Here is a 72,089-nt window from a genome sequence, read left to right on the forward strand (position 1 = left end):
TTTATTGGAATTTTAAATTTTTTAAACAGGTAGGATAAACAAGGAAGGGGAGGGGAATAAGGGAAGGGATATGAGAATAGGAAGAAGAGGTACCCTATAAAAATAGGGGAGACAAGCAATCATGTAATGTTTTAAGTACATACAAAATGGTTGTAGCGTAAATACAAAACCTAAAAGGAAGTAAAAAAATGCGTTGATATGAATAATGAGTACGTTGGATATATGCATAGTAAGCGTAGCGTAATCACAAAATCTGTGGGGAAAAAAATCACATATACTCAGTTACAAAAAAAAGTACATAAAAAATGGTTGTAGCGTAAATACAAAACCTAAAAGGAAGTAAAAAAATGCGTTGATATGAATAATGAATACGTTGGATATATGCGTAGTAAGCGTAGCGTAATCACAAAATCTGTGGAAAAAATCATATATACTCAGAGTTACAAAAAAAATAAAAATAAAAAAATAATAGTAAACCAAAATTTAACACAAGTGTAATGTATGATGGCCTGTCAAACCTGGTACACCCTTAGGTGACCACGTGGGGCAATGTTCGGTTTTGAATAAGGCTCTAAAGTGGAAATAAAGCAGTCTAAAATATAATCCTCAGTCGAGATTTGGATCTGCTGTTGATGTAGAGGACAAAACCTCAGTAGAGTCAGAAGAGGCCCAAGAGTGTTGAATTCCCAGTGATTCCAAAAATTCCAAACCCTCCTCCTTAGAGACAATAAAGAAAGATTTCAAAGTATGATTAACCCTTATAGTTGACGACCTGGACCACAGATAGGGGATACCAGCTTTTTGTAGACAGCGCGTAATTGGATAAAGTAACTTCCTTTTCTGTAGGGTGTCTCTTGAAAGGTCTTTAAAAAATGACAAGTGTCCGTAAGGTGATGAAGCAAATTCCGGATTTTTTGTTATGGCAAGAAGAGCATTCCTCATCCAGCTAGGGTAGAAAGTAACTATCACTTCTCTAGATGCTTCTTGTGGAAGAGATGGTGGCCTGCGTATTCTGAAGAACTTCTCGATTAGAAATTTTTCGTTTGTTTTAGGAATTAAGTGAGAAACCATTTTTGATATATAATCTTTAAGCTGGTAGGTCTGAATAGCTTCTGGAATTCCTCTTATTTTGACATTATTTTTCCTTTTAAAATCCTCGTAGTCGGCTAGGTCAGCTTTAAGGTTGTCAATTTCCCTTTGAATTTTGTTCAGTGGTTCCTGAGGGATAGAGTAGCTTAGGGGTCTTCTCAGTTTACTTTTCCTAGAAGAGTCCGCCATTTCAGAGGAATATGAGGCATTTGAGGAGCTAGGCGTAACAGAGGTAGACAATTTAAATGATTCGGCGTCCCTAGTCACTGTGATTAGTGTATCTTTAAAAAGGTTTTTAATAAAGATTTCAGATGCTTTGGAGCTTCTTGCTTGTTTAAAATCTGCAATTTTATCATTATGGTCAGATGTTGAGTCTCGGACGCAGTCTCTGTTATCCTCGTTCCTCCCCAGGTTTATTGAAACTAGGAAAGTTTTAAGCAGATCAGATATAAATCCCTCTGTCGGGTAGTTGTCGGAGGCTGGGATCTTTTCAATAAGAAGTAAGTTGGGAGACCTTCCCCTGTTTGAGATTTCAGCTTGAGAATGGTTCTCACTAAAAATGTCGCTTGTTGAGTTTGTAAGCGGTGTGTTAGAAAGGGTAGCGCTATCATAATCCGGCGTGTCAGTGTATTCAAGGAATTCTTCAGAATGTACGCTTCCCAAGCTCCCCGTGGAAACAGGGGAGCCAAGTGTGTGACTTTTTGTGATTTTTCCACAGACCCCACCTTCCAGAGCCTTTAAAGAGAGGTGTAAACTGCTGAATTTGGTGTCAATCAGATTGCTCAATGCAGAGTTCCATTCAGAAAAGCTCAATTGGTCATCACATTGCTTCAAGCTTCCAGGTTGCTTGTCTGCTGTGAATTTGTGAGGCGGACACATAGGGTTAAGAGTGTGTTGATTGTTTTGTATGATAGCAGGAGCAGGAGTTTCTCCCTCTGTTTTTTCCTCCCTCTCACTTAAGGTACCTTCACACTAAACAACTTTACAACGAGAACGACAACGATCCGTGACGTTGCAGCGTCCTGGATAGCGATCTCGTTGTGTTTGACACGCAGCAGCGATCTGGATCCCGCTGTGATATCGCTGGTTGGAGCTAGAAGTCCAGAACTTTATTTGGTCGTCAGATCAGCGTTTATCGTCGTGTTTGACAGCAAAAGCAACGATGTCAGCAATGTTAAACATGGAGCTAACGACCTGTGAGAACGATAAGTGAGTCACCGCTACGTCACAGGATCGCTCCTGCATCGTTGTGGAGCTGCTGTGTTTGACATCTCTACAGCGACCTAAACAGCGACGCTGCAGCGATCGGCTCGTTGTCTATATCGCTGCAGCGTCGCTGAGTGTGACGGTACCTTAAGCCACTGGATATTTGATGCGGGGGGAGAGTTTGGAGGGTTAACTGAGTCATGTAAAGTAATGTTCTGAATGCCCTCCATGTCGCAGTGATGTAGCAGAGTGGAGTTCACCACATCATATATATGCTGAGTATCGCTGTCTCCCCCATTAATCTTCATCGGTGTGGGGGTGTTATAAGTCATTACCATGTTAAGTTGTTCAGTTAATGTAACCTCCTAATGCTGCAAATTCAACAAATGAGCATTTTCAGTTCTTTAAAACATATCAAATGTTTAGAAATTCTACTGTGCCTAATAATTTGGAACAGTGCATTTTAAGTTTTTAATCATTTTGGAGATTATACTGTTATCATTGGGAGGTTTATTCAATAAAATTCGATGTATACTCTAACGGGTGATTACTTTTATTAGACTGACTGTCATTTGCACCAACCATTTAGGAAAATCAGAGAAAAATGTCATTTGCATAATAATTTGGAACATAGTGTAAAACTCAGCGTATTCATAAAAGAAACTGACATGTTGAAGATTTAACACAAGCGCCACAGGTCAGTTTACGCTGCGTAAAACGGAAACAGATGTTGTGAGATTTCTATGCACCTCACCCACTTTGCTGGAACTGTAAGATGCTGCGTATTTTAAGAAGCGAAAATATGTAGCGTCAGAAGCTCACCAAAAACTCATTGTGGGAACATAGCCTTACCTTGCTGTGTGCAAACCAGCCTGACTGTGGTTAAGGTACCTGTTGAAATACTTAAGCTTGACGCTAAATCCAATACAGTAGGGTGTCCATGTTTATCGCTGCATCATGCTGCTTCATCAGAGGTCCAAAAGCTGCTGTCACAATCCTATTCAACAAAAGATGTTTTTTCTGAATATTGCTTTTTACCTCTGACATAATATCCAAATTGACCTTATATGTGGAGTTGAAGACTTTTTATCTTTTAATAAGCTAGTTCTCATATATAGTAGTGCTTTGTCATAATCAAATCCTAACCTATTATTCTCTTCTTCTTACCTGCACTTTTTTCCTCATTTGTCCCATTTCCTCTTTCCTGATATTCTTTACTAGACCCAATCTACCTTTTTATCCTACATAAAATCTATAATCCTGCCATCTGAATGGACACCCGTAACAGGCAAATTAAGTGGCTATATGGCCATGTCTGCAATGTTTTCATGGAATGAAGAATTTCCCATGCTTTTAATGTCTCTTGTGAGTAAGGATGTGCTATATGTGAATTTTCTATTAATCAAGGTAAGAAAAAAAAAAAATAGCCTTTGATATTAGTCGTAACAGCCAAATGATCTGTGTTACTGTAGACCAGACTTATGAATAATCTGTAGATCAGTTCTTATAAATCCTTTGCTCATCAAGACTAGTAAACCCCATTTATTCTGAATGTGTAGCTTTCATCTAGGACAGCCGTTTCCAGCACTAGTCATCAAAGATGGCCATACAGAGTAGGTCGCTTGTTGAGGATAACCCTAATTAGCCAGTGTCAAAAGGACAGCTTGTTCGACATCCAAGAGAGTGCACCCTTTCTAACAAAGAGTTAAGTATGCCCACCATCCTCTACAAATAGGACATTCCAGAGGGAACATAAGTATTTGTTGCCAGTCTCCAAAGGTCCCTACAGGTGAAAGGAAAGCACAATAGTAGTATAACGGAGAAGGAATGAAAACAGGAAACAGATGTCTGGTGACGTGTAGTGATTGGGTAGGATTTGCTCCGTGAACATGTATTTAGTAATAAGACAGCTGTATCCTGGTGTTGATATTCCTAGGCTTAGATACTTTCTGAGCCAAAACAGCCACGTTCCTCTAGATCCGGTTATTCTTGCCCCAGAAAACGTCTCCAGGAGATTTTGCACTTATTAATTTTACACAACTTGTTTGGGAAAGTCTTCATCACTTTTTCCTTCAGGGATATGATGCAAACAAATGAGTGAAATTTTATTGAATTTCAAGAAATGATGAGCCTGTCCCATTGATATAAGGGGTTTCTGAACAAGTTTATCTGTTTTTTTTTATTTTTTTAATCTGCTTCTACTCCAGCACTTCTTCTTTCCATTTTGGAAAACGGGCCAGTTCACAAAGTGCAGATGTGACTGGCTCCATGTGCAGCTCTCCGTGCTCTGCCTCTTTGCATGCAGCTGCCTATACAGTACATTTGCATACATTGTCTGGTCTGTAAAATACCAAAGTGGTGCATGCAGGATTTTTTTTCCCACATAGACTAATGGTTTGTGTGGAAAATCAGCCATGTGCACTTGCACACTGGCTATAATGGGTCTGTGTGCACTCCGTGTGTGGTCTGTGGGGCACAAAGACCGAATGTATGATATATTTGAACTAAGCCTAAACTCGCACCCCCCCATGTTCACAGGCAGTAGATGAGATTGTATTGCAGGCAGAGAACCCAGATACAGCATTGTATTTCTTTGTGCTTGTATACTGAGGTGAAGAAAAAGTCAGATTTTCGTATTGCTTTAAGTCTCCCCGGTATTAGAACCCACAAACTTCAACACTACAGGCAGGAGCTAAATCAACTGAGCCACAGGTAAATTACCCAGTACATAGCAGGAGATGGACTCTGAATGAAGTGTGAATTCCACCGTTACCAGCTGGACAAAGTTCTGAAGTAACGGTGTCCTGTTAATAACGACATTTTGATTGGGTCTATTCAGCAATACTTTATCTGAGGAGTAAAAGGGTACCTGGAAGTCTGGGTGACCTCCCCACGATCCAAGTGCGGGCTGCTCCAACCTCCATTGGTTTTGTCTCTGGTAGGTGGACAGACTTGGGCAAGATGACCAAAACCCACTGTCGTTCATCCCAAATTCTGCGAACCATTTCAATGGCTTAAGTCATGGCCTCCCCAGTATACAGAGCCAGAGCATCCTTAAGAGTATCCAAAAGGCCATGGTGAAACTGACACCTAAGAGCTGCATCATTCCACAGAACCTCAGAGGAGCATTGCTGGAACTCAGAACATAGTCCTCAGCAGTGTGGACCCCGGTGTCAGGTTCATGATCTTTGCTTCTGTGACCTGGACCCTGTCATGGTCATCGTAGATTATCCCTAAGGGATAACAAAAGGCATCAGCAGAAGACCGTTCTGAAGCTAGTGAGGACAAATAGAATGCCCAAAGCTGAGGACCCCCTCGCAATAGGGACATGATTATTCCCACCTGCTGGGACTTATCATCTGAAGACTGAAGTCGTAAGGTAACAGTCTGCAACTCTCCCTGAATATCCTAAACTGATCCTTCTCCCCCTGTATTTCTATGAGAAGGTAAGCCCAAATCTGGATGTTGATAATGCAACTGATGTGATTTATATGGACTTTTCAATGGGATTTGATACTGTACTATATAACAGTCTTATACTGAAGCTACAGAAGCAGGGACTAGGGGAAACTATATGCAGATGGATTAGCAATTGGCAAAAAGACAGGAAACAAAGATTTGTCGCAAATGGTGTGTTCTCTAAATGGGGTATAGTCAGCCATTGGATTACTGCAAGGATCTGTACTAGGTTGTGCCACGATAGGTTGTGTCACGATAGGAGGAATTGTGACACAACCTATGCAACTATGTATATAATGTCACTGGCGATCACTATATCACCTGTACACTGTATACTATATACAGAGCTCCAATGTATAATGTTCCCGCACAGCAAAAAGACACAGGATACTGCATCTGAAAAGTCTCTTCCAGGCAAAGATTTCAAAGCAGACTGAGATTTTAAGATGTATGGCTCAAGCTGTTTTAAATAAGTTCAAAGAAATGGGCAACATTGGAGATCATAGACACGGTGGTGGGCCAAGGAAACTTAGTGCAACAGATAAAAAAATCTCATACTTCTCCTTGAAATCAGAAGATATTCAGTACTGTCGTCATCTCAGAAGTAGAAACAACCTGACCCAGCTACACCTATCTACTGTACTGAGAAGTCTGTCCAGAATTGATTTTCATGGAAGAATTGTACCCAAAAAGTCCTACCATTGACATGGAAAAAAGGCCAAGTGACTCACTATGCACGTAAATATTTGAACTGGGGTGCAGAACAATGGCAGCAGGTGCTATGGACTGATGAGAAAATTTGAAATATTTAGCTGCCAAAGAATGCAGTTTGTTTGTGGAGAACGATAGAATAATGAGTGACTGAAGACAACAGTGAAGCACGGTGGAGGGTGAACTTCAGGTCTCCTCTGTTACATACTCCAGTGTGAGCTTCTTCAATCCCCTCCCCCATAGTCAGACATTATTTTCAAGCACTCTCCCTTTCTGAGTACTGGGGAATAGTACAGAAATGCTCACATTGGAGTATGGATATTTACTAGTCTTGCAGTTCAAAACAGCTACACTAAATACACGAACTAGGCAGTTCAAACTGCTCTTTCAGCATGGAGTTTGAGAGCAAAGGAAGTAAGATAACATAATGGAGTATATTACAAGATTCATAACTTTTTAAAGACGGATCTATAATTAAATTGGTTGTCTACTACTCAGACAACTCATTCTCAATTGCTATATCCCTCCCATATAAAAAAAGCCAATACTCAGCTCCGAAGCTGGCGTCATTCAAGCCATGATGGCTCTGGGTCTTCTGGAGCTCATGTGACATTGTTATGCCACGTAAGCTTTGCAGCCATTCGGCGGCTTATTCACTCTCACTCTCGTTCTATGGACGTAACTGACATTCAGAGGAAGTCAGGGAGCAGCAGCAACTTTCACTTCATCTGGGTGTCACGCAAGCCCGAAATACCCAATGCCGTCATCGCTGGAATGATGCCGCCACCGCAGGTGAATATAGGTTCTTTTTTTTTATGGGGGACTATAGCAGTTATTAGCTAATATTTAATAAAAACACGCATGTTTTCTGCTGGACGACTTATGAACCTTCATGAACTTCAACACTTTATATCTTAAAGGTCACAGAATTCCTTAGTGATTGCTGATATCACTGTTTCACAATACATTACTGTGTATGTGTGCACAGACATGTATCAAGCAGTATGTGTTATTTATTGTCTACTTTTTAGTTACTTTCCTTATTTCAGCGAAACATCCCGCTATATACAAATGATCGGAAGCCATTAATCTATAACATACACAGCTTCTTGAGACATCTCACTAGTGCTACAGAATATGTATTTCAATGGGTCTATCCTGTTCTTACAGACAAATGACTTTCCTGTTATGGCATGATTATTATTATGCTTTTAAACTGCATTGTGTATGGTTAAAAGGTCCCCAATCTCCTACTACAAAAAGAAAAAAAAATAACAAACAGGAAATAAACTGTTCATATCTATTACTATGATCAGCTCTCTAAGGAATTTACATATTGCGGAGAACGTTGAGATTCCTACTTTCAAGTACTCAGCATGCCTGTATATAAACATTGCAGCATTACTAGACATCCAAACAAGGTTGAAAATAGCCGCTGATGTAGATGTGTTGACCCAAGTGACCCAAAACATGTTTGGTCATTCAAAACTGTTATAGGCAGGGACAGATATAGAAATGAATGGGCCCCATAACAAAAGGATTTGCTCAAGCCTAAATCCACAAAAGATCTGTGGTTAGTTCTCGAAGGCCTCTTTCACACTTCCGTCGTTTGGCATCCGTCGCAATCCGTAGTTTTGGGCAAAAAACGGATCCTGCAAATGTGCTCGCAGGATGCGTTTTTTGCCCATAGACTTGTATTAGCGACGGATCATGACGGATGGCCACACGTCGCGTCAGTCGTGCGACGGATCCGTCGTGTTTTGGCGGACCGTCGTCACAAAAAAAGTTCAAGTGAACGTTTTTTTGTCCGTTGCGTCTGCCATTTTCGACCGCGCATGCGCGGCCAAAACTCCGCCCCTCCTCCCCGGATTGCAGGATGGGCAGCGGATGCGTCGAAAAACTGCATCCGCTGCCCACGCCGTGCAAAACGTTCACAACGTACGTCGGTACGTCGGCCCGACGCATTGCGACGGACCCGTACCGACGGAAGTGTGAAAGAGGCCTAAGATGTTTAGAACAACCTCCCTGCTGAGTTACTTCAAAAATTGGACACAAGTTTAACTACTAGAATTGAAGGTTTGATACTGTTTTGAAGGTGAAGGGTAGTAACACCAAATTTGATGGGAAATCTAAGGGTATGTGCACACTTTCAGTAATTGCCAGCGCTTTGGACACAGCATATGTCCGCTGCGTGTAACGTGCTGCCAGCTTTGAACGCAGGTGAATCCCCATATGTTCATTAAACCGTGCGGATTCACCTTGTCCAATACATTATATGGGTGAAATTTATCTTGTGGAGGCTCTCGTCTCTGCAAGACAAATAGACATGCTGTGGTCTGGAAAGATGCACAGCATGTTCGTCTCCGCGGATGTCTCTGGACGCATAGTGGGCATTGACTTTGTTAATTGAGGAAAATATGCTATTACGACTTCTATTTTTTTAAAGTATTACTTTTTTAGCAATTTTTAAATACCTGACTAAAACTTGCACAATAGTTGAGGTACCAACGGGACCCCAGAAAGGGTTCTGAAATGCTTCATCAGAATGGGGTAGTGGCAACCACTTTATTCATTCTTTCTGGGTCTGCAGGAAAAAAACAATAGTTGCACTCAGCTATCTTTGGCATGGAGAATGGAGCAGTGGCACACACACATGGCCACTTTATTGGACATAGCATTCCAGAGCCCTTTTCTCGGAAGTGGTCCCAGTGGTCAGATTCCCACTGATCCGCAAGAAATCAATTTTCCCTTGGATAGATGATAACTATAATGTTAAGAATAACCCTTTTTAAGGTGCAGATCAAATGGTGCTGGATAGATACAGTGAGGAAAATAAGTATTTGATACACAGTCAATTTTGCAAGTTTTCCGACCCACAAAGAATGGAGAGGTCTGTAATTTTTAGCGTAAGTACACGTGAGAGACAGAATCTAAAAATAAAAACCAGAAAATCACATTGCATGATTCTTAAATAATTAAATTGCATCTGTTTATGTGCACCACCCTGGGCCTTAGGCCCCTTTCACACATCAGTTTTTTGCCATCAGTCACAATCCGTTGAATTTTGAAAAAAACGGATCCGTTGCATTGTGAAAAACTGATGTGACGGATCCATTTTTTCGCTGAATCCGACTAGCTGATCTGGCTAATTGGATCCTAAAAAAAATCGGAGCATGCTCAGCTAAAAAAAACGGAATCCGTCGCCGATGCACTGATGACCCTCGATCACGTGGCAGGGTCACCGGTGCACGCATTTCCGTCCGGAAGTGCTTGCACCGTTTGACACAGTTTGACAGTGGCATTTAACTAGTTAATAGGCGCGGGTGGATCGCAATTCCACCCGCGTATATTGCGGGCACGTCAGCTGTAGATAAGCCCCTGATGCCGGTGGCCTTAGCTTATAAGCAAATTTTGGGGTGACAGATTCCCTTTAAGGTTTTTGCACTAAAAACACAGCAAAAGCTGATATCTGCGTTTTTTGTGGCGTTTTTGCACTTATTCATTACTTTCTATGGATGAAAAAAACGCTGATAGTGACAGGCTGCAGTTTGCAAACATGCAGCTCTTTGATTTTTTATCTGACTGATTTGTCATTCTGTGTGCATGAGATTTCTGAAATCTCATAACTTTTCCTGTACTGTAAAACGCAGCTTAAAAGTAGCATGAAAAAAAAGCAAAAACATGCAGCAAAAATGCAACATGTGAGCGTAGCCTTACAGTTACTTGATGTGTATTAGGGTTTCCTGGGCTCAACAAGTTTACATATCTTACAATGCAAGATTTTGTTGGAGATCTATGGAATATTTCAAGAGTAATGGTGAAATATTTTTTTTATTTGCATGATGCTGTATAAAGTTACGTAACGACTTGATGCCAATCAGTATAAGGGATGAAAATCGAGCCAACTTTGTTGAAACTGGAGAACATTTGACACCAGAACAAAGTGCACAAAATTAGAAAAATTTAGATGAGACTTCCCCTTCATGACAACATGTCAAATTGCTTTTGTCTGTCTGAGGCCAGTGTCTGTACACAGCCCAGTACATCAGCACACTGGGAATGTTTAGAAAGGCAACACTTACTGTGTGAAGTCACCTCCTTCTGAGGCGCAGCAGATTTCTGATATTGTATCACAGGAAATTCCTGATGTACCAGAGGAAAAAATTGGGCTGGGAAATGCAGCTGTGGAGAGTGTGGAGAGGCCCAGACCAATTGTGACTTGGAGGACACCTGGACTGTAGCAAGAAGTGCATCAGAATAGTCCTCCCAATTGTACAGAAAGGGGGCAGAGGTCAGTTAGGAGTATTGTACCAAACATCACGAGCTACATAATGGGTACAGGATGCGTATTGTGAGAATGGCTTCTTACTATTAGACACCAGGATCTTCATTTCTGTGTACCCATGTTAAATATTAAAACAGCACTGTATGTACAGTGAGAAAAAGGATAAAAATGAATTATAGTAGTAGAAAAGAAATGGGTTTGTATGTAACCAGAAAAGGGCTTAACTGCTGTTATGCTCAAGTGGGGCACAGTAGGCCTCCAAAGTGACTGCTGTGGTTGCATCGGTGGCCCCCTAGACATCTGTAGCTTAACGTCTATTCCTTAAGTTGGTGATAGGTTGTCATTGCGGAGACAACGCCATTAAATTGTTTCTGTCACATCAACAAATTTTACATACCTCAATAATACAATTGAATCTAAGAGACTTTGTAATTTATCTTAACAGAGAAATATCCTTTTTTCTTTACTTACTAACCACTACTTCCCTTTTCCCCCTTCTGATGAACTTATCATTTAGGCTGGGATCAAACATGCGAGAAACACGGCCGAGTCTCGCATGTTAATATCTGACCCTGCTGCCGGCACTCAGGAGCGGAGTGTGCAGCTCCATGTATTGCTATGCGGCCACACGCTCTGCTCCGGAGTGCAGGCGGCAGGGCCGGCTATTAACATGCGAGACTTGCCCGTGTTTCTCGCATGTGTGATCCTGGCCTTATTTTGAAATACAGTTAAAATCTATCTTGGTCAAAATAAGCCAGTACCACCTGAATACTCAGGCACCGCGCTGCCAGCCTTAAAAGGCCTTCGCTGATGACATCTGTGGTGTATATCAGGTTACCATAGTAACTCGGTGTGGATTAGCACAGAGTAGCCAGCTATAAGGAAAGGACGAAACAGAGCATGGCGCTGGAGCTGGGATAGGTGAGTAAGGCCGGGATCACACATGTGAGAAATACGGCCGAGTATCGCAAGTTAATACCCGGCATTTACCGCTGTCACTAAGCAGTGGAGCATGTGGCGCATAGCAAGACATGCAACCGCACAGTCCACTCCTGAGTGACGGGTATTAACATGCGAGACTCGGCCGTATTTCTCGCATGTGTGATCCCGGCCTAATAGTAGCAGTACTGCCCTTTTAGAACCCATCACAGGATATTCTATCATTGCAAAAAAGAATAGTTGGCCTGAAATTTCTTTATCAAAGTTGGAATATTAATGTTTTTTTTTAGGAACACAGAAATTTTCTTCAGGACAGTATCCCACCAAAGAAGAAAGGATCCCATAAACCTTCTTATAGTACAGAATAAAATTGATTTCATACTCCATGCCAGGACCCGTTGCATTGTCAGGAGCTGACTTGATTGTAGAGGAGGATTTATTAGAAACCAGAGGACAAAGTAGTGAGATATGAAAAGTATGAGGAATCTTCATAGCAGAGGGCAGTTTCAAATGGAATGTGGCCAGATTGAGTTGCTCATTATTTTGGAATTGGCCAGTGAACTTAGGAATAGATTTATGCAACAAGTCTGAAAAAAGCCAAAACCAAATCTTATCAACAGGAGAGATTTTGGGAACAAGTTGATGGTGTTTATCTCAATTCTTTTCTGTTTTAGCTGCTGCTGCCAAATAGGATTGTACCTCAGTCAATACAGTATGTTATGAATGTCCTTATAGAAACTGTTCACAGCAGGAAGTTGACTCTTGGATACTGTTGGCAGAGGAAGATTAGGCTCTCAACCATATACTGAGACAAAGAGAGAGTTCCCAGAAGACTCAGAAACTTAATTGCTGTGGGCAAATTTATCCCAAGAAAGCAAATCTGGACAATTATCTTGATGGGAATTAAAGGTACCGTCACATTTAGCGACGCTGCAGCGATCTAGACAACGATGCCGATCGCTGCAGCGTCGCTGTGTGGTCGCTGGAGAGCTGTCACACAGACAGCTCTCCAGCGACCAACTATGCGAAGTCCCCTGGTAACCAGGGTAAACATCGGGTTACTAAGCGCAGGGCCCTGGTTACCAGCGTAAACGTAAAAAAAAACAAACACTACATACTTACATTCCGGTGTCTGTCCCCCGGCGCTGTGCTTCTCTGCACTGTATAAGCGCCAGCCGGAAAGCACAGCGGTGACGTCACCGCTGTGCTCTGCTTTCCGGCCGGCCGGCGCTTACACAGTGCAGAGAAGCACAGCGCCGGGGGACAGACACCGGAATGTAAGTATGTAGTGTTTGTTTTTTTTTATGTTTACGCTGGTAACCAGGGTAAACATCGGGTTACTAAGCGCGGCCCTGCGCTTAGTAACCCGATGTTTACCCTGGTTACCAGTGAAGACATCGCTGAATCGGTGTCACACACGCCGACTCAGCGATGTCTACGGGAGATCCAGGAACGAAATAAAGTTCTGGCCTTTTTGCTCCGACCAACGATGGCACAGCAGGATCCTGATCGCTGCTGCCTGTCAAACTCAACGATATCGCTATCCAGGACGCTGCAACGTCACGGATTGCTAGCGATATCATTAAGTGTGAAGGTACCTTTAAGCTAATTCAAAGATGTTGCTGCATGGACTCACTGATTATTTCAGTTTGCCCATTACTTTGAGGGTGATAGGTAGAAAAGTCTACTGAAATTTTGAGATTCCTTCAGAACCTATAAACAAATAGCACACCATGGTCTTAAACAATATGAGCTGGAAGACCATAGAACTGGAACATTTCTTTGAAGAATTTTTGGGCTATTAGGCTGCCGTCACACTAGCAGTATTTGGTCAGTATTTTACATCAGTATTTGCAAGCCAAAACCAGGAGTGGGTGATAAATGCAGAAGTGGTTCATATGTTTCTATTATACTTTTCCTCTAATTGGTCCACTCCTGGTTTTGGCTTACAAATACTGATGTAAAATACTGACCAAATACTGCTAGTGTGACGGCAGCCTTAGTGGAATAGATGGAAGTCCAGCTAATGAAATAAAATGAGACATCCTGGAAAAATGGTCCACCATGACCTTGATAGACGTGAAGCGCAGTGCCTCAGGAAGATGGAAACAGGAGTAGAGTGCTGAACTTTGTTTTATTTCTGGGTGAACAGAAAGAGAAGAATGGATTTACGTTTAGACCCCCTGTAGAAGTAGTTAGAGACAAGGGAACGTTCATTAGGTGAAGAACTAGTAGACCAGATTTAAATACAAGTGAAGGTACAACTTTAGAATTATCATGTAGATCAAAGGACCTGAAAAAAGCATCAGCCATGCATTTTTTACCAGCTGAATGGTAGGTGAGAATGAAACCAACCTACTAGAAGAAAAGTGATAATTGAGCTTGTCCAGGATTTTAAGTCTACAGGCTGATTAAAGATACCCTGGATTTTTATGGTTCATATAGATGGTTATCGGGAAATTAGCTCCCTTAATTAGATGTCGCCATTCCTCCAGAGCTAAATTTAGAGGTAAAAGATTTCAATCCCCAATTGAGTAATTCTGCCAGAGAACATTTCTTGGAGTAGAAACAGATGGCATAATTTCTAGATTCAGAAGAATTTTGTGAAAAAAACCCTGATATTAGGGTGGTGTCGAAGCAGAGCAGTGGAAAAGCAAGACTTAGGCTGCTTTCACACATCTGTTTTTTGCCGTCAGGCTCAATCCGGCGAATTCTGAAAAAACGGATCCGTCGCAGATTGTGAAAAACGGATGCGACAGATCCGTTTTTTTGATGGATCCAACTAGCTTATCCAGCTAATTGTTAAAAAAAAAAGTTGGAGCATGCTCAGTTAAAAAAAAAAATGGAATCTGTCGCCGGATTCCGTCATTTGACGGATCTGGCGCCATAGGCTTCCATGCTAGCAAACACCGGACGGTGCCAAATCCGGCGCTGTCCGGTTTTTCGCCAGAGACAAAAAACATTACTGTGTCTGTTTTTTCCAGACGCCGGATAAACAAATTTTGCCGCATCCAGCCAAAGTAGGGTGAAACGTGAGGACATCCGGCGCTAATACAAGTCTATGAGAAAAAAACGGATCCAGTGGCATCATTCGCCGGATCTGTTTTTTTTTTCAAAATTCGCTGGATTGCGCCTGACGGCAAAAACCTGATGTGTGAAAGCAGTCAACCTGCAGGATTGTGCGCAGTAACCTATCACAGTGTCAGGTTTTCAATGTGAGGGCTCATTTCCACTGGCGAGAGACAAATCGGTCCGTAATCTGGACCGAAAAAAGGGATGTAGCGTATGCGATTGTCATGCGAGTGCAATGCGATTTTTAATCGCACCATCCGTTTTACATCCGTATGCAATCCGTATGCAATCCGTTTTTTTTCTCTGCAACTATTTTTATGCAGTCATTTACAGGACCATGGACAGTGTTCTAGGCCACAGAATGGTGATGTATCCGTAAAAAACGGACGGAATACAGATGGTCCGTATTCCGTACGTTTCTTTTCTCGCACCCATTGACTTGCATTGGCGAGTCTCGTCTGAGACTCGCAGCAAATCGCAGCATGCTGCGATTTTTTTCTCAGTCCGATTTCGGCAGAGAAAAAAATCGCAAATGAAAAGACACCTATTGAATAACATTGGTCCGAGTGCAATCCGATTTTTTATCGGATTGCACTCGTCCGTTTTCCTCGCCAGTGGAAATGAGCCCTTATACTGATGAAAATGATACCTGGGTGATGAAATCCGTCTTGTGGTTGTTGTTTAATCTCTATTTGCAGTTTTCAGTTAATGAGGTTCTTTTGCTCCTGGGCAGCCTGCGTGGGGTCTTTATGTGGTGCTCTGCTTTTAAATCCATGGCCTTAGTATTCTGTTATGGGATGCTCTGCTGAGGTGGATTTGCTAAGCCGGAGTTTGGGTTGAGCAACTGAATATGAAGAATGACAGGTGGATCAGGGGGGCTGGAAATGTTAGGTGCAGCAAAGCCAAATGTACAGACAGCACACAAGAACCGTAGCGATAAATAGGCAATTGGGCACCTTATTGCAGGAGTGTGGGAAGAACACAGACTTAGCAGAGTTGAGTAGGCAATCAGTCACCTTGTTGCAAGAGTGCAAATAGCACGCAGGAATAGCAGGATTGAGTAGGCAACTGGGCATCTTGTCGGAGCAGAGCCAAGTGGGAAGTGTGGTTTAACTCTTGGAAAGCACATGGTAGCCTAAATACTCAGGCAGCGCTTAGCCACCAGAGCCAGCCTTAAAGGGACAAGGATAATTATATCAGAGGTGCAGACTGGGTTATTGTAGGACTCCAGCCTGAATTAGCACTGAGGGTGCCATAGGGGGAAGAAGCAACAAAGTGCTAGAGCTGGGACAGACGAATAATACCTAATAGTACTCATGAAATTTGGGTATATGTAACACCCCTTTAGGGCTACCACGGTACATTGGGTGTTATGGGGGGTCTCACCTCTCCACGGCGCAGTGCCTCCACCCGAATCTTGATTAGAGCTCTCTCTGGGACTGCAGAAGGACTATTATCTTCTGCCAGGGGCTGACTCGGGAAGCCCCTGCCACACTCAGTACACACTCACAGGGATCAGGAGTAAAACAGTTTAACAGGTTTATTGCTATGCAGCATAAATGAGATGGATTTAAAAGAATAACATGCAATACAAGTAACTGTGCTCTGTCAACATCATATACACATCACACTCTAATTCTACTTCAACCCAGCAAGTATAATGTAGCAGGGTTTTTGTTTCTTCTAGTTTAACTCAGTCCAAACGTTGGGGCCCAGTTGCCGCGGATGTTGGCTCGCAAATTGGAACAGTTGGTGCACTTAGACGAATATTAATGGAAATAGTCTGGGCTGTAATGTACTCACTGTAAATAGCGCTGGTAGGACCACAAGTCTCAGAAGGGCACTCACTGCGCGTCTCTCCTTCTCTGGACGCCAGCTGGGGGCGGCCGGATTCAGTCCTTTATACGGTGGGAGTACCGGCAGAACTCTCAAAGTTCTTGATGCAACTTGCTGCAGAGGGTAAAACAAAGCCGCGCTCTCTCCAGCAGCGCGGGTATATCCGAGGGGACAGCAACCCTGCAGCGTGGTGCGATGCAAATCCACCGTGCTCAGTCTCTCCCAGCAAGATGCCACGCTCCTTTCTTTCTCTGAATTCTTGCTTTTACTTTCTGCCCAGCTCCTCCCTCCAAGTCCCTCCTCATCCAATCCAGGCTGTGTCATCTGACTGAAACAAGGATCCCTGGGAATTGTAGTCCACTGCAGCTCAGGGGAAAATCTGCTAATGTCTGTAGGTCCCCGTTTAACAGCAGCTGCAAAGCTCTTCTTAGTGTCTGTAAGTCCCAGTATACCAGTAGCTGCCCTGACAGTTCCCAGTGCAGGTGTTACATATATAAACTTGACAATTGTTTTTAAGGGGTTGTACACCACTGTCAAACATTTTCCCAATGTGTTCAGGTTCGGCAGATCACACGGCCACTATGGGGCCCGTGAGGCACGGGGGCCCAATGCTAACACTATCACTGGGCTTTCCTTGCCTGGCATCACCTTTTCAACAGTACCTGTGTCCTGGTTGTAGAGCTTCAGACCACACGCCGCAGAGGCCGAAGTAGTGGGAGCGCGGGGAGAGGTGTGTGTTTTTTTCAATGAATATATTGTGGGGCAATTATACTGTTTTTTTTAATACTGTTTACAGGGCTATGTGGTGGTCATTATACTATTTGGATGGCTCTTTTGTGGGCCATTATACTGTTCCGAGGACTATACTGGGGCCATCATACTGTTTGGAGGCTTTGTTGGTTATGCGGGTTGACCCAATTAGGACTTCTGCTATGTTGCCCCATGATTTCTATGTACGCCTCTGATATGCACCCACTGCAAGGTTGCTGATCCTCTGCATGGGCTGAGGTGTACGCTGCCAGTTTTCTATCAACATCTGCAGGAGTGGGAGCGTTATTTCATCACTTGAGGTAATCAATAGTTGCTGTTCTGCAGCAGCCTTCACATTGTATCCACAAGGTGAGAACCTCTTCTGTCCTCTCACCAGGATTCCTGGCAGTTTTGGACAGCAGGGGACCCAACATACAGCAGCCCAATCACTCAAACTACCAACTTCAACATGTATTGAAATATGTTTTGGTGAATGTTATGTTTCTTCTGTCTCCATAACAGTGCCTCTCTGGTGAAAAAGTCTTGTCTATTTGTGATGCTGGCAATTCTTCCAACAACTTAGGATTTCTTGGACCCTCCACCCAGACACTCTGGCTACCTAGTTCTTCTCATTCGGTCCCTCTAATTTAGATTCAATTTTATCTTTATTATGCGGATACAATTAAATATAATAAAGGGGCTACAGGAAGAAAATAAGTCTTTCAAAGGTCCCTGTGTTGCTGCTAGGTTCCTTTTCTGTGACGCGATGACATCATTGTTCCCTGTGCATCGTTTAGCAGGAGCACAAGCGAAGGGACACATTTTATTCATGGGCACAATGTGGGGCATATTTTGTTCAGGGACACACTGCAGGCCATATTTTTATTCAATCTTATAGTATGAGACACTTTTTGATATTCAAGGACTTGATGTGGGGTATTTCTGATTCAGCACTCTGTGCCTCAGCCTCCAAATCTACTGTATACAATACATATAAAGCAGAAAATCTGTCTGGTAGCCCATTGAATACAAAACCACATTTTTCACACGATTCGAGTGACATTCTGCACGGTCCGTCTTTAAAACCAGACTAAAAATACTGCACACTTTAAAACTCAAAATCTCCCCCCCCTTCAGGAGATTTGGCCCCCGAATTTAGACTCAATAGAAATAAAGGAGAAAATGTGTGTTGAATGCAAAACCACAGTTTTTGCCCTAAGGGACTCTTAAAGAATTAAAGTGACAGCGCCCAAAGAGTCACTCTTAGAGGGGCAGCAACTATATAGGTGCTAAGGTGGGAAACCTGATAAGTCACTCTAAAGTCTGTAATTATAGCAACAGCTGTTGCAGAAGTAACTAGTAACTAGAGAATTGCTTTACGGTAAGGTCATTTGGGTTGTCTATAGCCACTACATAAGTAACGGGGCCTTATTCATGAAAATTGCCTTACAGTAAGATTGCTCTGGTTGCCTATAGCAACCAGAGTGCAGGTTTCAGCATTGAAGCTGCTGAGGTAAAGTGAAAGCTGAGCTCTGATTGGTTGCTATGGACAACTAGAACAGTCTGGCTGTGAGGCAGTCACATATTTCCTGCTGTACATATATATTCACCTATTAGATCACTGATGAGTGTGTGGTGATTGCTAAAGATCATAATACTAAGGACTATTTTTAATTACCACCCAAAAACGACCATCTATTGGGTAAGTTAATCCAAAAGCTAAGAAAGCAAAACTGTCTCAAACAGCTGAGACAAGAGACTATGTCTTGGCTTGAAAGGAAACTGACGAGACAAGCTGAATCAAAGGCAACTGAAACATCTGAACAACGGGAATGTCATCTTCAGGAGAAATGGATGAGATAGACTGAATTATTATTATTATTTATTTATATAGCACCATTAATTCCATGGTGCTGTACATGAGAAAGGGGTTACATACAGGGTTATAGGTATCGTTTACAGTAAACACTTTTACAGTGTCAGACTGGTACAGAGGGGAGAGGACCCTGTCCTTGCGGACTTACATTCTATGGGATAGTGAATCAAAGGCAACTGAAACATCTGAACAACGGGAATGTCATCTTCAGGAGAAACGGATGAGATAGGCTGAATCAAGGGAAGCTGAAACAGCTGAACAAGAGGTTGAACCTTGTCATAATGACCGAAAACAACAAATTCAATAAATGCAAAGAAATAGGCAGGCTGACTAGGGTTTGGAAGAGTTTTACTACGACCCAATTCACATCTGAAAGTCATAATAGGCAAAATGGATGTAATATGCACATATTGTCAAGCAAAAACGTTTAATTTGCAATCGCCTGAAATATGCGGCGCAAATGGCAAAGTCAGTTTGCCAAAACCATGAGAAAAAGGACCCCTAAAACGTAACTTTTATTAGAAAGTTTTAAAATCTCGCAGGTTTATGTTAACGAAACACCTGAAAATAACCAAATGTGAAAAACAAAAAAAGGGTAGAGGGAAAAAAAGGATTAAAAGGTTCACCTTTTTTTCCCTTCTCCCCCATAAATCTGCGAGTTTTTAAAACTTTCTAATAAAAATTACATTTTATGGGTTGTTTTTCTCATGGTTTTTGCTTGACTGGGACCTCACCTTATAGTTCTTTCTTGGTCTACGTAAAGTCAGTTTGACACCTTAAGTCTATCTCCCAAACCACTTCTTTCATACAAGACAGTAAAACTGCTGAATCAAAGCATTTTCTGCAAAGTAGTAGATGATACAATTCATGTTTCCAGATTGCATCCTTTGCTCCAACATCTGGACTCGATGAAGCAGGATTTATGACAACTTTTAAAGTCTAGGGCCAATATATCACAAGATTGGTTTGATGCTTCCTGTAGCAAATGAAGACCCAAAATTGTTTTTGGGAGACAAACAGATGCAAACTAATGGACGTTGTGACGCTATACCTGAGGCAAAAAAATACATTGTTTTTCAAATTGTAAAGATTATTCAATCAATACACTCAGTTAGTAAACCTTTTTAACCCCTTAGTGAACAGGGCAGATTTTTCAAAGCTGACCAGTGTCACTTTAAGCAATAATAACTTTAGAGAGCTTCAACAGATCTCATTGATTTTGAGACCTTTTTTGTGACACATTGTACTTTATGCTTATAGTTAATTTATGTCGTTATTTTCTGTGATTATTTTTAAAAATATCATAATTTTGTCAACATCTAAAAATTAGCAATTTTCAAACTTTGAATGATTATCCATTTAAACCAGACAATCATTCTATATATAATAGTCATTAAATAACATTTAACTCATGTTAGCTTTACATCAGCACCATTTTTAAAATATCATTTTATTTTGTTAGGACATTAGAAGTTTTAAAATTGTAGTAGCAATTTTTCATTTTTTTTCAAGGAAATTTACAAAACTTACTTTTTTAGAGACCTATTCAGTTTTCAAGTGACTTTAGCGGACCTATATTTCGTAAAATACCCAAAAGTGAGACTATATTAAAAATAGCATCCCTCAATGTATTCAAAACTGCTGTCGGGTAGTTTATTAACCCTTCAAGTGCTTTTACGGAATTAATACAAAGTGGCATGACAGGAAGGAAAACTTATTTTTACTACCTAGCTTCTGAACATGTCGCTATAGCCGGAGACTCTAAGGCCGTTATTTGGCCACTAGATGGTGACCCGATTCTAGCGCATCGGGTATTCTAGAATGCACAGCCACGTAGTATATAACACAGCCCACGTAGTATATAGCACAGCCACGTAGTATATAACGCACCCCACATAGTGTAATAAGGAATAAGGGCTTGAGATTTCCTTATCATTATTTTTTTTTTAAACTAGATCAATTCTATTACATAAACATAAAGATCTCAACATAATCCTAACTCTAAAAAGCAAATGCAATTTATAAATCTCTCCACCAGGGTGAGCTACAACATTGTATAGAAGAGAAGTTACATAATGACTAGTCACTGTGACTAACATACATCATTAGGCTATAGCAAATAATTGGGGGACTAAAACGTAACATTTATTAATCATTATATTAAAATCATTCAAACATTTCATGAGACGCTCACTATAAAAATTACCAGACAGATCCGGGTGCCTAAAGTCTCCAGATTGCTAGAGAACAGGTCACAAAAAAACACATACACTTAAGCTTCACCAGTTGTAGGCTTACAACTTGTAAACCGCACATGCCCAAAATAATTCATGTGATAATCCGATCCGTTTATAAACCTTGTAAAAGGTTTCCTTGATAAAGGAAAGGTCTCATCCAGTTCCTTAGGGTGCGTGTCCACGGTCCGGATTGTCGGCGCTTTGGACGGAGAGGAAAACCGCCCCCTTCTGTACACACAGTGTTTCCGGATGTGTTCATTGCACACATCTGGAATCTCTGCACCCTATACATAGAACCCTGTTATTTACCTTGTGGCGATGGAGCGTCGCCACAAGGTAAACAGACATGCTGCGATCTTAAAAGGCGCGCCGCAGGGCCATAAACGCAGGGCCGCCGGGTGCGTGTTCACACGCATAGTGGAGACGGGATTTCATAAAATCCCCTGCACTATGCTGTAACATCTGGACGCTGCGGTTTGCATGCTGCGGTTGTATGCAGCGTTCAATCCGCAGCTAATCCGGATGTAATCCGGCCCGTGGACACATACCCTTAAAGTTTTCACAGGTATCTCCTATGAGTCTTCTCAAATTTCATAGGAGATAGGTCATACTATTAGGGCCCATCTATCATCTTTTTTGCAGATGAGCGACCAAGGACCACCTCCCAACGCATTTCCTCCTTCTCTGGATTCATCAGGGGAGTTTTATGTAGTCACCTGTGGCTGAGAAAATGAGGTCTATACAACGGTTACATGGAGCCTCCTGCCTATATCTAACCAATTTCCCGTTTTACTTCAATATGTGCGTGCCGGGCGGTTCACATTATTTCCAGATGTCAATGCACATAATATCCTGTAAATAGAACGCTCCCTTTGGTTGCGGTGAAACGCAAAAGTCACTTCCGGCTCATCCTATGGAACGCACGGAATTTAATGGTTACCATTGTGCAGCCACCAAATGAGTGGTGAGTATATGTTTTATGTGACACCTAAAGACTTGTGTCTCAAGTAGTGACGGATGATACCGTTAGCCCACATTTAAACAATATCCTCAAAACAGACTTCATAATCTGAAGATTGGTTTTATAGGCCCTATGCCATATGTAAGAGGAGCCTAAATATGTGTACTATGGAAACTCCTACACTGAGATTCATACATGAGAAGACATGTAACAAGTAGCTAGTCCATCCATAAAAAATTATATAGTGGTGGCAGCTGCTTGCCGCACTGCCGAGCTGCTCCGTCAACTTGTTGCCTCCTATTAATTTGAAAAGCCACTACAAGTAAATGGAGCAGCTCATCAAGTGAGTACTTCCGTCAGGCAGCCGACGATGGCACCGTTATCAGCTGATCGGCGGGGTGCCAGGTGTTGGACCACAGACGATCAGACATTGATGACTATCCTATGAACAGGTCATTAATATAAAAGTAGTGGACAACCTCTTTAAGTATATACGGTTTTCTGTGACCTGTTCACTAGCAATCTGGAGACTTAGACACCCGAATCTGTCTGGTGATTTTTATAGTGCATGTCTTATAAATGTTTGTTTCGTGTTTGAATGATTTTAATATAATTATCATTAAAAGTTAAGTTTTAGTACCCCAATTACAAAATTTTGCTATAGCCTAATTTTGAAATTCTATGGGTCTATATTTTTTCTGTTTTTGTACATAGAATATACTATTAACTCCTACTAAAACGAAAAAAGCCAATTGAACTCCAAAATTTCAATAAAAATTTTCAAACTTTTATTTATCAAAAAGATACATAGAACCATAAAAAGCCATATAGATGGCATAATATATGGCACATTTTTTATGCATACTATTTGACCATGTTACCAACATACACATGTATGTACTTTTTTTTGGGTGATGACTAGAGCTGGTGGACCCCTGGATGTTCGGGTCCGGCGGGTTTGGCCAAACAGTTACAAAAAGTTTGGGTACCAGAACAGTACCCGGACCCGAATCCAGACCCCTTTCACTTGAATGGGAGGCCCAAACATCCAGTGTTTGCCGCGATGTCATGTGCATGCTACCGCGGCAAACACCGCTTGTGATTGGCAGTGAAATCATCCCCGCCGGTCAGAGAGCCGTGATTTCCACGCTGTCAAAAGACGGCGTGAGCGCTCAGCTGTGATCGGAGATATCAAGTTTACCTCCGGTCACTGGTGTCAGCTGATGGGACTACTGTTCCCATCATCCGACACCTGCTGTCGCTAATAACAGTGAGAGCAGGAGCGGCGGATGGGAGTATTCATCAGCTGCTCCTGCGCTGTAAATAAATATTGAAAAAAAAAAACGGCATGAGTTCCCCTGTATTTTTGATAACCAGCTAGGCAAAACTTACAGCTGGAGGCTGCAACCCTCAGCTGTCAGCTTCAACAAGGCTGGTTATCAAGAATAGAGGGGTCACCACGCTGTTTCTTTTAATTATTTAAATAAATTATTTTAAAAAATGGCATGGGGTTCCCCCTCATTTTTGACAACTGCCCAGAAAAGGCACATCTGTTAGATGCACCAATTCTCGTGCTTTGCTCAGCTATTCCCACTTTCCCTGTAGGGGTGGCAAGTGGGTTTCATATTTGTGGGGTTGAGATTACCTTTGTATTGTCAGGTGACATCAAGCCCACGTCTTAGTAATAGAGAGGTGTCTGTAAGACACCTCTCCATTATTAATCCTATAGCTGACATCAACCCCACAAATATGAACCCCACTTGCCACCGCTACAGGCAAGTGGGAAGAGCCAGGCAAAGTGCCAGAACTGGCGCATCTAAAAGATGTGCCTTTTCTGGACAGCTGCGAGCTGCTATTTTTAAGCTGGTGGGGCCAATATTCATGGCCCCTTACCAGCCTGAGAATACCAGCCCCCAGCTGTCTGCTTTAGCAAGGCTGGTTGTCAAAAATTGGGGGACCCCATGCCATTTTTTAAATGATTGATAAAAATAAAAAAAAAAGAGCGTGGGGACCCCTCTATTCTTGATAACCAGCCTTGTTGAAGCCGACAGCTGATGGTTGCAGCCCCCAGCTGTGAGTTTTGCCTGGCTGGTTATCAAAAATATAGGAGAACCCACGCTGTTTTTATTTAAACTTTTTTTATTTACAGCGCAGGAGCGGCTGATGATTACTCCCATCTGCTGCTCCTGCTCTCACTGTTATTAGCGGCAACAGATGTCGGATGATGGGATCAGTAGTCCCATCAGCTGATACCAGTGACTGGAGGTAAACTTTATACCTCCGATCACAGCTGAGCGCTCACGCTGTCTTTTGACAGCATGGGAACCTCAGCTCTCTGACCAATGGGGCTGATTTCACCGCCAGTCAGAAGCGGTGCTTGCCGTGCTGTCATGCACAAAACAGTGCAACAAACACCTGGTGTTTGAGCAGCCGAACAGGAACAGTAAGACTAGGTTCACATTGCGTTAAAGCAGCCCGTTCAACGCATGCTTTAAACGGACTGTGTTAACGCAAGTGCCGAAATGCGTTCGCGCTAGCGCAGATAGAGCTAGCAGATGCTCTATCTGCGCTAGCAGTGACGGACCCAGAAGCGCTGCAGCCCACATCCGACGGGCCGTCACTCAATGACGGCACATCGCTAGCACACACCGATTATGGCATGCTTTGGCGATGCACTCGAAATAGGGGTTAATGGCAACATTAACGGACTTCGTTACACCGTGTTATGCCGCGGTGTAACGCAGTCCGTCTAACGTGCCATATAAACGCAATGTGAACCCAGCCTAACACGGACTTCCTGGTGAAGTTCGTGTTTGGTGTCCATGCCCGAGCAGTAGGTGTTCGATACAGACGCCGAACTTTACTGTTCGGGTTCGCCCATCTCTAGTGATGACCTAATCTTTATCCATGTCACCTAGTGTGTTCCTTTTCTTTGAGCCCTCTCTGTAAACCTCATTGACTATTACATAATCTTATGCCATCTATATGGCTTTTTATTTTCCTATGTATCTTTTTGATAAAATTTGCGAATTTTTATAGAAATTTTGGAGTTCCATTGACTTCTTTTGTTTTGGTAGGAGTTATCTGTATTGTGGAGTTGTGTGACTGATTAAATATACTGATGGTCCTGAAATCCATTTTGCTAATACAATAAACTGTTGCTATTTCACATAACTAAGCTACATAGCAAAAATGTATGACAAATATAAATTCATGTATTTAAACACAGTACATGCAAAAAGGTAGACAGGTTAAAACCTAGGAATCGCAATAGAAGATAAGCAGGACCAAGCATGAGAAAGACAGTACGATATATGGTAAGTGAAAAATGAATTTGTATGAAAATATATACTATTAAACCACTAAGATGCTATAAAAATGAAGTCATTTTCTACGTGTGGAACAGAAAATTTGTTCTCTATGTGGGCTAAAGAGGGATCCCAAAGTTAGCAAGGTCATCAATATAACATTTATAAGTGTATAAATACATGCAAAATAGTAATGGTGTACTGCTTATGGAATGGTGGTAACCCTTGATGAAGCCTTGTGCCAAAATAAGTGTCGGGGTTGGCGCCATTCCAGCAGGACAATGTTACTATTTGTTATGTATTTTTACGCTTTTCATATATTCTTTGCTATATTTACTAACTTGCTAACTTTGGGAACCCTCTTTAGCCCCAATACATATTTGCTGTTCCATCTTGGCTATTGTGTGATTTTTACTATTTAATATGTTTTCTACATTATTTATGAGTAAGTGACTCCTAGATTATTAGTTTATTCTACCTTTTGTGTGTTGCTCGTGATATAGCATCTTAGAGTATTTTATTATTAATTTTGCACTTATCTTCCCACATGTATTGCATTGTTGCCTCTTTCTAGTTTTAAAGCATCTTTAGCCCTGCCATTCCTTTATTGTTACCCTGTTTTGTCTATTTGCATACGTGCATATAACTAAATGAATCTTTCTGATACTTTTTGGAATTTCCCTGTGTTAATTTATATGCAATGGGTTGTGTGTTTGTAAAAGGTGCAAACTGGCATTATTCTGCCTCATGCTGAGTAATTACTTTGATTACAGAGATAAATGATAAATTATTTCCTCTATATCTGTTTGCACTCTTTGGAATACAGTGTATTTGATGACGGGTACACCAAATCCAAGTACATATAAAAAATAGAAGTTGTGAAGTTTAGGAACTTTGAATAGTAAACTCAGTAAAAGAGCAGCAGATTCAAGATTACAATTAAGAAGTATTACACAAGAGCAGTAAGTGATAAATATAGTTTAATGGTAACCAGGGTGAAGACAGACAAGGATGAGGGAACAATGGGTATAGGATGGGAGACAAGTACAGGAAGTTGGGAAACTTGATGGTCACTTGTTACTCAGGCATTTCCTCCTCTGCTTTTATCAGTCATGTCCTCTACTCTCTGAATCCCTAGACCACTGGATGGAGCATCAGGGCTTGTTCAAGATCAGATTGGTGATCCTGATAGTAAAGTTACTCATTCAAATTAGATTTACATATCTCCACACCTTGAGATATCACTTTCATGGCCCCATAGTGCCCCCCACAGACAGTATAATCCCCCCCCCCACAGTATGATGCCCCAAGATTACAGTCTGATGCTCCTAAACACTAAATTCCACCACACAATTTGATGCCCCACCTACAAAGCCCCCCCACACACAGTATGATGTCCCTCACATTCACAGCTTTGCAACATCAACTCACACAATTCTACTACATCAACATACACACAACTCTGCTACATCAAGACACACGCTCCCTGACAAAGGCAGACACCGAAACGCGAATCGGGACTTCCGTGGCACCATTCCAGCAGGAGGAGATGCCTTCAGGTTAGTGTACATATTTACTGTCATATCATGATCTTTAACACTGTGTACTGCCTGAGCATATGGGTACATATGTGAATACATTCTCAGTCATGCTGTTAGTCCAATGGATGTAATGTGTGTATGTAATATATATATATGTATATATATATATATATATATATATATATATATATATATAGATAGATAGATAGATATACAGTACAGAGCAAAAGTTTGGACACACCTTCTCATTTAAAGATTTTACTGTATTTTCATGACTATGAAAATTGTACAACTTTTGGTCTGTACTGTGTATATATATATATATATATATATACAGATGTATGTATGTGTGTATGTATGTATGTATGTGTATATATATGTACAGTACAGACCAAAAGTTTGGACACACCTTCTCATTCAAAGATTTTTCTGTATTTTCATGACTATGAAAGGCATCAAAACTGAATTAACACATGTGGACTTATATACTTAACAAAAAAGTGTGAAACAACTGAAATTATGTCTTATATTCTAGGTTCTTCAAAGTAGCCACCTTTTGCTTTGATGACTGCTTTGCACACTCTTGGCATTCTCTTGATGAGCTTCAAGAGGTAGTCACCGGGAATGGTTTTCACTTCACAGGTGTGCCCTGTCAAGTTTAATAACTGGGATTTCTTGACTTATAAATGGGGTTGGGACCATCAGTTGTGTTGAGCAGAAGTCTGGTGGATACACAGCTGATAGTCCTACTGAATAGACTGTTAGAATTTGTATTATGGCAAGAAAAAGCAGCTAAGTGAAAAAAAATGAGTGGCCAAATTACTTTAAGAAATGAAGGTCAGTCAGTCCGAAAAATTGGGCAAACTTTGAAAGTGTCCCCAAGTGCAGTGTCAAAAACCATCAAGCGCTACAAAGAAACTGGCTCACATGAGGCCCGCCCCAGGAAAGGAAGACCAAGAGTCACCTCTGCTTCTGAGGATAAGTTTATCCGAGTCACCAGCCTCAGAAATCGCAGGTTAACAGCAGCTCAGATTAGAGACCAGGTCAATGCCACACAGAGTTCTAGCAGCAGACACATCTCTACAACAACTTTTAAGAGGAGACTTTGTGCAGCAGGCCTTCATGGTAAAATAGCTGCTAGGAAACCACTGCTAAGGACAGGCAACAAGCAGAAGAGACTTGTTTGGGCTAAGGAACACAAGGAATGGACATTAGACCAGTGGAAATCTGTGCTTTGGTCTGGTGAGTCCAAATTTGAGATCTTTGGTTCCAACGGCCGTGTCTTTGTGCGACGCAGAAAAGGTGAATGGATGGACTCTACATGCCTGGTTCCCACCGTGAAGCATGGAGGAGTAGGTGTGATGGTGTGGGGGTGCTTTGCTGGTGGCACTGTTGGGGATTTATTCAAAATTGAAGGCATACTGAGCCAGCATGACTACCACAGCATCTTGCAGCAGCATGCTATTCCATCCAGTTTGCGTTTAGTTAGACCATCATTTATTTTTCAACAGGACAATGACCCTAAACACACCTCCAGGCTGTGTAAGGGCTATTTGACCAAGCAGGAGAGTGATGGGGTGCTACGCCAGATGACCTGGCCTCCACAGTCACCAGACCTGAACCCAATCGAGATGGTTTGGGGTGAGCTGGACCGCAGAGTGAAGGCAAAAGGGCCAACAAGTGCTGAGCATCTCTGGGAACTCCTTCAAGATTGTTGGAAGACCATTCCCAGTGACTAGCTCTTAAAGCTCATCAAGAGAATCCCAAGAGTGTGCAAAGCAGTCATCAAAGCAATAGGTGGCTACTTTGAAGATCTTAGAATATAAGACATAATTTCAGTTGTTTAACACTTTTTTGTTAAGTATATAATTCCACATGTGTTAATTCATAGTATTGATGCCTTCAGTGTAAAATGTAAAATTTTCATAGTCATGAAAATACAGAAAAATCTTTAAATGAGAAGGTGTGTCTAAACTTTTGGTCTGTACTGTGTATGTATATATATATATATATATATATATATATATATATATATATATACAGATGTATGTATGTGTGTATGTATGTATGTATGTGTATATATATGTACAGTACAGACGAAAAGTTTGGACACCTTCTCATTCACAGATTTTTCTGTATTTTCATGACTATGAAAGGCATCAAAACTATGAATTAACACATGTGGAATTATATACTTAACAAAAAAGTGTGAAACAAATGAAAATATGCCTTATATTCTAGGTTCTTCAAAGTAGCCACCTTTTGCTTTGATTAGTGCTTTGCACACTCTTGGCATTCTCTTGATGAGCTTCAAGAGGTAGTCACCAGAAATGTTTTTCACTTCACAGGTGTGCCTTGTCAGGTTTAATAAGTGAAATTTCTTGCCTTATAAATGGGGTTGGGACCATCAGTTGTGTTGTGCAGGAGTCTGCTGGATACACAGCTGATAGTCCTACTGAATAGACTGATAGAATTTGTATTATGGCAAGAAAAAAGCAGCTAAGTAAAGAAAAATGAGTGGCCATCATTACTTTAAGAAATGAAGGTCAGTCAGTCCGAAAAATTGGGCAAACTTTGAAAGTGCCCCCAAGTGCAGTTGCAAAAACCATCAAGCGCTACAAAGAAACTGGCTCACATGAGGACTGCCCCAGGAAAGGAAGACCAAGAGTCACCTCTGCTTCTGAGGATAAGCTTATCTGAGTCACCAGCCTCAGAAATCGCAGGTTAACAGCAGCTCAGATTAGAGACCAGGTCAATGCCACACAGAGTTCTAGCAGCAGACACATCTCTACAACAACTGTTAAGAGGAGACTTTGTGCAGCAGGCCTTCATGGTAAAATTGCTGCTAGAAAACCACTGCTAAGGATAGGCAACAAGCAGAAGAGACTTGTTTGGGCTAAGGAACACAAGGAATGGACATTAGACCAGTGGAAATCTGTGCTTTGGTCTGATGACTCCAAATTTGAGATCTTTGGTTCCAATGGCCGTGTCTTTGTGCGACGCAGAAAAGGTGAATGGATGGACTCTACATGCCTGGTTCTCACCATGAAGCATGGAGGAGGTGTGATGGTGTGGGGGTGCTTTGCTGGTGACACTGTTGGGGATTTATTCAAAATTGAAGGCATACTGAACCAGCATGGCTACCACAGCATCTTGCACCAGCATGCTATTCCATCCGGTTTGCGTTTAGTTGGACCATCATTTATTTTTCAACAGGACAATGACCTGAAACACACCTCCAGGCTGTGTAAGGGCTATCTGACCAAGAAGAAGAGTGATGGGGTGCTACGCCAGACGACCTGGCCTCTACAGTCACCAGACCTGAACCCAATCGAGATGGTTTGGAGTGAGCTGGTCCGCAGAGTGAAGGCAAAAGGGCCAACAAGTGCTGAGCATCTCTGGCAACTCCTTCAAGACTGTTGGAAGACCATTTCCAGTGACTACCTCTTGAAGCTCATCAAGAGAATACCAAGAGTTTGCAAAGCAGTTATCAAAGCAAAAGGTGGCTACTTTGAAGAATCTAGAATATAAGACATATTTTCATTTGTTTCACACTTTTTTGTTAAGTGTATAAATCCACATGTGTTAATTCATAGTTTTGATGCCTTCAGTGTGAATGTACAATTTTCATAGTCATGAAAATACAGAAAAATCTTTGATTGAGAAGGTGTGTCCAAACTTTTGGTCTGTACTGTATATGTGTGTGTGTATATATATATATATATATATATATATATATATATATATATTCTGGTCTGGAGAAAAAGTCAGTCAGTGAGTCAGAGATTGCCAGAGAAGAGCTTGTCATGTAACATCAGCTTAGGCGGAGCTGGTAAGAAGGGAGTGTAGCTGAGCAGACGTTGGAGTCTGCAGCTCCTGGCAGAAAGAGAGAAGGGAGCAGTCAGAAGGACTGGAGGGGCCATGTAGCCACAAAGGTGCTGCAGCTCCTGGACAGAGATAACTGAGAAGAACAGCATGTAGTGAGCGTGCAGGAGAGCAAAGCACAGGAGAGTGACAATTGCGGAGGACAGCTGCGACTGGGCTTCCTCCCTTGCAGAGTGCAGACACCAGTAGCCGGAAGACCGAGGTTGTGAGGGACTCTAAGACTTACAGTAGAAACCGTCAGGACAGCTGGACTTCACGTTACCTCTCCTAACACCCAGGAGGCACAGTGGCGCATAGAGCCCGGGTCATGATAGCGACCCTGTAAAAGGTTCGAGCCACCTGTCATAGGGGTTTGTGTTCCACCTTTAAGGAGGACAGAGAGAACTGTGAGGACCTTGATAGAAACCATAGGCAGCAAGGGACTACACCACCGCGCTAGTAGGAAGGCTTCTAACTCCACCTGGTAAAGGTGACTTTGAATTCACTTCCAAGCCGGCCGGACCCTGTCTGTACCTGTGAACTGGTGCCCTGGACTGTGGCTGCCTGATGTCTTAAGTAAACCAGGTAAAGAGACAACAAACCTGTCCTCCATTTCTTACTGCACCACTATCTATCTCCATCTACACACCGAGAGCCCTGGGGACCTACTTCACCTGTGGTAAGTTATTCCATCCTATCTGCTATAACCTCACCCCAGAGGACCCCATTAAGCAGCGTCGGTCCCCTCTGACCAAATACCACAGGTAGTGTCATGAACACAAACTTTATTCAAAACCCCTTTAAATACTTTCCCTTTTACTTGGATGACCAGGGCGACGGACTGGGTCGCCCCCACCTTGACATCCCCTTTAAATACTGGACCCGGTACCGAGTACCTGTCAGGACCAGCTGCCTGATGGGCACTCACCGGCAACAGCGCAGGAGGCTAGCCTGGACGTCTGGTGCCAGAGACTGCCAGTGTCACTGAGGAGCTGTAAACGAGAGCAGCGGTGCTTCCGGGGCTAGCCGCTCTTCAGAGACAGACAGGACCTGCGGTCACGTGACCGCGTGTCAGAGGGGGTGCGCGAAGCTTAGTGCTGCTGTTTGAGCCTGCAGCAGCTCTGGGAGAAAGTTTAAGAAGGAGATGAACCTCCAAGGATGTTAAGAAGGGATGACAGGAAAAAATTTCATCACACAAGCCAAAGTCATACACAGAGAAGTCAGCGCAGTACACAGGGGCAGTCTGAAGAATAGTCAGGACATAGCAAGAGATCAATAAACCAGAACGGGCAATAGACAGTACAGAAATGACAGGCAGGAATCACAACAGGGACAGAACCAGATCAGAAACCAGACAGACAAACAATAGTACATGCATAAAACAGAGGCACACCAGGGTCATACACACTCAGCCAAGCGTCAGAATATAAACAACAAGGATTGACCTCACAGTGAGGCTATAAAAAGCCTCACAGGACCCAGAATGAGGCCATCTGAGTTAACCTTGAAACTACCTGACCAGAGAGCCCAGTAAACCATGACCGTACCCCTAGGCCCTGGCGGGCGTTCCAGCATCATTATGTCTGCTTTCTCAGTTGCACACACTGGTGGAAAGTGGAGCCAGTAGCTCCCTCCTCCACCGCTGCATTCACTGCTATTTGTATTCTGAGGATGCAGATGGTGGTGCTTTTAGGACGCCGGGTGGCAAAGGCAGCCACATGTCGTGGACCCTGGGCCAGAGTTTTCAGCCATTCCTCTGTTTCGATCTGTGGCAGGACTGGAACAGCCAGAAGGCTGGATATGACCCATGGGCTGCACTTAGCCCAGGTCTATGATGCACAGTTAAGTATTGGACTATATATACTAATAAAAACCCTTTAAAAAACTATTTATACTAATAAAAATTCAAAGATACATGCCTATATGAAAAACTGCACATCCAGATATATAATAGAAAAATCTTTATGGTGAAACTCAAGCAAAAAAAAACCCCTAGACAATACGGGCCATCAGATTAAAACACTTCATGCACTTTAATGAACATTCTCTGCTCTGGCTCTCATACATAGTTTGATGTCTGCTGTGTGTTGTATTACAGAAATTAATTATGGGTCAGTAGCCACATTCAGTTTAGTGCAGTGAAAATAAAGTCTACACACCCCTGTTGAAATTAAAGGTTTTTATCATGTAAAAAACATATCAAGGAGAATAATTTAAGATCTTTCACCCAGCTTTTTGGAAGTGCATCTGAACAGCAAGGTGGATTGCTGTTGAGGGGAGATAGAGAGAAAAAAAAATAAATCTATAAATCTTCAGCACAGCGAGTGTGAGCGAGCTGAGTGTGACCTGAGTGTAAGTGTGAACGGCGGTAAGTGTGTGACTTGTGATTCAGTGAAGAGGTATTTGGAAGGCCTTTAACAAATACCTGTGTGAATTTGTGTGAATTGCTGAATTGGGAGTAGCTATATTCACAAGGTGTTAACTTAGGGTGGGCGGTCATAATCAAGGGTTTATAAGGGGCAGCTGTTTGGGGCTCAAGCCCTTTTTGGAAGTGCATCTGAACAGCAAGGTGGATTGCTGTTGAGGGGAGATAGAGAGAAAAAAAAAAAAATCTATAAATCTTCAGCACAGCGAGTGTGAGCGAGCTGAGTGTGACCTGAGCGTAAGTGTGAACGGCGGTAAGTGTGTGACTTGTGATTCAGTGAAGAGGTATTTGGAAGGCCTTTAACAAATACCTGTGTGAATTTGTGTGAATTGCTGAATTGGGAGTAGCTATATTCACAAGGTGTTAACTTAGGGTGGGCGGTCATAATCAAGGGTTTATAAGGGGCAGCTGTTTGGGGCTCAAGCCCTTTTTGGAAGTGCATCTGAACAGCAAGGTGGATTGCTGTTGAGGGGAGATAGAGAGAAAAAAAAAAAAATCTATAAATCTTCAGCACAGCGAGTGTGAGCGAGCTGAGTGTGACCTGAGCGTAAGTGTGAACGGCGGTAAGTGTGTGACTTGTGATTCAGTGAAGAGGTATTTGGAAGGCCTTTAACAAATACCTGTGTGAATTTGTGTGAATTGCTGAATTGGGAGTAGCTATATTCACAAGGTGTTAACTTAGGGTGGGCGGTCATAATCAAGGGTTTATAAGGGGCAGCTGTTTGGGGCTCAAGCCCTTTTTGGAAGTGCATCTGAACAGCAAGGTGGATTGCTGTTGAGGGGAGATAGAGAGAAAAAAAAAAAAATCTATAAATCTTCAGCACAGCGAGTGTGAGCGAGCTGAGTGTGACCTGAGTGTAAGTGTGAACGGCGGTAAGTGTGTGACTTGTGATTCAGTGAAGAGGTATTTGGAAGGCCTTTAACAAATACCTGTGTGAATTTGTGTGAATTGCTGAATTGGGAGTAGCTATATTCACAAGGTGTTAACTTAGGGTGGGCGGTCATAATCAAGGGTTTATAAGGGGCAGCTGTTTGGGGCTCAAGCCCTTTTTGGAAGTGCATCTGAACAGCAAGGTGGATTGCTGTTGAGGGGAGATAGAGAGAAAAAAAAAAATCTATAAATCTTCAGCACAGCGAGTGTGAGCGAGCTGAGTGTGACCTGAGCGTAAGTGTGAACGGCGGTAAGTGTGTGACTTGTGATTCAGTGAAGAGGTATTTGGAAGGCCTTTAACAAATACCTGTGTGAATTTGTGTGAATTGCTGAATTGGGAGTAGCTATATTCACAAGGTGTTAACTTAGGGTGGGCGGTCATAATCAAGGGTTTATAAGGGGCAGCTGTTTGGGGCTCAAGCCCTTTTTGGAAGTGCATCTGAACAGCAAGGTGGATTGCTGTTGAGGGGAGATAGAGAGAAAAAAAAAAAAATCTATAAATCTTCAGCACAGCGAGTGTGAGCGAGCTGAGTGTGACCTGAGCGTAAGTGTGAACGGCGGTAAGTGTGTGACTTGTGATTCAGTGAAGAGGTATTTGGAAGGCCTTTAACAAATACCTGTGTGAATTTGTGTGAATTGCTGAATTGGGAGTAGCTATATTCACAAGGTGTTAACTTAGGGTGGGCGGTCATAATCAAGGGTTTATAAGGGGCAGCTGTTTGGGGCTCAAGCCCTTTTTGGAAGTGCATCTGAACAGCAAGGTGGATTGCTGTTGAGGGGAGATAGAGAGAAAAAAAAAAAAATCTATAAATCTTCAGCACAGCGAGTGTGAGCGAGCTGAGTGTGACCTGAGCGTAAGTGTGAACGGCGGTAAGTGTGTGACTTGTGATTCAGTGAAGAGGTATTTGGAAGGCCTTTAACAAATACCTGTGTGAATTTGTGTGAATTGCTGAATTGGGAGTAGCTATATTCACAAGGTGTTAACTTAGGGTGGGCGGTCATAATCAAGGGTTTATAAGGGGCAGCTGTTTGGGGCTCAAGCCCTTTTTGGAAGTGCATCTGAACAGCAAGGTGGATTGCTGTTGAGGGGAGATAGAGAGAAAAAAAAAAAAATCTATAAATCTTCAGCACAGCGAGTGTGAGCGAGCTGAGTGTGACCTGAGCGTAAGTGTGAACGGCGGTAAGTGTGTGACTTGTGATTCAGTGAAGAGGTATTTGGAAGGCCTTTAACAAATACCTGTGTGAATTTGTGTGAATTGCTGAATTGGGAGTAGCTATATTCACAAGGTGTTAACTTAGGGTGGGCGGTCATAATCAAGGGTTTATAAGGGGCAGCTGTTTGGGGCTCAAGCCCTTTTTGGAAGTGCATCTGAACAGCAAGGTGGATTGCTGTTGAGGGGAGATAGAGAGAAAAAAAAAAAAAATCTATAAATCTTCAGCACAGCGAGTGTGAGCGAGCTGAGTGTGACCTGAGCGTAAGTGTGAACGGCGGTAAGTGTGTGACTTGTGATTCAGTGAAGAGGTATTTGGAAGGCCTTTAACAAATACCTGTGTGAATTTGTGTGAATTGCTGAATTGGGAGTAGCTATATTCACAAGGTGTTAACTTAGGGTGGGCGGTCATAATCAAGGGTTTATAAGGGGCAGCTGTTTGGGGCTCAAGCCCTTTTTGGAAGTGCATCTGAACAGCAAGGTGGATTGCTGTTGAGGGGAGATAGAGAGAAAAAAAAAAAAATCTATAAATCTTCAGCACAGCGAGTGTGAGCGAGCTGAGTGTGACCTGAGCGTAAGTGTGAACGGCGGTAAGTGTGTGACTTGTGATTCAGTGAAGAGGTATTTGGAAGGCCTTTAACAAATACCTGTGTGAATTTGTGTGAATTGCTGAATTGGGAGTAGCTATATTCACAAGGTGTTAACTTAGGGTGGGCGGTCATAATCAAGGGTTTATAAGGGGCAGCTGTTTGGGGCTCAAGCCCTTTTTGGAAGTGCATCTGAACAGCAAGGTGGATTGCTGTTGAGGGGAGATAGAGAGAAAAAAAAATAAATCTATAAATCTTCAGCACAGCGAGTGTGAGCGAGCTGAGTGTGACCTGAGCGTAAGTGTGAACGGCGGTAAGTGTGTGACTTGTGATTCAGTGAAGAGGTATTTGGAAGGCCTTTAACAAATACCTGTGTGAATTTGTGTGAATTGCTGAATTGGGAGTAGCTATATTCACAAGGTGTTAACTTAGGGTGGGCGGTCATAATCAAGGGTTTATAAGGGGCAGCTGTTTGGGGCTCAAGCCCTTTTTGGAAGTGCATCTGAACAGCAAGGTGGATTGCTGTTGAGGGGAGATAGAGAGAAAAAAAAATAAATCTATAAATCTTCAGCACAGCGAGTGTGAGCGAGCTGAGTGTGACCTGAGCGTAAGTGTGAACGGCGGTAAGTGTGTGACTTGTGATTCAGTGACTTTGGAATCAGGGAGTTTCCAAGGGAGGAATTGCTTCTGTTTTTTCTGTTTTTTTTTTTTTTTTTTTTTTTTTTTTAATTAATACTTTGTATTTATTTTTAATTAAAGTTTCTGTGTGGTGCAATCCCCATTAGGAAATGTGCTCCACAATTGTTAATGCCATCCAGTGTACATCTTGCCACATGTATGCAGTCCTTGACCAGCCGGTCGAGGGTGCATACTGCTGTGCGAGATGTGAGCACATTGTGCATTTGGAAGCCCAGATTTTGGATCTAAATGTGCAGCTGGCAACACTGAGATCCATAGACAATATGGAGAGGAGTCTTCTGCTCACAGAGCAGACGCTCAATGGGATAGATGAGGAGGGGGATGGTAGGATGGAGCTGCAGGACAGTGTGGCAGTTAGCTGGGTGACAGAAGGCGGAGTAGAGGGAAGAGTGCCAGGGAGGCTAGTCCTGATCTGGCACACCCCAATAAGTTTGCTAAGTTGGCAGATGAGGGGGGTGCCAGTACAGGGGTAGCACTGCTGCAGCCAGGCATGTCCTCTGAAAGCCGGAGGAGTGACTGCTCCAGTAAGGAGGGAAATAGGAGAGCAGGGCAGGCCAGACAGGTGCTGGTAGTGGGGGACTCAATTATTAGGGGAACAGATAGGGCAATCTGTCACAAAGACAGGGATCGTCGGACGGTGTGCTGCCTACCTGGCGCTCGAGTCCGACACATCGCTGATCGGGTGGACAGATTACTGGGAGGGGCTGGTGAGGACCCAGCAGTCATGGTGCACATTGGCACAAATGACAAAGTTAGAGGTAGGTGGAAGGTCCTTAAAGATGATTTCAGGGAATTAGGCTGCAAGCTGAAAGCAAGGACCTCCAACGTGGTATTTTCCGAAATACTGCCTGTACCACGTGCCACGCCAGAGAGGCAACGGGAGATTAGGGAGGTTATTAAGTGGCTCAATTGGTGTAGGAAGGAGGGGTTTGGGTTCCTGCAGAACTGGGCCGACTTCTCAGTGGGCTACAGGCTCTACGCTAGGGACGGGCTGCACCTCAATGGGGAAGGGGCAGCTGTGCTGGGGGAGAAAATGGTTAGAAGGTTGGAGGAGTGTTTAAACTAGGGATTGGGGGGGAGGGTATTCATTTTATAGGAGGGAAAGATAGTGCAGATAGAGAGCTGGGCACAAATAAGGAAGTTGGGGGTGGCGGTGGCATGGGGGGTGGGGTTAGAACAGTTAATAATTTAAGAAAGAATAGAGGTACAGAGAGTAACATCAAGTGCATGTATACTAATGCCAGAAGCCTCGCCAACAAAATGGACGAATTAGAACTAATGTTGTTGGAGCATAATTATGACATGGTGGGGATATCTGAGACGTGGCTGGATGAGAGCCGTGACTGGGCTGTTAACTTGCAGGGCTATAGCCTGTTCAGAAATGACCGTACAGATAAGCGAGGGGGAGGGGTGTGTCTATATGTAAAATCTTCCTTAAAACCCATCCTGCGTGATAATATAGGTGAATTTAATGAAAATGTGGAGTCCCTGTGGGTGGAGATAAGAGGAGGGGGAAAAAATAATAAATTACTGATAGGGGTTTGTTATAAATCTCCAAAAATAATGGAAGCAATGGAGAATATCCTCGTAAAGCAAATAGATGAAGCTGCGACTCAAGGAGAAGTCATTATTATGGGGGACTTCAACTACCCTGAAATAGATTGGGGAACAGAAACCTGCAGTTCCAGCAAAGGTAATCGGTTTTTGACAACTGTGAGAGACAATTACCTTTCACAGCTGGTTCAGGACCCAACAAGGAGGGGGGCACTGCTAGACCTAATATTAACCAACAGGCCAGACCGCATATCAAATATAAGGGTTGGGGGTCACTTGGGGACTAGTGATCATAAAATAATAAGTTTTCATGTAACCTTTAATAAGATGGGTAGTAGGGGGGTGACAAAGACACTAAACTTCAGGAGGGCAAATTTCCAACGGATGAGAGAGGATCTTGGTGCAATTAACTGGGACGATATCCTGAGACACAAAAATACACAAAGAAAATGGGAGACGTTTATTAGCATCCTGGATAGGACCTGTGCACAGTATATACCGTATGGGAATAAACATACTAGAAATAGGAGGAAACCAATATGGCTAAATAGAGCTGTAAGGGGCGCAATAAGGAACAAAAAGAAAGCATTTAGAGAATTAAAGGAAGTAGGTAGTGATGAGGCATTAAATAAATACAGAAAATCAAATAAATTCTGTAAAAAGCAAATCAAGGCAGCAAAGATTGAGACAGAGAGACTCATTGCCAGAGAGAGTAAAAATAATCCCAAAATATTCTTTAACTACATAAATAGTAAGAAACTAAAAAATGATAGTGTTGGCCCCCTTAAAAATAGTCTGGGGGAAATGGTGGATGAGGATGAGGAAAAAGCCAATCTGCTAAATGACTTTTTTTCATCAGTATTTACAAAAGAAAATCCCATGGCAGCCAATATGACTAGTGATAAAAATTCCCCTTTAAATGTCAACTGCTTAACCCAGCAGGAAGTACAGCGGCGTCTAAAAATCACTAAAATTGACAAATCTCCGGGCCCGGATGGGATACACCCCCGAGTACTGCAGGAACTAAGTACAGTCATTGATAGACCATTATTTTTAATCTTTAAAGAGTCCATAATAACAGGGTCTGTACCACAGGAGTGGCGTATAGCAAATGTGGTGCCAATATTAAAAAAAGGGGCAAAAACTGAACTCGGTAATTATAGGCCAGTAAGTTTAACCTCTACTGTGGGTAAAATCCTGGAGGACATTCTAAGGGATGCTATACTGGAGTATCTGAAGAGGAATAACCTCATGACTCAGTATCAGCACGGGTTTACTAGGGACCGCTCATGTCAGACTAATTTGATCAGCTTCTATGAAGAGGTAAGTTCCGGACTGGACCAAGGGAACCCAGTGGACGTAGTGTATATGGACTTTTCCAAAGCTTTTGATACGGTGCCACACAAAAGGTTGATACATAAAATGAGAGTAATGGGGATAGGGGAAAATATGTGTAAGTGGGTTGAGAGCTGGCTCAGGGATAGGAAACAAAGGGTGGTTATTAATGGAGCACACTCGGACTGGGTCGCGGTTAGCAGTGGGGTACCACAGGGGTCAGTATTGGGCCCTCTTCTTTTTAACATATTTATTAATGACCTTGTAGGGGGCATTCAGAGTAGAATTTCAATATTTGCAGATGACACTAAACTCTGTAGGGTAATCAATACAGGGGAGGACAATTTTATATTACAGGATGATTTATGTAAACTAGAAGCTTGGGCTGATAAATGGCAAATGAGTTTTAATGGGGATAAATGTAAGGTCATGCACTTGGGTAGAAGTAATAAGATGTATAACTATGTGCTTAATTCTAAAACTCTGGGCAAAACCATCAATGAAAAAGACCTGGGTGTATGGGTGGATGACAGACTCATATTCAGTGGCCAGTGTCAGGCAGCTGCTACAAAGGCAAATAAAATAATGGGATGTATTAAAAGAGGCATAGATGCTCATGAGGAGAACATAATTTTACCTCTATACAAGTCACTAGTTCGACCACACTTAGAATACTGTGCACAGTTCTGGTCTCCCGTGTATAAGAAAGACATAGCTGAACTAGAGCGGGTGCAGAGAAGAGCGACCAAGGTTATTAGAGGACTGGGGGGTCTGCAATACCAAGATAGGTTATTACACTTGGGGCTATTTAGTTTGGAAAAACAAAGACTAAGGGGTGATCTTATTTTAATGTATAAATATATGAGGGGACAGTACAAAGACCTTTCTGATGATCTTTTTAATCATAGACCTGAGACAGGGACAAGGGGGCATCCTCTACGTCTGGAGGAAAGAAGGTTTAAGCATAATAACAGACGCGGATTCTTTACTGTAAGAGCAGTGAGACTATGGAACTCTCTGCCGTATGATGTTGTAATGAGTGATTCATTAATTAAATTTAAGAGGGGACTGGATACCTTTCTGGAAAAGTATAATATTACAGGGTATATACACTAGATTCCTTGATAAAGCGTTGATCCAGGGAACTAGTCTAATTGCCGTATGTGGAGTCGGGAAGGAATTTTTTTCCCCATGGTGGAGTTACTCCTTGCCACATGGTTTTTTTTTGCCTTCCTCTGGATCAACATGTTAGGGCATGTTAGGTTAGGCTATGGGTTGAACTAGATGGACTTAAAGTCTTCCTTCAACCTCAATAACTATGTAACTATGTAACTATAATCTGTACAATTCAATTGAAAAATAAACTTAAATTTTTCTGTGTGGAAAAATAAAAATAAAGAAGCACAATAATGTGGTTGAATAAATATGCACATCCTTGACCCTGGGCCACAGTTTTCAGCCCTTCCTCTGTCTCGATCTGTGGCGGGACTGGAACAGCCAGAAGGCTGGATATGACCCATGAGCTGCACTTAGCCCAGGTCTATGGTGGACAGTTAAGCATTGGACTATACATACTAATAAATACTCTTTAAAAATCTATTTATACTAATAAAAATTCAAAGATACATGCCTATATGAAAAACTGCACATCCAGATATATAAAAGAAATCATCATTCAGTCTTGTGGGAAAGGAGTCTATCAGCAGGTCACGTCTAGAATGGACAATCTTTGCCCACTCTTCCTTGCAATCAAAATCTATCAGATTGAGAGGACACCTCCTCTGTATAGCACCCTCTTCAGGTCAACTCACAGATTTCCAGATGTTTGTATTCAAGTCTCGGCTTTGGCTGGTTCATTGCAAAACTTTAATCTTCTGTTAAAGATACTTTTTGTTGATGTGGAGGTATGCTTAGGGTTGTTGTCCTGCAGAAAGGTGAAATTCCATTTAATCTTCAGCTTTTTAGCAAAGGTCTGAAGGTTTCGTTGCAAAATTGGCGATTGTATTTTTTCGGACTATAAGACGCACCGGACTATAAGACGCACCCAGGTTTTAAAGGTTGAAAATAGGAAAAAAAATATTTGACGCAAAAAAGGTGGTAAAATATTTAATAACATACTATTATATGTGTTGTTATTATATATAATAGTATGCTATTATGTTGGAAGCTACGGGACCAGTGTGGTGGCTGTAAAGTACTATGTGAAGACGCTGGAGGGTGAGTATAAGAATGGGGGCACAGGGCTTATATTTAAAGCACCACTCCAGCACTGAAAAATAACACTGGAGTGCTGCTTTAAGAACACATGGGAGAACTATAACTCCCAGCATGTCCTGCAGATCCTATGGCATGCTGGGAGTTATAGTTCACCACAGGAGTGGCAGAGTGCTTTATTGTGTGTTGTAAAGACTAACCTTTTAATTGTGGCAGCCAGCCAGCCATGGTGAGGTAAAATGCTGGAGCATCCCCTCCCATGACACCACAGAGCCCTCCCTCTTGTTGCCTCTCCACAGCACAGGAGGAAGCTTGCAGATTGTAGTGTGGTGTCTGCAGGACCTGTGATGACATCAGAAGAGGGAGGGCTCTGTGCTGCCATGTGATGCTCTAGCCCGCCCTCTTCATGACATCATACAGGTCCTTGTGCTGGAGCACTCAGCATCCAGCACAGCCCCGGCAGGCAGGTATGCAGCGATCTTGTCTCCTCCAGCCCCTGCTCCTGCCCCCTCCTCCACCAGACACACAGATCTCCCCAACAGCTGCAGGAATCCAGCACTGGGGAAACCGTGTGTGTCCCTGTGAAGGAGTATTGAAGTGCTGCTCCCTGCTCACAGCTCAGCTGACAGGTGGGCGGGGAAGCAGCTAATAAATATTCACTGCCCTTTAATGATTGGGACCATGTGGTTTCCCCAGCGCTGATTCCTGAAGCCCGGCAGGGACATTTTTCTGCCTCCCAGTGCAATCCCACTCGCTGCTGCCCCCTCCCCACGTTACATCCCTACCATAAGACGCACCCACACTTTCCTCCCAAATTTGGAGGAAAAAAAGTGCGTCTTATGGTCAGAAAAATACGGTAATTGACCTCCTCCCTCCTCCCTTATTAAAGGCTCAGTTTCAGCTACCAAAAAACAGCCCTAAAGCATAATGCTGCGTTCACTTTCTCTATGGCTTTGGTCTAATTTTGATGATGCACAGTATTGGCTTTGTGCCATACATACCCTTTGAATTATGGCTTAAAAGTTCAACCGCAGTTTCATCAGCCCATTACACATTTTCTTACATGCTTTTGGCTCACTTGTAGGTTTTGGCAAAACATTGCCATGGTTGGATGTTTTTCTTTGTAAGAAAAGGCTTCCGTCTTGCTACAATTGACACAGATCAAACATATTAAGACTACAGGAGATTGCTGTCACATGCAGTACACAACCATTAATTCCAGAAATTCCTTCAGCTACTTTAATGTTGCTGTAGGCCTCTCTGCAGCCCGACCGAGGGACGGGGTCAAGGACGTCCAGTTTTAAGTAATATCACTATTGTTCCAAATTTAAGCCACTTATCGATTGACTTTTTTTGTACCCTTCTCCTAACTAATAACTTTCAACAATGAGATCTCTTTGTTGTGTTGAAACATGTAAGCTGTTTATGCACCATGACTTTTGCTGTAAAATGCAACTAAGAAAATGTTAGGAAAATCCTACTAGAGCAGTTAAACTTTATTTTATGGCAGCTGGGCACTGACTACTATTTAACATGAGATTAACCGTTTCACACCAGAGCGTGTTTTTACTTTCCTGGCCAGGCAAATTTTTACAATTCTGACCAGTGTCCATTTGTAAGGAGGAGAGCCGACTCTGGTGTGCCGTGTCTGTGACGAGTCCGGAACCATCAGTGCTGTCACCCGAGTTGCAGGGGGGTAAGCTTAGTTCTCTGGACAGACCTTTGAACTTGAGACTGGGGGGCATGGAGAATATAAAAGGGCGACAGTGCGTGAGAACGAGCAGAGTGGTGGTGGGAAGCTGTAGTGCACGGAGGTCGACTGTGAGTCCTCCCTTGCTGTATAGTAAGGACAAAGTAGGCCCAAGCCCTAGGGGACCACGGAGACTTACTGGAGACTATAGGCAGAGACGCTTCCCGGTGGTATCCCTGACAGTTTCAACTCCTGTAACACCACTGAGAGTGAGAGATTCCTCTTTCTGACCCGACCGCAGGGGGCGCACCCTGAGACGGGACAACCAGGCCACAGACCGAGTACGGCTGCCTGACTCCAGTGCAATGTCGGTGCTTAAAAGAAAGGACTGCCACCTCTCCAGCGGTTCTCATCTTGGAACCAGGACCTGTCACCAGACTTCTCAGGATCATCAGACCGGACCGGATCCTTCAAGTGCTCAAGCCGGGACGCTACTGCCATCATCGCAGAGACTGCTCTTCATCAACGTCAGATTGATAAGTTTGATACCTTTGAACTCTCCCCTACCTAATCTTACAACTGTTGCCCCTAAGTTACCCAAAAATATCTTATTCATCCTCCCCTCTATTTACTCTCTCCCTGTGTGGAGTAACGCTGTTACATTAAATTTCCCTGTTAACCCTTGTTCTACCTCCGACTGTTACTGCATCCTGATAAATGCTTTCACATTTATGAAGTAGACTAGTAGGGAGGGAGTAGAAGGAAAAGGTGTGAATAAAAATTAATTTATATTACATAATGATTAAAGCGTAGTTTGAATTGTAAAATGCACATACATCCAAATCACAGCTTCAAAGATTGTCTTCACAGTTGTGATCCACTAATGCCCGATAAATGCCAGGATGTGGAGTAATAATAAATGTAAATAGGGCTCCTGACCAAAGTCCATTATAAATTACTGGTCAAGTTATTACATTCCCACATTTATAAGGCCATCTGGGGATACAAAATTTGCATCCTTATCTTTACATACACAGGGGTAAAGAATCTTACTCACTGCTATATAAGCAGCCACTTTAATGTTCATTTTAGACGAGATAAATAATATCTGATCTATATATGGTTGTTATTTATACAGTGGGGCAAAAAAGTATTTAGTCAGTCAGCAATAGTGCAAGTTCCACCACTTAAAAAGATGACAGGCGTCTGTAATTTACATCATAGGTAGACCTCAACTATGGGAGACAAACTGAGAAAAAAAAATCCAGAAAATCACATTGTCTGTTTTTTTTATCATTTTATTTGCATATTATGGTGGAAAATAAGTATTTGGTCAGAAACAAACAATCCAGATTTCTGGCTCTCACAGACCTGTAACTTCTTATTTAAGAGTCTCCTCTTTCCTCCACTCATTACCTGTAGTAATGGCACCTGTTTAAACTTGTTATCAGTATAAAAAGACACCTGTGCACACCCTCAAACAGTCTGACTCCAAACTCCACTATGGTGAAGACCAAAGAGCTGTCAAAGGACACCAGAAACAAAATTGTAGCCCTGCACCAGGCTGGGAAGACTGAATCTGCAATAGCCAACCAGCTTGGAGTGAAGAAATCAACAGTGGGAGCAATAATTAGAAAATGGAAGACATTCAAGACCACTGATAATCTCCCTCGATCTGGGGCTCCACGCAAAATCCCACCCCGTGGGGTCAGAATGATCACAAGAACGGTGAGCAAAAATCCCAGAACCATGCGGGGGGACCTAGTGAATGAACTGCAGAGAGCTGGGACCAATGTAACAAGGCCTACCATAAGTAACACACTACGCCACCATGGACTCAGATCCTGCAGTGCCAGACGTGTCCCACTGCTTAAGCCAGTACATGTCCGGGCCCGTCTGAAGTTTGCTAGAGAGCATTTGGATGATCCAGAGGAGTTTTGGGAGAATGTCCTATGGTCTGATTAAACCAAACTGGAACTGTTTGGTAGAAACATAACTTGTCGTGTTTGGAGGAAAAAGAATACTGAGTTGCATCCATCAAACACCATACCTACTGTAAAGCATGGTGGTGGAAACATCATGCTTTGGGGCTGTTTCTCTGCAAAGGGGCCAGGACGACTGATCCGAGTACATGAAAGAATTAATGGGGCCATGTATCGTGAGACTTTGAGTGCAAACCTCCTTCCATCAGCAAGGGCATTGAAGATGAAACGTGGCTGGGTCTTTCAACATGACAATGATCCAAAGCACACCGCCAGGGCAACGAAGGAGTGGCTTCGTAAGAAGCATTTCAAGGTCCTGGAGTGGTCTAGCCAGTCTCCAGATCTCAACCCTATAGAAAACCTTTGGAGGGAGTTGAAAGTCCGTGTTGCCAAGCGAAAAGCTAAAAACATCACTGCTCTAGAGGAGATCTGCATGGAGGAATGGGCCAACATACCAACAACAGTGTGTGGCAACCTTGTGAAGACTTACAGAAAACGTTTGACCTCTGTCATTGCCAACAAAGGATATATTACAAAGTATTGAGATGAAATTTTGTTTCTGACCAAATACTTATTTTCCACCATAATATGCAAATAAAATGATAAAAAAACAGACAATGTGATTTTCTGGATTTTTTTTGCTCAGTTTGTCTCCCATAGTTGAGGTCTACCTATGATGTAAATTACAGACGCCTCTCATCTTTTTAAGTGGTGGAACTTGCACTATTGCTGACTGACTAAATACTTTTTTGTCCCACTGTATATGGGATGTATTTTGACTTTTGGAACTCAAAATTGTCTGGAATCGATACCTGCCTTTGATGTGCCTAAACAGTGGAACCCCCCACAAGCGACCCCATTTTAGAATCTAGACCGGTCAAAGAATTTATCTAGATGTGTGTTGATCACTTTGAATTCCCAGGTGCTTTACAGAATTTTATAAAGTCGAGCAGTGAAAATAAAAAAATCTCACATTTTTCTCACAAAAAATGTTGTTTTAGACCAAATTTTTCATTTTCATAACAGGAGAAAATAGACCATACAGTTTATTGTGCAATTTCTTCTGAGCACTTTGATACCCCACATGAGGTGGAAAACTATGGTTTGGGCACATGGTAGGGTTCGGAATTAAAGGAGTGCTATTTTGGCTGAAATAGGTTGCGGATACCATGTCCCATTTGAAGAGCCCCTGACATGCCAAAACAGCAGAAAGCCCCACAAGTGACCGCAATTTGGAAACTACACCTTTCAAAGAATTCATCTATGGAAGTAGTGAGTATTTTTAACCCTCAGGTGATTCACAGACTTGTATAACATTGCGCTGAGTAAATGAAATATTACCATTTTTCCACTAAGATGTTGCTTTGACCCCAAGTTTGTAATTTTCTAGAGAGGTATTAGGAGAAAATTGAATATCCCACATCCTCTGGAATTCCATGCTTCAACATGTCCGATTATCCACCACCCTCAGATCCTTCAGATGGAACCTGAAAACCCATCTCTTCAGTAAAGCCTACAGCCTGCAATAACCATTCTGCCGCCTCACCACCATCCGAGCTGCACCCCCGACCTTCTGTCTCCTCCCCATTATCCCGTAGAATGTAAGTCCGCAAGGACAGAGTCCTCTTCCCTCTGTACCAGTCTGTCATTGTAAATTTGTTTACTGTAAACGATACCTGTAACTCTGTACGTAACCCCTTTCTCATGTACAGCACCATGGAATTAATGGTGCTAAATAAATAAATAATAATAATAAAAAATTAAGAGAACAATTTATTAAGCAATTTCCCTTGAGTGTGCCAATACCCCATAAGTGGTCAAAAACTACTTTTGAGGTAAAGCGCAAAACACAGAAGGGAAGGAATACCATATTACAGTGCAGATTTTGCTATTATGGTTTGCGTGTGCCATGACCCACTGGGAGAGCCCTTGAGATGCCAGAAACAGCAGATCCCACACCCCATAAGTGACCCTATTTACAAACTACACCTCTCACTGAATTCATCTGAGGGTGCACTGATCATATTGATACCACGTGTGGCACAGAATTTTACACCATTGGGCAGTGAAGAAAGATAATTACAATTCTACAACAAAAAAATGCTTTAACCCCAAATTTTACATTTTCACAAGGTGAAATGGGTAAAAATGGCAATAAAATTTGTCACAGAATTTCTACTGAACATGGCAATATCAAATACGTGTCTGTACAGTACTGCTTAGCCACACGGCGAGACTCGGGAGGGAAGGAGCACTATTTGACTCTTAGAGGACAAATTATCATAGAATACTTTGCGGACTCCATGTACAGAGCTCCTAAGTGCCAGAGGAGCAGAATCTCCCTTCAAGTCATCCCATTTTGGAAACTACACCCCTCTGGGAATTTATCTACAGGTGTAGTGACGATTTTGACTCCATGAGTGTTTCCAGATAAAAAGCAGCAATGGATGCGACAAAGTGAAAATTGCAAATCTGCCAGTGTAGTGCCCGTATATTATGCTCAGCTAATGCTTCTGGAGACACGAATTCCGGAAATTAGGCAGGCACTCATCTCTACAGAAATGCTAAACATCTGGATGCTAAATGTGTTTTAGGTACACTATGGGGCACTATGATCACTGCACCCCTAGATGAATTCATTGAGAGGTGTAGTTTGTAAAATGGGGTCACATATGGAGGGTTCTGCTGTTCTGGCACCTCATGGGCTCTCCCAGTGGGTCATGGCACCTGCAAACCCTAACAGTAAAATCTAGTGCTCCTTGCCTTCTGAGCTTTGCACTGTGCCTGAAAAATATTTCCCAATTGCATGTAGGGTATTGGCACACTCAGGAAAAAATGGACCTCAGTTTGCTGTAAAAAAAAAAATTCCTATTAAGTCTTAGAAAAATTAACAATGGTAACAGTGGTAACAATGTAATTCATTCTTTTTTCACCGCTCAGTGGTATAAAACTCTGTGAGGCACATGTGGTGTCAATATGATCACTGCACCCCTAGATGAATTCATTGGGGAGTGTAGCTTGTAAAATGAGTTCGCACATAGGGAGTTTCTGTTGTTCTGGCACCTCAGGGGCTCTGCCAATGTGATATGGCACCCTCCAACCATTCCAGCAAAATCTGAACTCCAATATGGTGCCTCTTCCCTTCTGAGCTTTGCAGTACCTCAAAAGTAGTATTTCCTCAAATATTGGGTATCGGCGTACTCAGGAGAAATTGCACAACAAACTATATAGTGCAATTTCTCCTGTTACCATTGTGAAAATGCAAAATTTGGGCTATAATATCATTTTTGTGAGGAAAATGAGATTTTATTTTCACGGCTCAACGTTATAAACGTCTGTGAAGCACCTGGCAGTTCAAGGTGCTCACCACGCATCAAAATACATTCCTTAAGGGGTCTAGTTTCCAAACTGGGGTCACTTGTTGGGGGTTTCCACTGTTTAGGCACATCATGATGTCTGCTAATGATTCCAGGAAATTTTACATTCAAAAAGTCAAATGATGCTTCTTCCCTTCTGAGCCCTGCTGTGCGCCCAAACAGTAGTTTTCTCTCTTATATGGAGTATCGGCATACTCAGGAGAAATTGCGCAACAAATTGTATGGTGCAATTTCTCCTGTTACCCCTATGAGAATGCAATATTTTGTGCTAAACACAGGAAAGGAAATAAGGAAAATTTTTATTTTTTATTTTTACGATTTAATGTTATAAACTTCTGTGAAGCGCCTGAGGGTTCAATGTGCTCACCACACATCTGACCAGTTCCCTGAGGGGTCTAGTTTCCAAAATCATGTCTTTTGTAGGGGATTTTTATTGTTTAGGCACATCAGAGGCTCTCCAAACGTGACGTGGCATCCGCCAATTGTTCCAGCAAATTTTGCATTCAAAGAGTCAAATAGCGCTCCTTCCGTTCCAAGCTCTGCCGTGCGCCCATACAGTGGTTTTCTCCCTTATATGGGGTATTTGCATGCTCAGGAGAAATTGCATAACAAATTTTGGGGTCCATTTTTTCCTATTACTTTTGTAAAAAAAAAAATTGGATCTGAAGTTATTTTTTTTTTTGTGAAAAAACTGAAATGTTTATTAAAAAAAAAAATCCCTGTCAAGCACCTGAAGGGTTAATAAACCTCTTGAATATGGTTTTGAGCACCTTAAGGGGGCAGTTTTTAGAATGGTGTCACTTTTGAGTATTTTCTATCATGTAGACCCCTCAAATTAACTTCAAAAGTGATGTGGTCCCTAAAAAAAGGTTTTGTAAATTTTGCTGGAAAAATGAAAAATCGCAGGCCAACTTTTATCACTTATAACTTTCCAACAATAATATTTTGGTTCCAAAATTGTGCTGATGCAGACGTGAGGAATATTATTTGTTAACTATTTCTGTGATTTAAGGGCATAAAAAAAAAGTTGTAAATTTGCAAAATTTTCCAAATTTTTGCCAAATTTTTTGTTTCACAAATAAACACAAGTCATAATAAAGAAATTTTACCACTATCATTAAGTACTATATGATATAAAAAAAAACAGTCTCAAAATAACCAGGATCCGTTGAAGCGTTCCAGAGTTATAACTTCATAAAGTGACATTTGTCAGAATTGTAAAAATTAGCCCAGTCATTATAATAATCTTTATATAGCGCTAACATATTCCGCAGCACTTTACAGGTTGCACACATTATCGTCGCTGTCCCTGTTGGGGCTCACAATCTAAATTCCCTATCAGTATGTCTTTGGAATGTGGGAAGAAACTGGAGAACCCGGAGGAAACCCACGCAAATACGGAGAGAACATACAAACTCTTTGCAGATGTTGTCCTTAGTGGGGCTTGAACCCAGGACTCCAGCGCTGCAAGGCTACTGTGCTATCCACTGTGCCACCGTGCTGCCCAGTCATTAAAGTGCAAACCACCTTCAGAGTTAAAGGGGTTAAAGGTGGAAAATTTTCTGAAATGATTCTTCTTTGTATGATTGTTTTACATGACAAATAGCTGGCACTTTAACAGAGGTGTGTAGACTTTTTATATGAGCTGTATTTCAAGTCAGAAACAATTGTTTAGAGCAATAATCAATTTTCTTCCACCTTCACCTAGTCTTGGTCATACCATATTAAATAATTACTAGGTGGTGATACACAGAAGAGAAGAAAGACGCTGTAAGCTCCATTTTCTTATCTATGAATCTCGGCATGGTCTTTGTGGCCTCCACATGTATGGAGTATTCTTATTTAGAAGCACTGCAGAAGGAGCCATACAATCTGCCATGAGCAAGGTATAAATATCAAGATGTTCTTTCATCTATAAAGCAATTATACTTTTCTGAAGAATCTTAAATCCCGCCAATTGACTGTGACTATGGCGTCTTATCAATTTCAACTAATGTATGTTTGCTCATACGGATGTGTTTGACCTGTTTCAACTACCATCTATCAAAATTGTTTTGGAGCTAATTCTCATGTATGCAGGAAATTCCAACCTTCCTTGGGCAGAAAACAAAAGTTTACATTCCAGAAACTTGGATTTATGACTCCCAAGAAAATATTGTACTTTTTTTTTGCTTACAGACCTGGACTGTAGACTGCAGACAAACTAAAATTGCTTTTAACCCCTTCACCCCAAAGCCTGTTTTCACTTTCCAGACCAGGCCAATTTTTACAATTCTGACTAGAGTTGAGCAACTTTTACTTTTTTCGGATCGAGTCGGGTTTCGCGAAACCCGACTCGGTCAAAAGTTGGGTCGGGTAAAATCGTCCGATTATTGCGAAAAGTCGGGGGCCGACTGAAACACGAAACCCAATGCAAGTCAATGGGGAATCAAAGTCGGCAGTGAGTGGAGGACAGGAAAACACCTACAGTGCCCATTTTAATGCCAAAAACATCAATTCTTATTACTGAAGCTTGTCAATCTTAATTTACTTTATAATAATAGTTAGGCATTGAAAACTGGGGGTCATTTGGCTAAAGTTGTGGGGGGTAGGGCTGGCTCAAGATTTTTGTGGGCCCATGAAACGCGGAATACGTCACGGTGGTGGAGCAGGGAGAGGTAAGTATTTCAACTTTGCAAGTGCTGTGATCCTGAGCAAGCAGGGGGGCCCACTCATTGGCATTGGCATTGGCACAGGGCCCCTCATAGTACGGAGGTGTGTTTGATGGTGGGTGGTGCCTCCCACCGGCAGAGACACTTTTGCGTATTATGAGGGGCCCTGTGCCAGTGATGTCGCCAACGAGTATGCCCCCCCACCTGATGAAGGAACCTGCACTTTCATCTGCACCTTCCTCTTTGTCCCCGTGTAAGGTGGTATAGTATGCGGGAAGGGGAACCTGACTTTCAGCAGGGTCAGATTCTGGCTGTGTAGGGTGCAAGGGGAATGTAATGGTCTGGGTCAATGTACCAGCAGACTCATCTAGCAGTGGCTGGGCAATGGGCAGGATAAGGAGGAAACACAGATATAGGCCCAAATAATAAACTAGCCTAAATGCAGGTCAAAATTGGTAACAGGACTAAACAGGCGGCATTACTTTGTTCAGTGGAGGACAACTGTAATGAGTGGCAGACACAGTTAGTAGGCCCAAATAATAAAGTAGCCTAAATGCAGTTCAAAATTGGTAACAGGACTAAACAGGCGGCATTGCTTTGTTCAGTGGAGGACAACTGTAATGAGTGGCAGACACAGTTAGTAGGCCCAAATAAAAAAGTAGCCTAAATGCAGTTCAGAATTGGTAACAGGACTAAACAGGCGGCATTACTTTGTTCAGTGGAGGACAACTGTAATGAGTGGCAGACACAGTTAGTAGGCCCAAATAACAAAGTAGCCTAAATGCAGTTCAAAATTGGTAACATGACTAAACAGGCGGCATTGCTTTGTTCAGTGGAGGACAACTGTAATGAGTGGCAGACACAGTTAGTAGGCCCAAATAATAAAGTAGCCTAAATGCAGTTCAAAATTGGTAACAGGACTAAACAGGCGGCATTGCTTTGTTCAGTGGAGGACAACTGTAATGAGTGGCAGACACAGTTAGTAGGCCCAAATAATAAAGTAGCCTAAATGCAGTTCAAAATTGGTAACAGGACTAAACAGGCGGCATTGCTTTGTTCAGTGGAGGACAACTGTAATGAGTGGCAGACACAGTTAGTAGGCCCAAATAATAAAGTAGCCTAAATGCAGTTCAAAATTGGTAACATGACTAAACAGGCGGCATTGCTTTGTTCAGTGGAGAACAACTGTAATGAGTGGCAGACACAGTTAGTAGGCCCAAATAATAAAGTAGCCTAAATGCAGTTCAAAATTGGTAACAGGACTAAACAGGCGGCATTGCTTTGTTCAGTGGAGGACAACTGTAATGAGTGGCAGACACAGTTAGTAGGCCCAAATAATAAAGTAGCCTAAATGCAGTTCAAAATTGGTAACAGGACTAAACAGGTGGCATTGCTTTGTTCAGTGGAGGACTACTGTAATGAGTGGCAGACACAGTTAGTAGGCCCAAATAATAAAGTAGCCTAAATGCAGTTCAAAATTGGTAACAGGACTAAACAGGCGGCATTGCTTTGTTCAGTGGAGGACAACTGTAATGAGTGGCAGACACAGTTAGTAGGCCCAAATAATAAAGTAGCCTAAATGCAGTTCAAAATTGGTAACAGGACTAAACAGGCGGCATTGCTTTGTTCAGTGGAGGACAACTGTAATGAGTGGCAGACACAGTTAGTAGGCCCAAATAATAAAGTAGCCTAAATGCAGCTCAAAATTGGTAACAGGACTAAACAGGCGGCATTGCTTTGTTCAGTGGAGGACAACTGTAATGAGTGGCAGACACAGTTAGTTGGCCCAAATAATAAAGTAGCCTAAATGCAGTTCAAACTTGGTAACAGGACTAAACAGGTGGCATTGCTTTGTTCAGTGGAGGACTACTGTAATGAGTGGCAGACACAGTTAGTAGGCCCAAATAATAAAGTAGCCTAAATGCAGTTCAAAATTGGTAACAGGACTAAACAGGCGGCATTGCTTTGTTCAGTGGAGGACAACTGTAATGAGTGGCAGACACAGTTAGTAGGCCCAAATAATAAAGTAGCCTAAATGCAGTTCAAAATTGGTAACAGGACTAAACAGGCGGCATTGCTTTGTTCAGTGGAGGACAACTGTAATGAGTGGCAGACACAGTTAGTAGGCCCAAATAATAAAGTAGCCTAAATGCAGTTCAAAATTGGTAACAGGACTAAACAGGCGGCATTGCTTTGTTCAGTGAAGGACAACTGTAATGAGTGGCAGACACAGTTAGTAGGCCCAAATAATAAAGTAGCCTAAATGCAGTTCAAAATTGGTAACAGGACTAAACAGGCGGCATTGCTTTGTTCAGTGGAGGACAACTGTAATGAGTGGCAGACACAGTTAGTAGGCCCAAATAACAAAGTAGCCTAAATGCAGTTCAAAATTGGTAACATGACTAAACAGGCGGCATTGCTTTGTTCAGTGGAGGACAACTGTAATGAGTGGCAGACACAGTTAGTAGGCCCAAATAATAAAGTAGCCTAAATGCAGTTCAAAATTGGTAACAGGACTAAACAGGCGGCATTGCTTTGTTCAGTGGAGGACAACTGTAATGAGTGGCAGACACAGTTAGTAGGCCCAAATAATAAAGTAGCCTAAATGCAGTTCAAAATTGGTAACAGGACTAAACAGGTGGCATTGCTTTGTTCAGTGGAGGACTACTGTAATGAGTGGCAGACACAGTTAGTAGGCCCAAATAATAAAGTAGCCTAAATGCAGTTCAAAATTGGTAACAGGACTAAACAGGCGGCATTGCTTTGTTCAGTGGAGGACAACTGTAATGAGTGGCAGACACAGTTAGTAGGCCCAAATAATAAAGTAGCCTAAATGCAGTTCAAAATTGGTAACAGGACTAAACAGGCGGCATTGCTTTGTTCAGTGGAGGACAACTGTAATGAGTGGCAGACACAGTTAGTAGGCCCAAATAATAAAGTAGCCTAAATGCAGTTCAAAATTGGTAACAGGACTAAACAGGCGGAATTGTTTTGTTCAGTGGAGGACAACTGTAATGAGTGGCAGACACAGTTAGTAGGCCCAAATAACAAAGTAGCCTAAATGCAGTTCAAAATTGGTAATATGACTAAACAGGCAGCATTGCTTTGTTCAGTGGAGGACAACTGTAATGAGTGGCAGACACAGTTAGTAGGCCCAAATAATAAAGTAGCCTAAATGCAGCTCAAAATTGGTAACAGGACTAAACAGGCGGCATTGCTTTGCTCAGTGGAGGACAACTGTAATGAGTGGCAGACACAGTTAGTTGGCCCAAATAATAAAGTAGCCTAAATGCAGTTCAAACTTGGTAACAGGACTAAACAGGTGGCATTGCTTTGTTCAGTGGAGGACTACTGTAATGAGTGGCAGACACAGTTAGTAGGCCCAAATAATAAAGTAGCCTAAATGCAGTTCAAAATTGGTAACAGGACTAAACAGGCGGCATTGCTTTGTTCAGTGGAGGACAACTGTAATGAGTGGCAGACACAGTTAGTAGGCCCAAATAATAAAGTAGCCTAAATGCAGTTCAAAATTGGTAACAGGACTAAACAGGCGGCATTGCTTTGTTCAGTGGAGGACAACTGTAATGAGTGGCAGACACAGTTAGTAGGCCCAAATAATAAAGTAGCCTAAATGCAGTTCAAAATTGGTAACAGGACTAAACAGGCGGCATTGCTTTGTTCAGTGAAGGACAACTGTAATGAGTGGCAGACACAGTTAGTAGGCCCAAATAATAAAGTAGCCTAAATGCAGTTCAAAATTGGTAACAGGACTAAACAGGCGGCATTGCTTTGTTCAGTGGAGGACAACTGTAATGAGTGGCAGACACAGTTAGTAGGCACAAATAACAAAGTAGCCTAAATGCAGTTCAAAATTGGTAACATGACTAAACAGGCAGCATTGCTTTGTTCAGTGGAGGACAACTGTAATGAGTGGCAGACACAGTTAGTAGGCCCAAATAATAAAGTAGCCTAAATGCAGTTCAAAATTGGTAACAGGACTAAACAGGCGGCATTGCTTTGTTCAGTGGAGGACAACTGTAATGAGTGGCAGACACAGTTAGTTGGCCCAAATAACAAAGTAGCCTAAATGCAGTTCAAAATTGATAACAGGACTAAACAGGTGGCATTGCTTTGTTCAGTGGAGGACTACTGTAATGAGTGGCAGACACAGTTAGTAGGCCCAAATAATAAAGTAGCCTAAATGCAGTTCAAAATTGGTAACAGGACTAAACAGGCGGCATTGCTTTGTTCAGTGGAGGACAACTGTAATGAGTGGCAGACACAGTTAGTAGGCCCAAATAATAAAGTAGCCTAAATGCAGTTCAAAATTGGTAACAGGACTAAACAGGCGGCATTGCTTTGTTCAGTGGAGGACAACTTTAATGAGTGGCAGACACAGTTAGTAGGCCCAAATAATAAAGTGGGCTAAATGTCTGCCAAAAAATTGTTCATAAATAAACAGGTGGCATAGCTAGGTACAGGGGTGAGCTCCTCTGCTGAGTAGCAGACAGTGGTATTAGGCGCAAAGTATTAACTGGTCTAAATGGAGGCCAGGGCCCCTGTATGTATTAACTATCATCTATCATTTCAACAAATTTGTATTGGCAGTGCCATTGAAGGATTTAACAGCACAGACTACACAGTGGTGGAGCAGGGAGAGGTAAGTATTGCAAGTGGTAGAGCACTGTTCGAGCTGGGGGGGAACACTCTCTCGTGGGCGGCGGTACTGGCACAGGACCCCTCATATTACGACGGTGTGTCTGATGTTGGTTGTGCACCACCACCATCAGAGACACTTCATTGTACTATGAGAGACCCTGTGCCAGTGCCGTCGCCCAAGAGTGGGCACACCCACCTGTCCAGGCAAACGGCACTCGCACGGGTGCTTGCGCCAGGTGGTGACCACAGCCCTGTGGGGGAGTCAGCCCATTTAGGGAGGTATAAAAATGGCCTATGGTGGACATTCAGCAGCTGCAAATGGAGGAATTGGAGAAGTCAGTAAGAGGAGGCCAAGAGCAAGACATTTTTCAGGCAAGCTACGAGTCAGCAGGGGATGGTGGGGCCAAATAATTTGAAATCCATGATTGGTTCATTTTAATGAAGGTTAGATCATCAACATTTCGGGTAGCCAGATGTGTCCTTTTTTCGGTCAGTATTGAACCAGCAGCACTGAAGACTCTTTCTGATAGCACACTAGCAGCAGGGCAAGCGAGCTCCTGTAATGCATATTCTGCCAATTCAGGCCAGGTGTCTATTTTAGATGCCCAGTAATCAAAGGGGAATGACCTGTGAGGGAGAACATCGATAAGGGAGGAAAAGTAGTTCGTAACCATACTGGGCAAATGCTGTCTCCTGTCACTTTGAATCGATGCAGCAGTACCTGTCGTGTCAGCAGTCATTGTGAAATCACTCCACAACCTGGTCATAAAACCCCTCTGTCCAACGCCACTTCGGATTTGTGCACCTCTAACACCTCTGCCATGTTGCCCCATACGGCTCGTGTGAGAACCATCACCGCCGCTGTGTGCTGGGAATGCCTGAACCAAACGGTCTACAAGAGTTGCTTGTTTGTTAGCCAATTTTTGCACAAGGTTCTCATGTGGCATGATATTTTGTAATTTTCCTTTATATCGTGGATCCAGGAGGCAGGCCAACCAGTAATCGTCATCGGTCATCATTTTGATAATGCGGGGGTCCCTTTTTAGGATACGCAAGGCATACTCAGCCATGTGGGCCAATGTTCCAGGTGTCAATTCACTGCTTGTGCTGGGTTGAGGAGCACTTTCTTGCAAATCAACATCACTTGTGTCCCGCAAAAACCCTGTACCTGACCTTGCAACGCCACCAGTTTCTATTGCCCCCTGAGAAGCATCCTCCTCCCATAAATATTCATCCTCATCATCCTCCTCCTCCTCTTCGTCTGCCACCTCGTCTAAGAGAGTTCCCTGAGCAGACAATGGCTGACTGTCATCAAGACTTCCCTCATCCTCGGCTGCAGACGCCTGCTCCTTAATGTGCGTCAAACTTTGCATCAGCCGACGCATTAGTGGGATGCTCATGCTTATGATGGTGTCGTCTGCACTTACCAGCCGTCTGCATTCCTCAAAACACTGAAGGACTTGACAGAGGTCTTGTAGCTTCGACCACTGCACACCAGACAACTCCATGTCTGCCATCCAAGTGCCTGCCCATGTATGTGTATCCTCCCACAAATTAATTACAGCACGCCTCTGTTCGCACAGCCTCCGAACCATGTGCAGTGTGGAGTTCCACCTTGCTGCAATGTCAATTATTAGGCGGTGCTGGGGAAGATTCAGCGATCGCTGATGGTTCAGCATACGGCTGGAGTGTACGGGCGAACGGCGGATGTGCGAGCAAAGTCATTGCACCTTCAGGAGCAGGGCTGGTAACCCCGGATAATGTTTCAGGAAGCACTGCACCACCCGGTTCAAGGTGTGAGCCAGGCAAGGTATGTGTTTCAGTTCTGAAAGGGCTATGGCAGCCATAAAATTCCTTCCGTTATCACTGACTACCTTGCCTGCCTCAAGATGTACACTGCCCAGCCATGACTGAGTTTCTTGCTGCAAGTACTCGGCCAGTCCTTCCGCGGTGTGTCTGTTGTCGCCCAAACACTTCATTTGTAACACAGCCTGCTGACGCTTACCACTAGCTGTTCGATAATGGGACACCTCGTGTGCAACACTGGCAGCTGCGGATGGAGTGGTTGTGCGACTGTGCTCTGTGGACGAGCTTTCGCTTCTGTAGGAGGAGGAGGAGGAGGGGTGGCGAACGCCTACAGCCAACTATTTCCTAGACCGTGGGCTAGGCAGAACTGTCCCACTATGGCTGTCCCCTGTGGACCCTGCATCCACCACATTAACCCAGTGTGCCATGATGGACACGTAATGTCACTGGCCATGCCTACTGGTCCATGCATCTGTTGTGAGGTGCACCTTTCCACTGACTGATTGCCTCAGTGCATGGACAATGCGGTCTTTGACATGCTGGTGGAGGGCTGGGATGGCTTTTCTCGCAAAGAAGTGCTGACTGGGTAGGTCATAGCGTGGTACTGCGTAGGCCATCAGTTCTTTGAAAGCTTTGCTTTCAACCAACCGGTAGGGCATCATCTCTAACGAGATTAGTATAGCAATGTGGGCATTCAAACCCTGTGTATGCAGATGAGAGGACGAGTACTTTCTTTTCCTAACGAGAGTCTCTTGTAGGGTGAGCTGGACTGGAGAGCTGCATATGGTGGAACTAGCGGTGGTGGTGGTGGTGGTGGACATGGCGGATTGAGAGAAGGTTGGTGATGGTATTCTTGATGTTGGCTTACATACAGTGTTTCCTACCAATAATCTTGTGATTCCCTGACTGCTTTGGCCTTGCGACGATACCTCCACATTTGCTGCTGGTGGTGTCCTAACCGGTGGGCTTACAGTGAGGGAAGCAATGTAGCGTTGCTGACTACCTTCATTCTGAGCAGGTGCACCAACGGTACGGGACGTTTGGTAGTTAGTCCAGGCTTGCAAGTGCATGCTGGTTAAATGTCTAAGCATGCACGTTGTGTTTAAATTTTGAAGATTCTTCCCTCTGCTAAAGGTCTTTGAGCATTTCTTACAGATAACTTTTGACTGGTCATTCGGATCTTGGTTAAAAAATTGCCACACTACACTCTTCCTACTGTGGAATGCCTTTTCAGGCATTGCACACTGTGCTACTTTCACCGGATGGCCTCGCTGTCCTAAAACTGTTTTTGTTTTTGACAGACGTTTTTGGCCTGATACGGGCCTGCCAGATGACAGCTGTTGCGATGTAGATGGCTGCTGCGGATCATCCTCCTCCGCTTCTGAGCTACTGGCAGCGGCACCCTCTTCCTCCAATGGCTGCCAATCTGGGTCAACAACTGGGTCATCTATCACCTCCTCTTCAATGTCATGTGGCACCTTCCTCTGTGTCACCGTGTAAGGTGCTATAGCGTTCGGGACGGGGCACCATAGTCTCATCAGGGTCAGATTCTGGCTCGGTACACTGAGAGGGCAATCTAGTGATCTGAGTCAATGGAACAGCATAATAATCTAGCTGTGGCTGTGCATCAGTGCACTCCATGTCCGATTCATCTTGTAATGGGCTGTTAACAATTTCCCTTTCTAACCCAGGCACGGTATGTGTAAAGAGCTCCATGGAGTAACCTGTAGTGTCGCCTGACGCACCCTTCACTTTTGGTTTGGGTGAAGGACACAAGGAAACGTCTTGTTCCTGACCGGGAGCATCCACTGACAACTCGCTGCTTTTATATTTGGAACTTTCTGAAGAGGAGGCGAAAGAGCTAGAGGCTGAGTAAGCAAGGAAAGCCAAAACTTTTTCCTGCTACTCCGACTTTAAAAGCTGTTTTCCTACTCCCAGATAAGGGAGCCTTCGAGGCCTTGTGTAGCCAGACGATGGCGCTGGCTCAACACCTCCAGCCTTAGGTGCTATTGTGCTTTTCCCACTACCACCAGATGCACCACCAGCACCACCACCATCAGTACCAGCTGGCAACGACCGCCCATGGGCTGTTCCACCAGACTTCCTCATTTTTTGGAAAATCTAACCAAAATAACAACTGTTATATGGTACTGTAAAACAAGGTAGAAGGTGTATATAAACTTGTTGAGAATTTAAATCTCCCTTTTTTGGGGGAGACTGAACCAAAACTCAGGCCCAGTGTATAAAACAACACAATGTAAGTGGCAGAAAGTGGCTGGCTGATATACGACAAACTAACAGGACATAAGTATATCCACTTTGTGAGAATTTGAATCTCCCTTTTTTTGGGGGGAGACAACCAAAACTCAGGCCCAGTGTATAAAACCACACAATGTAAGTGGCAGAAAGTGGCTGGAAGATACTGTATATGAAAAAATACAAGGACTGTAGTACAATTTCAATCTCCCTACAATGATCTCAGGACAAGTATGGCAGCAATAAAAAGGACTGCTGCACACAAAAGTGTGGACAAATAAACAAGATAACTGTGCAGAAAGGAGCAACAGGATTTTTGCTTTTAAAAAAGCAGTTGGTTTGCACAGCACCGTGCAAACAGCAATGCAGCTATCAGGGAGCCTTATAAGGCAGCCTAATAAGCTACAGAGCTGATGCACAAAAATATAGCCTCCACTGTCCCTGCAAAAAAAGGTGGTGTTGGACAGTGGAAATCGCTACAGCACAAGCAGTTTGGGGGTTAATCTTCCCTCCCTAACTATATCCCTTCTTCTGATGAAGCTGCAGCAACCTCTCCCTATGCTAAGATTGGCAGAAGTAAGATGGCGGTCGGCGTGCACGCCCCTTTATACCCCCTGTGACGCCGCAGAAAGCAAGCCAATCACTGTCATGCCCTTCTCTAAGATGGTGGGGACCGAGACCTATGTCATCACACTGCCCACACTCTGCGTCCTCCTTCATTGGCTGAAAAATGGCGCTGAAAGCGTCATACGAAACGCGACTTTTGCGCGCAGATCGCCGACCTCATGGCTGATCCCACACTAGGATCGGGTCGGGTTTCATGAAACCTGACTTTGCCGAAAGTCGGCGATTTTTGAATTTGTCCAATTCGTTTCGCTCAATCCTAATTCTGACCACTGTCACTTTACGAGGTCATAAGTCTGAAAGGCATCAATGGATCCCACTGATTCTGAGATTGTTTTTTCGTGATATATTCTACTTTATGATAGTGGTAAAATTTCTTTGTTATGACTTATGTTTATTTGTGAAAAAATCTGAAATTTGGCAAAAATTTTGCTATTTTCAAAGTTTTAATTTTTTTGCCATTAACCCCATTTAAGGGTGGTTTGCATGTTAATGACCGGGCCACTTTTTACAATTCTGACCACTGTCCCTTTTATGAGGTAATAACTCTGGAACACTTCCATGAATCCCGATGATTCCGACAATGTTTTCTCATGATATATTGTACTTCATGATAGTGGTAAAATTTCTTTGATATGACTTGCGTTTATTGGTGAAAAAACGGAAATTTGGTGAAAATGTTGAAAATTTTGCAATTTTCCAACTTTGAATTTTCGTGCCCTTAAATCACAAAGATATGTCACACAAAATACTTAATAAGTAAGATTTCCCACATGTCTACTTTACATCAGCACAATTTTGGAACCAATTTTTTTTTTTTTTTGGAAGGAAGTTATCAGGGTTAAAAGTTGACCAGCGATTTCTCATTTTTACAACACCATTTTTTTTTAGGGACCACATCACATTTGAAGTCACTTTGAGAGATCTATATGATATATAAAAAAGTGACACCATTCTAAAAACTGCACCCCTGAAGGTGCTAAAAACCACATTCAAGAAGTTTATTAACCCTTCAGGTGCTTCAAAGGAATTTTTGGAATGTTTACAAAAAAAATGAACATTTAACTTTTTTTCACAAAAAATTTACTTCAGATCCATTTTTTTTATTTTACCAAGGGTAAAAGGAGAAATTGGACCCCAAATGTTGTGCAATTTGTCCTGAGTACACTGATACCCCATATGTACATGTAAACCACTGTCACGTTTGGAGAGCCCCTGATGTGCCTAAACAGTGGAAACCCCCCACAAGTGACACCATTTTGGAAACTAGACCCCCTAAGGAATCTAGATGTGTGGTTAGCACTTTGAACCCCCAAGTGCTTCACAGAAGTTTATAGTGTAGAGCTGTAAAAATAAAAAATCATATTTTTTCCACAAAAATGATCTTTTCACCCCCAATTTTTTATTTTCCCAAGGGTAACAATAGAAATTGGACCCCAAGAGTTATTGTGCAATTTGTCCTGAGTACGCTGATACCCCATATGTGGGAATAAATCACTGTTTGGGCGCATGACAGAGCTCAGAAGGGAAGGAGCATCAGATTTTACTGTTATGGTTTGCAGGGGCCATGACCCACTGGGAGAGCCCATGAGGTGCCAAAACAGCAGAACCCCCCATAAGTGACCCCATTTTATGAACTAAACATCTCAATGAATTCATCTAGGAGCGCAGTGATCATATTGACACCATGGGTGGGTCACAGGATTTTATACCATTGGGCCGTCATGCGTAGAGACTCAGGAGGAACGGAGCGCTATTTGCCTATTCAAGTGAATGGGTCTGTGCACATGTCAGTGTGTTTCCATGGACCATGTGTCCGTGGGCAAAACATGCTGAAATATCCGTTTTTTAATGTCAGCATGGGCCACAAAACATCCAGCACACATGCATACGCATAACACACATGGATGTCATCCATGTGACATGCATCAGCACCTGACGCCGGGGAACAGCGCTTACTGTAACGCTTCTTCCCCGGCGTCAGGTGCTGAACACGGCTCTCACCATTCTCCCCTGCTTGTGCCGATCGCCAGTAGAGCAGGGGAGAATGATTGGAGCCGTGTTCACAGACGTTTATAACGTAGAGCCGTAAAAATAAAAAATCATTAAAATGATCTTTTCGCCCCCAATTTTTTATTTTCCCAAGGGTAACAGGAGAAGTTGGACCACAAGAGTTGTCCTGAGTACTCTGATACCCCAGATGTGCAGGTAAACCACAGCTTGGGCGCATGGCAGAGCTCGGCTGCTGTCACACACTAAAGACGCTTTTTATTGAAAAAAATAGTTTTTGCATCACCACATTTTGAGAGCTATAATTTTTCCATATTTTGGCCCACAGTCATGTGAGGTCTTGTTTTTTGCGGGAAGAGTTAACGTTTTTATTGGTTCCATTTTCGGGCACATGTCATTTTTTGATCGCTTTTTATTCCGATTTTTGGGACACAGAATGATCAAAAAACAGCAATTCATGAATTTCTTTTGGGCGGGGTGTTTATATCGTTCCGTGTGTGGTATAATTGATAAAGCAGTTTTATTCCTCGGGTTAGTATAATTACAGCGATATTTCATTTATATGTTTTTTATGTTTTGGCGCTTTTATACAATAAAAGCTATTTTATATAAAAAATATTTATTTTTGAATCGCTTTATTCTGAGAGCTATAACTTTATTTTTCTGGTGATGGAGCTGTATGGAGGCTTGTTTTTTGCGGGACGAGATGATATTTTCAACGGTACCATGTTTATTTATATCCGTCTTTTTGATCGCGTATTATTGTCCTGTTTTTTTTTTAATGTGGTTCACTAAAGGGGTTAACTAGTGGGACAGTTTTATAGGTCGGGTCATTACGGATGCGGGGATACCAAATATGTGTACTTTTATTGTTTAGTTTTTTTTTAAATTCAAATATTTATTTAATGATAGAATAAATATTGATTTTTTTTATTATTATTTTTTTTTTCAAATATTTTTACAATTTTAATTTTTTTTAACTTCATTCTATCTTTTTACTTTGTCCCACTATGGGACACTCATTTTGTGCAGGCTAATCGCTTCTATAGCATGCAGATGAAGCAGCACTTTGTGTCCCCACATTTTATTACATTTTTTAATCTTTGTCTCTTATAATATAAGACATTTTTAGTTGTTTCATAATAAAGTGTTTACTTTTAAAGGGCCACTGTCACCCCCCTCCAGCCGCAATGCCCGCGCAGGCGCAGTGTGCAAGCCTGGCAGGGACGTCAGACGGCCAGAGCTTACTGCGTCTGCGCAGGACACCAGTACACAGCGCAGGCGCCGGTTTTGAAATGATAACAGCGCCCAGGGGGCGGCGCCAAAAGCGCAGGAAGATCTGAGTGACGGCAGAGGAGCTGGCCAAGCTGGGGAGTGAGGACCCGCCTACCTGGCTAAAGACAGGAATTGTGGCTAAGTATAAAAAGCTTTATTTGGGGTATACTTGAACCTAAAACTAAAAGAGCCACCTTGTTAGAATGCAGCATTACTGCTGCACAAGGTGGCTCTTTTAGTTTATAACGGCTGGAGGGGGGTGACAGTGGCCCTTTAAGGCAATTGCTTCTTTTTTTATTTTTTTGATGAAAAGAACCTATACATGTTTGGTATCTATGAACTCATAATGGCCTGGAGAATCATAATGGAATATCAGTTTTAGAATTTAGTGAACCTAGTAAAAAAGACAAAAAAAATAAATGTGGGATTGCACTTTTTTTTGCAATTTCACCGCACTTGGAATTTTTTTCCCATTTTCTAGTACATGACATGGTAAAACAAATGGTGTTGTTCAAAAGTACAACTCGTCCCGCAAAAAACAAGCCCTCCCACGGCCATATTTATGGAAAAATAAAAAGTTATGGCTCTGGGAAGAAGGGGAGCAAAACACGAAAACGCAAAGCCGAAAATACCTTCTGGGGTTAAGGGGTTAAGCACAGGTTGTAATGTAGCAAAATAGGTAAAATGCCAAGGGGGGAATACTTTCGCAATCCACTGTAGCTACAATCAGTTTTTCCTTTCGGAGGCAATCAAATGCAATCAAATATTTAGGCATTTACTCTCCAAATTATTATACCCACTTGGAAAGGACTCTCAAAGACTTTGTAACATATGACAAAAAAAAAACAATATAGTGGTTTGGGCAGAAAAATACATTTAAAATGGATTTTTATATTTTTTAAAACATTTTTTTTTTCTTTTGGCATGCTTCAATAGTCTCCATGGGAGACTAGAAGCTGCCACAACCCGATCGGCTCTGCTACATAGAGACAATGATCAGATCGCCTCTATGTAGTAAAATTGCTCACTTGCTATGAGCTGAATGGCGCTCACAGCAACCCGACAGTGACAACCATGAAGGTCTCCAGACCTCTTGTTGTCATGCCAATGAACCAGTGACCAGTGATCATGTAGCGGGGGGTCATCTGTGGGTGGGTTTCCGGCCCAATGGAAATGCTGACTTTCTGTTTGGTGGATACAGACGGTTTCAGAAAGTTGATGGCCATCACAGTCCCCCAGTACCAGTTGCCCAGTCTACATTTCTTCTCTAAGAAAGCTGTGCCTGTGCTATACCAGCATGTTGCCGACAACATCATACGTTCCCTGAAAAAATCTGTCTGCCCGGGTGCATTTAACCACTGATACCTGGACGAGCAAACATGGGCAGGGGCGTTACATCTCACTGACAGGGCACTAGGTCACTCTGGTGGCTGTGGGGGCAGGTGGTCAAGGGGCTACTCCACAAGTCTTTGAATCCCCAAGGCTTGCGGGACAAACCTCTGTATCTAACACTTCCGCCACTGCTTCTGACTCCTCCACATCCTCTAGGGCCTCCACCTGTGCCCTCAACCTCTCCCTTAATCCGACACGCGTTCCAACAGTGCAGATAGAATCCCCCACCTATGTACTGCGCAGCCAATGCTCACCACTATCAGGCAGTGTTCAAATTAGCTAATCCAAAGAAAGGGAAAGTACAAAACTGAATAAAATTAAGAATATTTTATTGATATACAGTGGGAAAAATAAGTATTTGATCCCTTGCTGATTTTGTAAGTTTGCCACTGACAAAGACATGAACAGTCTATAATTTTAAGAGTAGGTTCATTTTAACATTGAGAGATAGAATATCAAAAATAAAATCCAGAAAATCACATTGTATAAATTATATAAATGTATTTGCATTTTGCAGTGAGAAATAAGTATTTGATCCCTCTGGCAAACAAGACTTAATACTTGATGGCAAAATCCTTGTTGGCAAGCACAGCAGTCAGACTGTTTTGTAGTTGATGATTAGGTTTGCGCACATGTCAGGAGGAATTTTGGTCCACTCCTCTTTGCAGATCATCTCTAAGGCTATGTGCACACGTAGGAAATGTGGTGCAGAATTTTCTGCACTAAATCTGCATCTCCTGGCAGAATCCGCAGCTGCGTTTTTTATGTGTTTTTTATGCGTTTTTAGTGCATTTTTTGTGCGGATTTTGTGCAGTTTTTGTGCAGATTTTACCACTGCAGATTTCTATTAATGGAGGGGTGCAGAAACGCTGCAGAAACGCACAAAAGAAGTGACAAACTACTGTGTTTTCTCTTTTTAAATCATAATGACAATCCAAAACATCCAAATGATCCTGATCAAAAGTTCACATACCCTGGTGATTTTGGCCTGACAACATGCACAGAAGTTGACACAAATGGGTTTGAATGGCTACTAAAGGTAACGTCCTCACCTGTGACCTGTTTGCTTGTAATCAGTGTGTGTGCATAAAAGCTGAGTGAGTTTCTGGGATCCAGACAGACTCTTGCATCTTTCTTCCAGCCACTGACGTTTCTGGATTGAGAGTCATGGGGAAAGCAAAAGAATTGTCAACAGAGCTACTGGAAAATGTAGTTGAATTGTATAAAACAGGAAAGGGATACACAAAGATATCCAAGGAATTGATAATGCCAGTCAGCAGCATTCAAACTGTGTTTAACAAATGGAAAATCAGGGGCTCTGTAAAAACAAAACCACGGTTAGGTAGACCAACAAAAATGTCATCCATAATTGCCAGGAAAATTGTTCGGGATGCAAAGAAAACCCCACAAATAACATCAGCTGAAATACAGAACTCTCTGAAAACTAGCGGTGTGACTGTTTCAAGTAGCACAATAAGGAGGCACTTGAAGAAAAATGGGCTGCATGGTCGAGTTGCCAGAAGAAAGCTATTACTGCACAAATGCCATAAAGTATCTCACCAACAATACGCAAAACAGCACAGATACAAGCCTCAAAACTTCTGGAACAAAGTAATTTGGAGTGATGAGACCAAAATTAAACTTTTTGGCCACAACCATAAACGTTACATTTGGAGAGAGGTCAACAAGGCCTATGATGAAAGGAACACCATTCCTACTGTAAAGTACAGAGGTGGATCGCTGATGTTTTGGAGATGTGTGAGTTACAAAGGCACAGGAAACTTGGTCAAAGTTGAAGGAAAGATGAATGCAGCACATTATTAGCAAATACTGGAGGAAAATTTGCACTCATCAGCCCGGAAGCTGCGAATAGGATGTACTTGAACGTTCCAACATGACAACGATCCAAATCACAAGGCCAAGTCGACCTGTCATTGGCTACAGCAGAACAAAGTGAAGGTTCTGAAGTGGCCATCTCAGTCTCCTGACCTCAATATCATTGAGCCACTCGGGAGAGATCTCAAGCACGCAGTTCATGCTAACAGCCCAGGAATTTACAGGTACTGGAGGCTTTTTGCCAAGAAGAGTGGGCAGCTTTGCCATCTGAGAAAATAAAGAACCTCATCCACAACTACCACAAAAGACTTCAAGCTGTCATTGATGTTAGAGGGGGCAATACACGGTATTATGAAATGGGGTATGTGAACTTTTGACCAGGGTCATTTGGATGTTTTGGGTAGTGATTATGATTTAAAAAGAGAAAACACAGTAGTTTGACAATAAATGGCTTCACCCAACCACTGACCATGAGTGGAGAAAAAGTTTTAACGTCATCATTCATATTCACTGAAAAAAGACCAAGAAAACAAATATTCTGCCGGGGTATGCAAACTTTTGAACACAAATGTACAGTACAGACCAAAAGTTTGGACACACCTTCTCATTTAAAGATTTTTCTGTATTTTCATGACTATGAAAATTGTAAATTCACACTGAAGGCATCAAAACTATGAATTAACACATGTGGAATTATATACTTAACAAAAAGTGTGAAACAACTGAAAATATGTCTTATATTCTAGGTTCTTCAAAGTAGCCACCTTTTGCTTGGATGACTGCTTTGCACACTCTTGGCATTCTCTTGATGAGCTTCACCGGGAATGGTTTTCACTTGACAGGTGTGCCCTGTCAGGTTTAATAAGTGGGATTTCTTGCCTTATAAATGGGGTTGGGACCATCAGCTGTGTTGAGCAGAATCTGTTGGATGCACAGCTGATAGTCCTAAAAAAAGCAGCTAAGTAAAGAAAAACGAGTGGCCATCATTACTTTAAGAAATGAAGGTCAGTCAGTCTGAAAAATTGGGAAAACTTTGAAAGTGTCCTCCAGTGCAGTTGCAAAAACCATCAAGAGCTACAAAGAAACTGGCTAACATGAGGACCGCCCCAGGAAAGGAAGACCAAGAGTCACCTCTGCTTTTGAGGATACGTTTATCCGAGTCACCAGCCTCAGAAATCGCAGGTTAACAGCAGCTCAGATTAGAGACCAGGTTAATGCTACACAGAGTTCTAGCAGCAGACACATCTCTACAACAACTGCTAAGAGGAGACTTTGTGCAGCAGGTCTTCATGGTAAAATAGCTTCTAGGAAACCACTGCTAAGGACAGGCAACAAGCAAAAGAGACTTGTTTGGGCTAAAGAACACAATGAATGGACATTAGACCAGTGGAAATCTGTGCTTTGGTCTGGTGAGTCCAAATTTGAGATCTTTGGTTCCAACCACTGTGTCTTTGTGCGACGGATGGACTGTACATGCCTGGTTCCCACCATGAAGCATGGAGGAGGAGGTGTGATGGTGTGGGGGTGCTTTGCTGGTGACACTGTTGGGGATTTATTCAAAATTGAAGGCATACTGAACCAGCATGGCTACCACAGCATCTTGCAGCGGCATGATACTCCGTCCGGTTTGCGTTTGGTTGGACGATCATTTATTTTTCAACAGGACAATGACCTCAAACACACCTCCAGGCTATGTAAGGGAGGGGCTGTGTAAGGGCTATTTGACCAAGAAGGAGAGTGATGGGGTGCTACGCCAGATGACCTGGCCTCCACAGTCACCAGACCTGAACCAATCGAGATGGTTTGGGGTGAGCTGGACCGCAGAGTGAAGGCAAAAGGGCCAACAAGTGCTAAACATCTTTGGGAACTCCTTCAAGATTGTTGGAAGACCATTCCCGGTGACTACCTCTTGAAGCTCATCAAGAGAATGCCAAGAGTGTGCAAAGCAGTCATCAAAGCAAAAGGTGGCTACTTTGAAGAACCTAGAATATAGGACATATTTTCAGTTGTTTCACACTTTTTTGTTAAGTATATAATTCCACATGTGTTAAAGGGCCACTGTCACCCCCTCCAGCCGTTATAAACTAAAAGAGCCACCTTGTGCAGCAGTAATGCTGCAGTCTAACAAGGTGGCTCTTTTAGTTTTTGATTCCGTTATTCCCTCAATAAAGCGTTTTAAAATTTGCCCTAACTACCTGTCTGCAGACCTGGAGGCGGTCTGAAGCCTCCTCTGTGAATCTCCCAACGGCCGTCACTCTTCTCTTCTGGGGATGTGGTCGCCGCCCCCTTTGCGCTGTTTCTTCTTAAATCCGGCGCCTGCGCTGTGCGTGCCTGCCTGTGACAGGCGCAGTCTTCATTGTCCGTCATAGGTCAGATGCAGGGTGCCTGACTGCGCCTGTGCGGGCAGTGCCGCCACCCTGTTGCTGAATCCCCGCCCCGCACTGTGTTATTCATTATGCACAGTGCGGGGCTGGGGTTCCTGGGCATGCGCACTGCGCTGTGCAGATGCTCCCCCAGCTCAGACGCTCCCCCAGCTCCCCCGCCTTCCAGCGTTGTTATTTGCGGCTGCTTCATTCCAAACGCTGGCAAGGAAACCTGTATATTACGGCAACGCTGGAAGGCGGGGGACCAGGGGAGCATCTGAACAGCGCAGTGCGCATGCCCAGGAACCCCATATCTGGTATATCTGCATGCACTGAGCTAAAAGTTGTCACTATCACAAACCCCTTATATACTGCATAAGCACTTGCACTTTATAAGAAACTATTTTATATTTGAGACATTATATAGAAATCATGAATGTCTAAACATTTGGTGAATTTAACTGAAGCGAAACTACTCCTCCATGACCAAGCCATGTCCAAGAATGCCTTTTAAGGAACATACATTACATAAAGGTCCCTATGTCCATATCTGAAATTCATTTATTTTGCAAAGCCTCAGTTCATGTTATGATGTACACCAGCCTATGATGTATACATACATTTACACACTGCGTAAACATAAAGTAGAATATGACTGCCATCGGTTTCCATATTAAAAAAAATAGATATTGTGCAGTATACTGTATATATTTTTGCTGAATGCCTCTTTATATAAAAGCTTAGTCAACAATTTTTATATATCCAGTATATATATATATATATATATATATATATATTTTTTTTTTTTTAAAGTGCTTTTTACCCTAAGATATGATTCACTTACGCATCCATTGTGTGAATGGAGCCCTATGCATATGTTTCTCCCCTGGTGTTTTCCTCCCTCATAAGTGTAATGTTATCATTGCGTTTTTTTAAGTGTTTTCCCCCCATACATTAGGAAATGCTGTTTTGTAGACTTTTGCTGTCAGAAAGGATTTTGAGGAATGCAGTGAAAAACATTTACTTACTGGGTACCGGAAGAGTTAGAGCATTTTATCAATTAGTGATAATGCCCAGAGTCTATAATTCCCCCATGAACTCGTTTTACAAGCAGCTTATCAGGTATTGCAGAAAAAATAATATTCACAGTGTCAACAATAAATGAATCAAATACTTGACCTTTCGTAGAAGAAAGGTAAAAGTATTTTATTAATCCTGCAGGTCACCTGCCTGCCAGACTGTACATATCTCAGCAGGAAGGAAGGAACCCATTGGGAGCATTGCAGAGATATTTTTGGAATTCATAATATGTGTGGTATTTCCCAGAATAGCACCCAAGTCTTTCTGATTGATTTGTGCCAATATAGTAGTAAGCAATAATCATTTGTGCCATGACTTCTTGTCATTCATAAAACTTTTTCTTTAGGCTCTAATCCTCTAGAATTAAACACCAGTATAAAGTTCTTACATACCTTGGATACACTATGGAGTTATAGGAGAGATGCGTCCTTACATTAAAGGATTATTACGGGAAGGACATTTTTTTTACTTTCACGATTGATTCTTTGCCAATCGTGCTATGTCACTACTAGGTCTCTCATCAGTCTCATGGAAATTTGACCGCTGCAGCCAATCACTGTCTGTAGAGGATCACTGCTGAGGCCAGCAATTGGCTGCCCTCATGTGCCTATGATAGTGATGTCTTCGCTGCAGCAGGAAGTAGGGCTGGCCATTGCGCTGGGAAGCACTGGGAGGTGTAGGGATGGAAATGGTTTGAGGAACTGATGTGTGTTTCTGACAACAAACCACCCCATGTAAGACAACTACATTTGGTGTTTAAAAGTTTGTGAACCTTTCAGAATTTTCCATATTTATCAATAAAGTTAACCTAAAACTACATCAAATTTTTACATAAATCCTAAAAGTACAGGGTGAGCCATTTATTTATATGGATACACCTGGGTAATCCATTTATAAAGTTACATCCAAAATGGCCAACTTCAAAACGGCCGCCATGGTCACCACTCATCTTGAAATGTTTTCCCCCTCCCATATACTAATGTGCCACAAACAGGAAG

The 72,089-nt window shown here is 42.6% G+C and overlaps 1 long non-coding RNA gene across 1 annotated transcript; it reads left to right on the forward strand.

The window, feature by feature from the left end:
* Positions 1–18,910: 18,910 nt before the first annotated feature.
* On the forward strand, positions 18,911–44,463 carry LOC143781244 (uncharacterized). The gene is made up of 4 exons (XR_013216637.1): positions 18,911–19,049; positions 25,651–25,738; positions 43,673–43,786; positions 44,082–44,463. It is a non-coding gene; the product is annotated as an uncharacterized LOC143781244 (long non-coding RNA).
* The last annotated feature ends 27,626 nt before the right edge of the window (positions 44,464–72,089 follow it).

Source organism: Ranitomeya variabilis, chromosome 6 (assembly GCF_051348905.1).
Source record: "Ranitomeya variabilis isolate aRanVar5 chromosome 6, aRanVar5.hap1, whole genome shotgun sequence".
NCBI classification, from domain to species: Eukaryota; Metazoa; Chordata; class Amphibia; order Anura; family Dendrobatidae; genus Ranitomeya; species Ranitomeya variabilis.